The 60,948-nt window shown below is 41.5% G+C and overlaps 3 protein-coding genes, 1 long non-coding RNA gene and 1 pseudogene across 13 annotated transcripts; all 5 read right to left on the bottom strand.

The window, feature by feature from the left end:
• Positions 1 to 12,511: 12,511 nt before the first annotated feature.
• On the bottom strand, positions 12,512 to 16,737 carry LOC121050318. The gene is made up of 3 exons (XR_005802667.1): positions 16,078 to 16,737; positions 15,807 to 15,932; positions 12,512 to 12,589 (listed from the first exon to the last, which is right to left on the bottom strand). It is a non-coding gene; the product is annotated as an uncharacterized LOC121050318 (long non-coding RNA).
• Positions 16,738 to 18,687: 1,950 nt separating this feature from the next.
• Positions 18,688 to 43,515, bottom strand: LOC112178467 ((-)-isopiperitenol/(-)-carveol dehydrogenase, mitochondrial). Its single transcript, XM_040511574.1, has 4 exons — positions 42,683 to 43,515; positions 42,259 to 42,326; positions 34,060 to 34,525; positions 18,688 to 19,004 (listed from the first exon to the last, which is right to left on the bottom strand). The coding sequence occupies exons 1-4, from the start codon at positions 42,903 to 42,905 to the stop codon at positions 18,688 to 18,690; spliced, it is 1,074 nt and encodes a 357-aa protein (XP_040367508.1). The 5' UTR covers positions 42,906 to 43,515.
• Positions 36,488 to 38,441, bottom strand: LOC112175570 (39S ribosomal protein L41-A, mitochondrial). Of its 9 annotated transcripts, none has more exons than XM_040509899.1 (6): positions 38,295 to 38,376; positions 37,517 to 37,571; positions 37,208 to 37,383; positions 37,044 to 37,108; positions 36,767 to 36,846; positions 36,488 to 36,683 (listed from the first exon to the last, which is right to left on the bottom strand). In XM_040509899.1, the coding sequence occupies exons 3-5, from the start codon at positions 37,350 to 37,352 to the stop codon at positions 36,778 to 36,780; spliced, it is 279 nt and encodes a 92-aa protein (XP_040365833.1). In that variant the 5' UTR covers positions 37,353 to 37,383; positions 37,517 to 37,571; positions 38,295 to 38,376; the 3' UTR covers positions 36,488 to 36,683; positions 36,767 to 36,777. The 9 variants fall into 9 exon arrangements, with proteins under 9 accessions (XP_040365833.1, XP_040365828.1, XP_040365829.1 ...); XM_040509894.1 differs by adding an exon at positions 37,669 to 37,762 and having other exon boundaries at positions 36,488 to 36,846; positions 38,295 to 38,322; XM_040509895.1 differs by adding an exon at positions 37,652 to 37,762 and having other exon boundaries at positions 36,488 to 36,846; positions 37,517 to 37,554; positions 38,295 to 38,318.
• Positions 43,516 to 48,206: 4,691 nt separating the features above from the next.
• Positions 48,207 to 49,889, bottom strand: LOC112180832 (homeobox-leucine zipper protein ATHB-6). 2 transcript variants are annotated; one of them, XM_024319392.2, is made up of 4 exons: positions 49,742 to 49,879; positions 49,478 to 49,638; positions 48,942 to 49,312; positions 48,207 to 48,836 (listed from the first exon to the last, which is right to left on the bottom strand). In XM_024319392.2, exons 2-4 carry the CDS (start codon positions 49,545 to 49,547, stop codon positions 48,402 to 48,404), a joined length of 876 nt encoding a protein of 291 aa, XP_024175160.1. In that variant the 5' UTR covers positions 49,548 to 49,638; positions 49,742 to 49,879; the 3' UTR covers positions 48,207 to 48,401. The 2 variants fall into 2 exon arrangements, with proteins under 2 accessions (XP_024175160.1, XP_024175159.1); XM_024319391.2 differs by having other exon boundaries at positions 49,478 to 49,889.
• A 5,952-nt stretch (positions 49,890 to 55,841) lies between these two features.
• Positions 55,842 to 60,948, bottom strand: part of LOC112178466 — a 6,089-nt pseudogene continuing 982 nt past the window's right edge.

Below are 60,948 nucleotides of genomic sequence, written 5' to 3'. Positions count from 1 at the left end.
TATATATCAGATAATTCTTATTGGGTGGGTATGGGGATGGAGATCAAAATATCATCCCCGCCCCGTACCCGATTTCAAAATTCGAATACTGGGGATCCCCATCCTCGTTACCCGATTTTCTCCGAATTTCTCCCCTTTAGGGTTGAATACCCGATGGGGATTTTTGCCATCCCTAAATAAAGATTACATCTTGGGGCTACTTAGTATTTACTAAAGTATGAAATGCATATTGAATTCATTTTCCTATCAAATTCACAACCAATAATTTGAAGTAGTTAGTGGCGGTATGTGTATTCGATCTTGCATGTTTGGCGTACGCGTATATAATTCCATAATTACAATATTGTTTTAGGGAATCAGAAATTGAGAGATAATCGCTGTGTATTCTCATTGATAATAGGGGTCTCTTTATATAGAGGATTACAATGCATAGAATCTCAATCATACAAGGAAAGTAATTCAACATTGATTAGGATTCTAGATCCTTCTAATTAAATCCTATTACCACTAGGTCAAGTAACCTAGAGTTTGGGCTAAACACAAATTAGGTTTTCCTTGAACACTCCCCCTTGTGTTGCCCAAACGCGGTGCTTCTCTCGTTGCCTCGTTAAAAACCTTGCCGAGTAACAAAAACCCAGTGGGACAAAAATAATCTCGGTCGAAGGGGAAAAAGAGCACAACACACCGTTCACGTTTCGAGGTGAACATGTAGACATCTCCCCCTGATGTCTACGTCTCCCCCTGATGACTACGATCATGGGAGTTCAGATAATTTCCGCAAGCCAATTCTTGCCACATGTTTCTCGAACGTGGATTTGGGTAATGACTTAGTAAACAAGTCTGCCTCACTGTCCTCATATTGAATCTAGTTCACTTTGATCTCGAGGAGAGTCTGTTGTTGCTGATTGTGCTTGGTGTTATCGCTTTTGATGTAGCCTTGCCTCATTTGTTCAAAACAAGCAGCATTATCCTAAATGCTCGTAGGCTCATCTGTGGTAGACTTCAAACCACAATTGTTCGAACATGCGTAATTATGAATCCAATCCATATTCATTCACGAACCACTTCATGAAGAGCAATGATCTCTGCATTATTCGAAGATATAGCGACTAGGGTCTATTCTGTAGACCTCCAAGATGTCACGGTCTTTTCCCATGGTGAACACTTAACCGGATTAGGAATGACCTTTGTGTGGGTCAGAGAGATACCCAACATCAGCAAAACCTTCCAAAACACATGTCGTTTTGGGATGAGGATAGTGGACGCAAGCCAGGGTTGGCGGCGTACCTGGTGTGTGATCGGTCAGAATCCATCATCTCTTCGTAGGGATAGAACAAGCCCATATCACTCATACATCTCAAGTATCGAAAGATATCTTTTACACCAATCCAATGGCGTTGCGTTGGCGCAGAGCTATATCTAGCTAACAAGTTCACAACATATGAGATGTCCAGTCTTGTGCATTGGGATAAGTACAATAATGCGCCTATTGTACTAAGTAAGGCACTTCTGCCTCTAGCACATCTTCGTCATCATCCTTTCGACGAAGAGGATCCTTTTCAGGATCAAGACTACGGACAATCATGGGTGTGCTTGAAGGCTTGACCTTGTCAAAATGCCTAAGCATCTATCGACACGATGCTCAAGTTCCAAACCGAGACATAATCGTGTTTTCCCAAAATCCTTCATCTCAAACTCAGATTTCAAGTGTTCAGCGGTTTCCCTTAACTCTTTAAGGGCTTCTAATGAAGATCATGTCCAACATGAACCGCGATAGAATCCGAAACTTGTCATAGAAACGCGTGGGCATATCCCTTCCCAATCAAGTAGTCACTTTAGTGAGCGTTTCAACCTTATTGTAAACGCGCTCCATGGTCTAGAGCCACTTGACTTGGGTAAATGAAGTTCGCCATGAACCTTCATGTATATTCCGTATCTAGATCCCTATAGAGATACGTAGTGACCATATTTGTAAGATGCATGTTCAGTTATTCGGAAACTACCAAACTGACAGGGTAGTGGAGTGCAATGACATCAATTACGAGAGAATATGTCTCATCGTAGTCGATTCCAGGGCGTTTTGTGAGAAGCCTTGCGCCATAAGGCGAGATTGCCATCTCTTTTTCTCATCACGCTTTCTAATGAAGACCCATTAGTCAACAGGTTTTATGTTAGGAGGTGTTGACATCTCTAGCTCGAAAACCTTCCTCTTCGTTAGAGAATCCATCTTAACCTGGATCGCATCTTTCCATTTAGGCCAAAAACTCTCTACGTTGGTATTCATTCATCAACGGAGCGTGGTTCGATATCATCTGACTCAACAAACTCATGCGCAACAAAATACGCAACTACATCACCAATTATGATGGAGTTTCTATCCCACATCTCATGTACACTAGTGTAATTTTCATAGAGCTCTATATTCTCAGGAATAGGTTCTGACGTTGAGGCGTCCCCCAACGATAACCATAACCTGGAAGATACTCATGAGACGGATTTTGAGTGTCGATGATCAAAGGATTGGAATGTGCCAAAGTATCCTTCGAACCCACGGAACTCCCAAGCATCCTAGCTGGGGCCATAGCCTGTAACGCCAGAGTGCCACTCTCTTTGGCATTGGCGCCATGCCTACCTCCGTGTAGGGTGGCGCTACGTCCTCTCGTAGGGACGTCCTTCCTTGCAGGCATGTTTGCAGCATATTTGTGTGATCTCGTCACTTTAATAGGGATCGAGATGAGATATAGTGGGGACAGGTCACGACAATTTCTGTCGTTCCTGTTGAACATTCGTGTTCTTATCTCCCCTGAACGACGGGAAGACTGTCTCATCAAAGTGACATCCGCAAATCTAGCGGTAAGGAGATCGCCTAGCAAGGGCATGAAGTGGCGGACGATGGTTGGAGTCTCAAATCCAACGTAGTTGCCCATTCGTCTGTAAGGACCTATCATAGCGCGCTGTGGCGGCACAATGGGCACATAAATAGCTCACTCAAATGTGCGTAAGTACAAAATACGTGTACCCAGTCACTAGCTGTAACGCATAGGTACATTGAGTGGCGGTAGGTCGTAGACGAATTTGCATAGCTGCATGCGATATTGCATCACCCCAAGCGGATGTAAGAAGATTGGTGCGCATTACCAATGTTCGGACTACCATCGTAGTCGTTTCCGCGAGACCAATTGGGTGTGTACATGGGAATGTGATGTCCAACATCAAGCCCATTGCAATATCCATCGAAAGTTTTTCGATGTAAACTCTCTAGCATAGTCAAATCCAATTGACTGAATAGGATGATCTGGGGAGTGAGCCCATTGTCATATGATATGAGCTAGGAGTGTAGCGTAAGCAGCATTTATAGGTGGACAATGGCACAACACGTGACCAGCGTGTTTGCGTGTCAACCAATATCATGAAATATTTAAGCGTCCGCAAGTTGGTTGAATCAATCCACAAAATCCCTACGGATTATTTGTAAGAACAGAATGAGTATTGTCATATCCTTTGCAGAGGACGGTCTCAGTCCTAATTTCCCTAAGGAACGGGCTTTGTAAAGATGTCCGTGTGAAGTCTTTGTAGACGGATCATCATATCATGACTAGGATGATCGATCCTGTCGTGACAAAGCCAATATGTATCTAAATCCGAGAGATCTCTCTCATAACTTTTATTGGATTAATAGCTAGAATAGTGACATAGAGTCCACTAGAGAGACACATAAACTTCTCTAAGATGCGTCTTTGTTCGCAATCATTAGAGGCAATGCAAAGGAACACATTTCCGTTCTCTACATGCATTGTCGCATGAAATTCGTTGGCTATTCATAGGGTACGATTTGCCCTAAGAGCGTAGAGAGTTTATGTGACAACTGTAATCAAGGTGCCATTTGGCAAGTGGAACTTGGGCTATTCCATGTCCTTGAATTAATATTGATGGCCTAGCCATCGTAGTCACAAAGTCATATGCTCAGAATCAAAATGGAGTCATAATGGAAAGAACTCGAAATTTTATTCATAAGCCAACGGAGTACATCATCGTTTCTATGATCAAAGAAAATCTAATCCAATAAAGGTAATATGGCAATCGCCTACATCTCTTGGAAAATAAAGACTTAAACAGAATTGGCGATCTATTGATTCCAGCCAGATTTGTAGCCTGCAACCCTTCACTCTAGATCATTTTCTTGATCTTCTTGTTCCACATAGTGAGCTTCTCTTGCTTCACAATATGCTTTGTAGGCGGTGACAAGTTCTTCATGAGCTCTACAAATGTGTGCCCAATGCTCAGACACTCCACATCGAGAACATACATCTCTTTGCTCGAACTCCATTGATTGAGGCGCTTTGAAAGCGTCATTTAGATGGCTCTTAGTGTTGGTGGCGCCACCAACATGGCCAGAGGCATTGCCTCCCTCTCTCTTTCCACGTTTACCTCTTCGGTTCCGTGTTCGCCTATTTTGGCGGTTACCTTCCCAAGTAGAGCGATTATATGGATCAGAATGTCCATAAGTATACCTAAGATTAGGGTTTCGCTCTTGGCACCCTCTCTTAGAGGTGCGACTATAATTGGATTCCAGAATATGCTCTGTTTCCACGGATCTCGAATTATAGTTCTTCACAAGGATATTGTCATGCTTTTCAGCGACATTCATAGCTCCAATGAGCTCATGAAACCTTGTGATCCGTCTTGCATATACATTGATTCGATAGTTCTTAGCAACCATCAATGCAGAGACGGGGAAGGTAGAGAGAGTCTTCTCAATCAACATCGCATATGTGATCTCTTTACCACAGAATTCCATTAAGGATTTAATGCGAAGTGCTTCCGAGTTATAGTCAAGAACTGACTTGAAATCACAGAAGCGGAGGTTATGCCATCTCACTTCTAGGTCAGGAAGCAAGGAGTCACGGACGTTGCCAAATCTTTCTTCGAGTGAGACCCACAGCCTTCTGGGGTCTTCTTCATTCATATACTCGTACTGGAGCGAATCATCCATATGACGAGTCATTAGGATGATGGCTTTCGCCTTATTTGCCTCTAAGGCTGCTCTATTTGCTTCCAAAGCTTGAGCTTGCTCAACAGTTATCACGTCCTGGCTAGGCTCGAGAATCATATCCAAGATTCCTACAGCCTTGAGATGCTGGCAGATATCACGAACCCACCTGTGATATCCAGAGCCAGTTTTTCCCAATGGAGCAAAGTCCAATTTGTTCAGGTTACTCATCCTGAAAGAGAACAAGAAATTAGGGTTAGTTTCGGAGCGAAAAGGGCTACCACGAAAAACTTATTAAATTTCTGAGCGTAGTCGCTTCCAAGAAATTAGGGATTTTTCGGAGCGTAGTCGCTTCCAGGAAAATCCGATTCCAATAGGGGTTTTGGATTAGATCGAAACAATGATGTAAGTGGTCGATCATAAATTCTCTACAAACTCTAAGTTTGGATATCTCAACAAGCTCTAAGCTTGGAGTGAGCACGAACCCCCACAGTTCGGCTTAATTTGGTCTCCCCTATAATGAAGAAAGGGGGGTAGAAGAAGGGAGGTTGCAAGTCCCCGAGAAAAAGAAGAGAAATTGAAATAATTGAAATAATTGTCTACATGAAAATTAAAAAAATGAATTATGCAATGTATAAACTCAAAGTTTTCCTTTACTATGTACAACCTTCATTCCTTAAAAACTCTATCCTTGATTAAGCTATTTATGTATTTATTTGTTAATGAGAATTGAAGGATCACATGATCGACGTTCCCTCTATTACATACATAAAACGTCATTCCACAAAAGCTTTATTTCTGAAATAAGCTATTTTGATTGAGACATCTAACCTTCCCACATGATTTATTAATTTTGCTATCCTAAATGAATAGTATGTTTGCTCACCTTCAATCACTAGCTTAAACATTTTTGGTTTCTTCCTTCAGCTTCTTTTACGATAAAAAGAACCTCTCAAGCCTCAACATTATAGATGAATTTGCAGTGATACACAACAGCAAATCTATTTTGATTTATCGTAAAAGAATAGTACGTTTGCTATTCTGAAGTAAGCTATTTTGATTGAGACATCTAACCTTTCCACATGATTTATTAATTTTGCTATCCTAAATGAATGGTACGTTTGCTCACCTTCAATCACTAGCTTAAACATTTATGGTTTCTTCCTTCAGCTTCTTTTACAATAAAAAGAACCTCTCAATTAAGCCTCGATCAACATTATAGATATGAATTTGCAGTAATACACAATAGCAAATTCACCATATATAGTCGTACTATACATATAAACGCACCGAGAGAAAGATCAAGGAGATTATATATAGAAAGCCCCCTCAAAGAAAAGAAAAAAGAAATTCAAAGGCAATCCAAAACATATACAAGATCAGTACTAGCTCGTGAAATCAAAAATTGAGACGCACAGTATGTGTTGATCGAGTTCGAGTAAGGTATTGCGAACTCGTTTGATCGTCTTGTGTAGTATTCAATTTTTTGTGATGAAATTTTGGGAGTACGAAGAAGATTTTCTTTGTCCAAAGTTGCTATCTCTTTATCAGGCTAAGAATTATTAAAATTGAATGATACTAATTATGTAGGGTGATGTCATGTTTTCCAAACTTTTGTAAATCGGAAGATGATTTTAATTTTGTGTGCCAAATATATATGAAGATTTACGTGTGTCAGTGGTCTTCTTTTATATATGAGACTACAATTCATAAATGGTGAAGATCATTTCCTCCACAAACTTTTTTGTATGTTGCCTTTCACATTAAATATGAAGATACAAACTTTTTTGTATCTTCTGCTGGTCTTCTAAATATGAAGATTTACTTGTATCAGTGGTCTTCTAGATATGATACTACAATATATTTATAAATGGTGAAGATCATTTTGTCGACAAACTTTTTTGTATCTTCTGCTTGTTGCGTTTCACATTAATTTTCCATCGGATCTAACCCTTGTAGAACAGGTCACTTTCGTATTGGTTAAACCAAGAGTTTCAGTTACCTTTCTCCAGCCTCTATATACATGCACATCCACACATTGCAAATGTACAAAGCAATAGAAAACCAATCATGTCTAGCAATATTAATGTCCCCATAGCTTTTCTCATGCTCATAGCCATTGCCCGCCAAAGCCAGGGATTTGGCATCAGCCTGATTCCAGTGGTGTCTCCCAAATTGCCGTTTTTCCCACGAATATCACCCTAGTCGAAATACACCAAAACCTGGTCCAACTATCAAAACTTCAAAAGCTCACGCCCTTCGCTTCATGAGAGTATACCCTGCAGACAGAAACACTACTTCAACTATACAATCCCCAGTCAAAAGGGCTTTCAGTGGTTATCTGTACGTTGAAATCTACATAGGTGGCCCTTCGTGAAGTCAAACTTGGCCTTGGACACCGGTAGTGACATAACATGGGTGCAATGTGTCCAAGGCCAAGTTCGACCGCAGGAGATCCGCGACGTACCAGCCTATGCCTTAGATGATCCGTTATGTTCTGGTCTTTCACATGATCATCGTGTCGGAAACGAGCCTTGTTCCTATTTGGCAGAATACCTTGACAGCCAGGCTAGTGAAGGTGAGGTTGGGTTTGACACCTTTACATTCTTTTCTGAAAATTGCCAGCCGCAACCAATTCCACATGTGGCAGTTGGATCTGGACTCATCAATGATATTGACGTCGGGCCAGAAGGTCCACTTGGTAATCCGATTGGAGGAATTCTTGGGTTAGAGAAAGGTCGCCCCTCTTCTATCCTACAGCAACTGAGGTCTATCACACTTCAGAGGTTTTCTTACTGCCTTCCCTAGACTTAGAATTGGGGAATCAAACTGTCTTATACTTAGGGAATGGTATAGAACTATGTGGTCCTGGTGTCGAGGTGACACCCTTTTTGGATGACTACTATAGGCTGAAGCTAAAAGGGATCAGTATCAATGGTGGGCTTCTCCCAATTGATCCAGCATAATTTATGCCACCGGCAAGTGACGGTATTTATATAGATTCAGGAACAGCAAACAGTCTTCTTGTGGAAAGTTTACGACATTTTGCAACAAGGTATGGTAGACTACTTTCAAGACTATTATGGCTGGCTTCCTCTGCACAGAACTACTAGACTTGACCACTATGAGCTTTGCTCTGAGTTTCCCAGTGAAGGAAGGTATGTTTCTCCAACACTGATGACCTTTCATTTTGGGACCCTCCTTACTTCCAAGTCGTAATATGGTCATGCAGAATTGATTTGCTTGGTCAAACACCTCGAAGATGCTATGTTCATTTTGAAGGCACTGCCAAACTTGATGAAAATAGCATCTTCAAGGTGTTTGACCAAGCAAATCAGTTCTGCATGACGATACTACGACTTGGAAGTAAGGAGGGTCCCAACATTTTGGGCGCGCTGCAACAGGCAAACTATAGGTTCCTCTTTGACGTTGCTGCCTCCAAATTGTCATCTGCAAAAGATATTTGCTGAATGGAAGTATATGTATCTTGCCCTTGAATAAAGTAGAGGATAATTATTATAGTATTCAAAATAATACAAGGACACTGGGGGTTTTCCAGTACGTTGATTTTGTTATTTTCTTTGTTTAAACCTGACTGATAAAAAGGATCAAGCTAATAGTATGTGTAACTGCATTAATACACCCCAATAAGGCCCCCGGTTCAGATGTGTACGTTTCAATGCTTGTATACTTCGATCAATTCAAGTACGAAATCGAATCACTACCTCGAGCCCTTGAGGCTTCTTTAACATGTTGCCATGCTCGTTCAAATCCTTCAGTTAAAAAGATTTGCGCGATCAGACGTGTATATTAATAATAATTCACATCAAATAGTAGCCACAATCCTTTTAAATTATAAGAAGTGCAAATCAGTATTCCCTTGAGGAACGTTCTAAGCATATAACCAATGACTCGAGTGACGTTAGTGAATTCAATCCCATTACTTCAAAGACAGAAAGGGAATCTTAGTATATGATAGGAACTCGCGACTAGGACAATGCTATTTTTGAAACACCAAGGGCCGCCATTAAGAATTTCCCATAATCCCATTGTTCCTCCAAAGAGCAACGCACTAGAAAGAGGCTAGAGCCCTGTTCTGGAATTCGAACCGCACATCGTTCCTCAGTATTCCCTTGAGGAACGTTCTAAGCATATAACCAATGACTCGAGTGACGTTAGTGAATTCAATCCCATTACTTCAAAGACAGAAAGGGAATCTTAGTATATGATAGGAACTCGCGACTAGGACAATGCTCTTTTTGAAACACCAAGGGCCGCCATTAAGAATTTCCCATAATCCCATTGTTCCTCCAAAGAGCAACGCACTAGAAAGAGGCTAGAGCCCTGTTCTGGAATTCGAACCGCACATCCAGAATGCCAAACCTTTCCAATATGGCTCATTTAACAGTTCCATTAAGAGTTCTGCCAGTCTGAATCATTTTGTAGTTTCAGTTCCATTAACTCGTATTCCTCTTCATACAAAATTGTGTAGAGAAAGGGGTCGGGGAGATATATATATATATACAGCGCTTCTCCACTGCGGACGTCCGCAGTTTTTCTTAGGTACGGATTTTAGGTTTTGACCCACTTTTAGATCATATTTTCACATCTTAACCGTTCATTTTTTAGGTCCTAATGTATAGATCACCTCTGCAAAATTTCAGCCAAATTGGTGATCGTTAAGGCATCAAAAACTGCAATTTACAACAATGTACACGAACGGTTCCGGTTCGGCAGATTCGGTTCGTTCATGTAAATTGCAGTTTTCGATGTCTTAACAATCACCAATTTGGCTGAAATTTTGCATAGGTGATCTATATATTAGGACCTAAAAACTGAATGGTTAAGATGTGAAAATATGATCGAAAAGTGGGTCAAAACCTAAAATCCGTACCTTTTTTCTTAGGTGCGGATACACACACACACACACACACACAAAGGTTCTGAAGAGGATGTCCGCAACCTAGAAAAAGTGCAGACGTCCGACATTTCTCCACGATCAAGTTCCGACAGCGGCACGCCTCTTGCCGGACGGAGGCCAACGGCATCCCAGACCAGTTTGCAGTGAAGACGAAGGCCAAAGAGATCGAGATCGGAGGTCTGGGCAGCGTGGTCGACTGCAAAGTGGTAGTCCTATCAAAGTAGACTGAAAAGTGGTAGCCAGCAAGTCCACCCAACTGCAAACTGGTCCGGGATGTCCAGAGGGTTCATCCGGCGACTGCAGCTCAGCCATCACCGCCTTCTCGATGCCGGAAGAGGGACGTCCGCACTTTTTCTTTTTCTGGGTTGCGGACGTCCTCTTCAGAATATATATATATATATATATATATAGAGAGAGAGAGAGAGAGAGAGAGAGAGAGAGAGAGAGAGAGAGAGAGAGAGAGAGAGAGAGAGAGAGAGAGAGAGAGAGAGAGAGAGAGATTGATGTTGGAAAATTTAATATTAAGTATTTTATTTTCCATAATTTGTGGATGAATAATTAGTGAAAATGTGTGAAGTTGAATATTTGTAAATGACTACGTTATGAGAAATCATGGCTGATCACAAAAGATAACTTTTGGTGAAAAGTCATATTTCATTCAAAAGTCACTTTACATCTATAAAACACTTGCTACACCATATTCTGAAAATCACTTCTTGAATTCATCTCTCCTCCTCTCCTTCTACATATGAGTATTTCCTAATGTCTTGAAAACCAATTAAGTCTTTTCAAGAGAGAGTTCATACACAATCTAAGTTTGCTGTTCTTGAGGTTTGAACTGCTACTACCACAAGAAGAAGATCGTTGTATCCTGGGAGACGTTTGCCATTAAAACCTTTAAGCACCGATGAGGAGGCAATTTCGTCTTAAGGATATAGAACCAAGTTCTAGACTCGACCATATTACTTACGGTTTTTCTAACTTTTATCAGTTTTATTTTGGTTAGATTTATCTGCATAAATGTTTCTTGATTTTCTTATAAATATAGCAATTAGACCAACAAATTTACCAACAATTGATGATGGCGACGAGGGCGGCATTGCAAGTCGGACTCGAGTCAGGAGGTACGAACTGGGTCAGACACTACGGGAGGGCAATTTCGCCAAGGTCAAGTTTTCTGGAAACGTTGAGACTGGTGAGAATTTCGCTATTAACATTCTGGACAAAGAAAAGGTCCTCTCTAATCCCACTTCCCCGCTTCTGTTCTCCCCCGTTGACGACGCCTGTTCTCCTCTCTGGGCATTTTTCGACATTAATTATGACAAGCTTGCCGGAGGAGGAGGAGTAGGAGGAGGGCAAAGCTCTTCTCGACCAGGTCCAGTATGTTTCCAGTGAGTTTTGGTTTCAAGTTGGGCTTGATGGGTTTGGAATCGCTCTTATTGGTTTTGGTTTACTAAATCAGAAGTCTGTCTATTTTCTATTTAAACTTTTTAATTTGTGATATATTCACGAGAAAAGTCGTTTAAGAACATTATGAAAGGCTAATTAAGTTAATTGGAAGGATGCTAATTAATTATAACAAATTACATATAAGTTATTGACAAAAGATGACTTAACAAATACATCATCTAAAGATTGAAGTAAACATATAAGGACTAAATCTTACAAATAAGGACAATGTGCTCTCCACTTGCCACATGTCATGAGTTAATTTACCTTTTTATCCTTATCTACTTCTTTTGTCTTCTAATCCCTTTATAAGGTTAAATATTACAAATAAGGACAATCTGCTCTCCACTTGCCACATGTCATGAATTAATTTACTTTTTTACCCTTAACTACTTTTTTTGATTTTTTTTTTTAACTTCTAATTCCTTTTATGTTACTTTTTTTTTTTTTTTAGAATAATCACTTTATATTACTTTTTTTTTATGTTACTTTTTTTCGTAACTTAGCTTTATCGATATTTTAAACTCTCCAAAATATCTTCAAAACTAGTTTTAGATACGAATATTTACCACATATATCAAAACTTCCATCAAATTTTCTAAATTTTAATTTAAGCAAAATATCCATTGAAATTTCCACAATTTTGAGGTGCCAAAATTTTCTAAACTTCGTCTCACTAGTACATTTCCCAACACAAATTCCCTCTTCCGGTAATGCACTCGTCATCGCGTAATCCTGCTACTACACTTGTACTCGTGTTCTGCTACTGCACTCGTCATCGCCTAATCCTGCTACTGCACTTGTCATCACCTAATCCTGCTACTGCACTCATACTCGTCCAGTTCTGCTACTGCACTTGTCATTGCTTAATCTTGCTACTGCACTCGTTGCACTTGTACTCGTGTTCTGCTACTGCACTCGTTATCGCCTAATTCTGCTACTGCACTCGTCAAATCCTGCTACTGCACTTGTCATCACCTAATCCTGCTTCTGCACTCATACTCGTCCAGTTCTGCTACTGCACTTGTATTCGTGTTCTGCTATTGCACTTGTACTCGTGTTCTGCTACTGCACTCGTCATCGCCTATTCCTGCTACTGTACTCGTCCAATCCTGCTACTGTACTCGTCCAATCCTGCTACTGCACTCATACTTGTCCAGTTCTGCTACTGCACTCATACTTGTCCAGTTCTGCTACTGCACTTATACTCGTGTTGTCCAGTTCTACTACTGCACTTGTACTCATGTAATTTCACAAAAAAATAAGTCTTGGGCACATCTCTGTCACGCCCCTGATTTTACACACATGAAAATCGATATATATAATCCCATAATTATACATGCGTGAATGTTCAGTCATCAATACAAATACCTGGAACATCTTTCCTTATAACGAGTAAATACTGATGCCCTGAAACCATCCGAGTTAATATACACTCACTTCATAGAGTTATATATTACACAAATTTACGAATTAAATTGTCATAAAAAAATAAAGCGTAAATGCTCCTCAGAGCTTACTACATAGCGGAAGTCATAACAATGGCAAAGCCAACAAAATTTGCTTCCTAACCGTTCAGCTGCCTGTAGCTACCTCAGCTTCAGCCACGATTTTCCTGACCTGCAGGATTAACCCCTACACCAAAAGAATGGTGCACCGGGTTTCTACACAACAAAACCCGGTAAGCTTATGAAAGCTCGTATGAGTAACTCATGAACATCAATCAACAACTCACATCAATCTACTTAAGGAAACATGCAGCCATGATTCCTTCTAACATTCCATATCCTATCCAAAGAAAGGACAACATGAGTCACCGCTATGACCATGCTCTATTTGCTAACTTAACCATCAAGTAGCAATTCAAGTCTCATCTAGACAACTAAAGGAGAATGCCGTCGGAACTCTCCTTTAAGCTGCATACCTATGAGTCTCAAGCAACCTCGACCGTTACTCCCATAAGCTATCATGGCAGATAAACTAGAATTCTATTGAAATTGTAACCACTCGTCCTACCAAGGACATGATTACCTATTTCCTGCCTTGATCACCATCTGCGATCTATCACCATCTGTGACATATGATTTCAGACTCCGTCTGGTCATGAAATCAACATCAAGGTAGCCATCTGTAACCTGTCACCATCTGTGACGTATGATCTTTAGACCCCATCTGGTCTCAGCTCAACCATTGATCACCATCTATCACCATCTGTGACTTATGATTTTTAGACCCCATCTGGTCATGAAATCAACTATCAAGGTCACCGTCTGCAACCTGTCACTATCTATGATCTATCACCATCTGTGACTTAAGATCTTCTTAGACCCTATCTGGTCTTAAGGTCAACGTTAAGTAAGTCACATCTGACTTAAAAACGTTACAACATCTAGTTTCGGTTTTCCTAATCCCTGCTCACCATCTGTGACCCTTGATACAAAAACCAATACATCTAAAATGAGTCACGCTTGACTCAAAATGTAACATCAAGCTCAATACTTTCCAAACAATAGAAAACATCTTTTTCTATAATATTGTTTCCTGAAAAGCCACATTCAACAATAATATGAACATCATCATGCATATTATTATTCATCACAATCATCCGCAATGATATATATATTTCACGTAAATATATATATACGTAGACATTCGCTCAGGAATGCCTACTAATACCAACTATAGTTTGCAGTTAAATGATTAACGCCGAAACAATAATGGTAATTCTGTTCTTAAAGAACCTTGTGAGATTACTCACCTCGAACTCCTGCTGCGTCTTCAACAAAACACAAAGCCGCCAATTCACAAATAATCGTCCACTGTACTTCGTCAAGTACCTATTCACATACGTTTCCAATTTAGTGACGATTAACATTTGATTTAAGTTCGAAACCCTCTGTTTTGAACTAAAACCCACAAAGTGGTGCCAATCAAGGCAAAACCACATCCGAGACCTCCCAAGGTCTCCGGAATACGCCCACGATCGATGTGACCAAACCACAAGTCGATCGGACGCTCGAATCCTCATGGATCGAATAAATCGATCGGTATGAAACTGTAAAAATCATAACAATTTCATACGAACTCCAAAATTTGCATATTATATATCGAAACGCTCGTATCAACGACTAGAACATATATAATACCACGAAAAGTCCCATACATGGCCGGAACGCCGCCACAGGCCAAAACTCAATATTTCACAAAACTCCCAACATCAAAAAGCTTCATCTAAGCATGCTTGTGAACTTTCATAACTGGATCGAAGTCAGAAAACAAGCTTAAGGGATCGAAAATTACCTCACAAGCCGTGAACAGTAATCCAATCCGAGTTTATCAGATTTCTACGTAAATCGATCGAAAGAACCACCATAGATCGATCTGGAAGCCTATTCTGAACTCAACCAAGGAATCGTTGAAGCCATGAAGTCGCCGGAGTTGTGTTTTCCGGCCGGGTCTGAAAACGCTAACTGTACAGCCTTGCAGCGCCGTACATGGTGGATCTTGTCGCTAGAGAACACCACAGGGACAACCAGACGGCGGAGACGATCCAGTCTGGAAAGTTTCGTCGCCGGAGATGGCCGGAGCTCGCCGGAAAAGTCGGGTCGGAATGCCGGGTTCGGGTCGGGTCAGTCGAAAATCTTCGACTCAGAGGGCGCGGACGAGAGAGAAGAGAGAGAGAGGATGGCTTCCGGAAAAGGAAATGAGGAAAATGAAAATATTTTCTGATTTTTCCTTTATATACTAAAACGGAAACTTTTTCCAATTGCCATAACTTCCTCATATGAACTCCGATTTACGCGTTCTGCATGTCCACGAACTCGTATCGACGCGCTCTACGACTTTCGTGAAGGAAGTTTTCCGAGAATCCCAACATATAAAAAGTTAAACTTCACACGACCCCCTAAACTGTGAAATTCAAATATTTATACGTACGAAAATCATTCCACTCCACATACAACCTACGAATAAAGCATAATAACAAATACTCGTACAACTGGTCCATTATTAAATACCAAATTTAAATAACAGAAAACCAGGTCATCACAATCTCATTGACAATATATTATTATTACTTTGAAACAATTGCCCCATTCAATTTATAATTACTTATCATTTATCACTATTCTTTTTAATAATGTATCAACCTAAAGTATTGCTAAAGCAATCACAAATTGGATCATTTCAGATTCTTCATACAAAAGATATTCACATGCCACACTCCACTACTTCACCTAATAACTAAGAAAATAACAACATCATAGGTTCTACAAATCCAAGTCCTATTCTTTGATCTATATCCTGCACTCAAAATTTGAATCCCAAACTTGATCCCAACATAACACAACAATTATTGCACATTTCACTACCAATCTCACTAATAATCATCGAAACAACATAGCACAGAAGCAGAAATGACAGAAATGAACCGAAAAAATGAATTACCTGAAGGCAATAGCAATGTCGTTGCCGAATTTCTCAAGCGCCTTGTCATGATCTCAAGAAGAGAAGCACTCTCGAGCTCCTTAGCCAATTGCTCATAGTCCTCTGCCTCCACTTTCTCAACATCCTCTGCAAAATTCAACCCAAACATAGCACAAAACACTAACACAACCTCTCAAAAAGCAATTATCAAAATAAAAAACTAGGACAAGAAGCACTAAGCAAGTAAACGACCGGGCAATGCAGGTGAAATCGGAAGAGAGAGAGGACTGACCGCTCGCCCTTCGTCTTATTCAATATATTCTTACTCCCCAAATAGATATTATAGCAAGTCCTCACTATCTGAAGCAAGCAATCGCTGTGAATCTGCAGCGAAATCGATGCCACTACTGACAGCAACATCTTCAGCACCAGCAGGTCCATCTGAACATCCTTCAAATCGTGGCATTTACAAACGGACTTGATTAATTTTGTCAGCAACTTTGCTTCGCCGCGCAGGTAGCCATGCGCGATTAGCTTTTGGATGCAATCGACGGCGGGATCGGTGATCTTCACCACTCCCGATGCGGCGGCGCTGATGATAAGTCTGAGAATCGACTCGACGTCGGCGAGGAAGTACTGATTGGAGCCTTCGTCGTGGAGCGGGCCGGGCTCGGAGGCGCGTCGAGTTCGGAATGATTTGAGGCGTTATGGAGCTGGTTGTGCTACTGCTTCGGAGAACTGCAAATTGGGTTTTGGGATTTCAGTTTTTGTGTTTTGAGATTATGTCAATGGCATGCACGTAAATTGTTATAAAAACTGTGCATTTTAGTCATTTTTCATCAAAATAGGAAGCCAGGCTTGCTTTATTTGGTTTTGGGCTTGGGCTTGTGTCCTTATTTGTATAAAACTATTTGAATGTGAGTTTTTTGTGTTTATATCTTTGGTCAGGTGCTACTGTGTAATTTTCTAAATTAATTATTTTCACTCTAGTGTGATGTGATGCTTGCCAAATTTATTAATCGAAGGATGGTTGATTATAACAATGATAAGAGATGCAAATTTGCATTTGATACTTTGTCGCAAATTTGGATCCAATATCAAACAATTGGTTTTTAGATGTAAAGAATAGAAGTTAATCCATAGCACTACTAAAGTTCATACTGAGATCAATGGCAAACTCTTATTATATTCTTGATATTATTTTAATCAATGAAGATACAACTAGAGCCGGATGACATCCTCGAGAATCACTCGGTGTCAATTTTTTTATTTTTTATTTTATTTTTCTACAATGAAAGAAAGACTACAAAAAAAAACTATGACAACAACCCCCGCCCAGTTGATCCAAATGGAACGTTGGGGATATAGAAACAGGGAGACAATGGAACCAGACCAAAGGAGTGGAACTCTGAAAACCTAAATCTACCAGCTTGTCCTCCACAAAGTTGGCTTCTCGAAAAATATGTTGAAATCTAATGAAGTGGAACTTGGCTGCCAAACAAACAATGTCATCAACTACGTACACCGAGTCTCACTATGTACACTTACCTTGGTCATATACCATCCAATTCCAACATGTGCAAGTCACGCATGAGCTTCTTCGGCCAAGTCTTAGTTGTTATTATTAATGTGTGACTTTTTTAATTCTCTTTCATTATATTGTTTGACTCGTTTGCTTTAAATGTTAATTAATAAAAGTTTTGTTTTATTTTACAAAAATTTTACTAAAATCTCGCCATTTTATTTTATAAATTAATAACATGAAAAAATATAACCACTGCAAGTGGTCTAGTGGTTCTTGCCTAGTTAGGTGTGCTCCCCAACCTAGGTTCGAACCCCGAAGCTGTTAAAGTGGCCAGGCACTGTGCTGCAATGCACAGTTAGAGCATTTCACATGCGCCGAAGAGGTTTATCTTGGGTCTGGAAGCCTTTGGGTTCCCCTTGACAAAGTCAAAAGAAACAAAAACATGAAAAAATATAACAACAGGGTAGCTAGCTGTTGTTCTTCATTAATTGATGGGATCAATTATCCACCAATGGATTCTAACCGTGACTTAACATGAACCGTTGATCTTTTTTTTTGTTCTTTTTTTTTTCTTTCAAACCAATCAATGCATACAGTCAGTAGCCCAAAACTAATTTGTCGGGTTTTGGTGGTGGGTCCCATCTGAGCCCAAGGGGTTGCTCTTAGAGCTACATTCAGCCCTCCGCTCCCCTTTTGGACCCCCCTACAGCCTTGTTGCGTTTGCTTGCTGGAGTCTGAAAATAATGGAAAATGGATATAAAGCCCAATTTGGCCATCCGCATTAACAATCATCAATTCTTTGAATGATGTGTGTGATGATTTGAGTTTGGAAGGTCCTGTGTTGGATGAAGTTAAACAATTAATTAAGTTTTTTAATTTTTGTAGTTGGCATTTTGTTTTGTGAAGCGAAACTGCAACACATGGCTTAGTAAAGGAAGTCTTGAAGTTGAGTTGGGCTTTTCTTTGTTTAGAGTCGGGGTTTTTTAACTCCATCAGTATGTAAATATAGATTTTGAGTATGATGTCTAATGTCTATCTCTCTTATCTTTGTTGGGTGATGATTGAAGAATTGTTGTATCCATTCTCATTGTAATCTTAATCTTAATTTATTAATGAAGTTCTTATTCTAATTAAAAAAAACAAAGCCAAGACAGCTACGTAGAGATAAAACTCTCAGGTATTCCCATTACGGAGAGATAAACTCTCATTATTGGACAACTTCCACCATGTAATATTACAGGGGTTTTCCAGACAAGTAGACGAGTTACAAGCATTATCACTATTCAGCTGAGACTAGCTCGAAATAGATGTTATTCAGTAGTACTGTTATCTCTGGTGAAACTCGGATGCCACTGATCGAAATACAAATCAAGCTGATCATGGTTTCAATAGTGATAAGGCCTTGGTTTCATGTCCACCATCAACAACCAAATTCTGGCCGGTGATCAACGCTGAGTCCTCAGAGGCCAAGAACACCACTGCATCCGCCAGGTCTTTCTCCTTCACCGGCCCATATTGGCTTCCCGTATAAACCGCCGCCATCATTTTGCTCAGCTCCTCCGCCCCGAGCTTGAAAATCTCAGTCACCAGCGGCGTTGCCACCAGACCCGGCGACACGCAGTTCACGCGCACCCCATGCTTCACCAGCTGCACGCTCGCCGACCTCATCAGCCCCAGCATTGCGTGCTTCGACATCGTGTTGTTTGAGCCCAAAAGTAAGTTTGGCGAAATCCTTTAGTGGGTCTGAGCCAGTGGGCCGATACTTGCGGCCCAAAATGGGATTACATGGACTTGGGTCGTGATGCTGCTTATCCCGTGTCTCATAAGGAGATATCATCATTAATTGCATGAAGATTTGAGCGCTCAGAAGGGCGTGAGGATATATTTGCAATTAATACGTGCGTATCCTACTGCTCGCATCCAGCGATCACATCTAGGATTCTAAGAGGCAAAATGTTTCTCTGGCCGATACTTGCCTACATTCTAGCGGCCGGTACCAGTTGGGCTGGATGCAGGAGGATAATTATTAATTATCGCTGTGCGTATCCTTGCCTACATTCTAGCAGCGACGGAGGAGGATAATTATTAATTATCGCCTACGATAATATCAAAACTATTAAGAGTTTTGATTTGATTCAAGGCCAATAACTGTGGCTTAAAATATAGTATTCCATTCCTATTTGGAAAGTGAATCTGCAGTAGCCTATATATAGAGGCTAAAAACGATACAGGAAGGACCCTCTCTTGAATCAATCAATCCCAGCGATTACAAAGCCTCCCCGGAGCAAACCCCAACCTCGTTGAAACCCGGTGACCGTCCGCCAGTCCTAGTCTCCTCGCGAGCCGACTGTCAGCCTCACCAGTTCAACCCGGCGACCGTACTTCCAGTCCCAGTCTCCCCAGGAGCCGACTGCGAGCACAACCGCCACTGTTACTTCCAGCGAAGCAAGGGTAACGCCCTCGCACCCAGCGAAGCTAAAGTCACGCTTTAGCGAACCAGTGTTTCTCTCAAACTTCCCAGTGATTGCTCTGCTCGGCTTTCAAGTTGAGTATCGATTCAGTGAATGCAAAGAGACCACAACCAAAGCCCTTACCCGCGTAAGGCAAGAAGTCCTTTTCCGAAAGGCAAGAAAAGAACCCTGTGACGAGGTTGGTGCTCTCCTCGTCCACAGCGCTTGAAAAGAAGTCAGGTCACGGGACTACCCCAACGACTGCACCCCGCGGTGCTGGCACGCCTGCGCAACCACTCGCTCAAAAGAGACTGTTTGCACACCAGCTGGTTTTGGAGCCAAACATTTTGGCACGCCCAGTGGGACAACAAACTAGGGTTTCTTTCTGAACGCAACCATTGGGAAGCCCAGCAATAACCCTTATCAAAAAGGCTACGCTAGCTGCCCAAAGCATAAGACCTCCAGCTACAGATCACATTCTCGTGCGGACTGTCGTGGTCTATCTGAGGAACAAGTAACGCAACGATTCTCTCTTCAGACTCAATCATCCAGTATGTCAACTTCTCAAGGTGAGAATCGCTTGACCGCGACTGAAGGTCAGAGCGTCAACACTAATCAGGCTAGCGAGCCTGTTAATCCATCCACTGTCAACGCTGTAGTGGAAGCGGAAGAGGCTTTTGTTTCGAAGCCTATCCCGGAGGGAGCAACCGTCGATGAGACTATCGCGATCCTTATGGAGAATGTCGATAACCATCGCAAGAAGATGGACGCGGATCTAGCCAGAGAAACCGCGAAATCAGAAAAGCTCCTCCGCGAGTTTGAACAGCGCATGACTCTTTATGCGGAGAATACCAGGCAGCAGGTCACACAGACAGAGAGCGCCTTGAAAGCGCAAGCTATAACTATCGCTGCCGCACAAGATGAGCGTCATAAGACAATTCTGAATGCTATAGCGGATCATTCCAAGCAAACCACATCGAACATTGCTGATCTCCGCAAGGAGGGGGCCAACTTGGCAACTGAAGTGGCTATGCAGAGAGCTGAATTGAACCATACGAAGGAGGTGATGCACACGGCTTTAGGAGACCCTAATACCATCCTTGGTTCTCTTGGCCAGTCGTCCGGTTCAGGCAAGTACGTGCCACCAAATCAGCGCGACAAGGCCAACCAGAACGTCGGCTCTTCGTCGACGATGGCTGCTACTACTCCATCGAAGAACAAGGAGCAGGCCTTGGTTATTCCTGGCGGTAAGGAAAAGGTTGCTTCATCAGGTGGACAGGCTGCCAGGAAGCATCAAGCCTCGAAAGATACAGGAACTGCGTCAGAACCTGCGACTTTAGTCCAGTATGACAGTGACGGAGCGGAAATAACATATCAAGAACTGCCAGGAAGCTATTATGCGCTCGACCAAACTGGCACTCCGGTCAAGATAACCGCTCTGTCAAAGGAAGAAATTCTTCCTGCAGTGACTCTCCCGCCAAAAACGGCTACCCGCACTGTACATGGCGGGGAAGGATCAACAATAGTAAACCAGGTAGCCCCTGAACAAACTGCTCACCGAGCTTTGGTGATACCCCCTCCACCTCCGGGTCCGGATTACGTGAGACGGGATGAGGTAGAGGATATGATCAGAATGGCAAACCCTAGGGCCCAGCCAGATGGAGTGTACGAAGGACCTTTCCCACCAAACATCATGCTCGCACCTTTCCCTCGAGGTTATAAGAACATTATTTTTACTACTTTTTCAGGGGAAGACACGGAAGACACGGCCACTCATCTGGCCAGATTTAGGGTGCAATGCGGCCAATATCAGAACGATGACGTCCTCAAGTGCAGGATCTTTGGTACCTCCCTATCCGGCGCTGCCTTCAGATGGTTCTCTAAACTTAGGCCAGGGACCGTGGCGGATTGGCCGGCGATGGAACTACTTTTCCGGGCAACTTTTGGGAATATTGAGCCCGAGGTAGATCTGGCCTCTCTTACTCAGATGGCCCAACAGCCCGTAGAATCAGCAGTCTCTTATCTTCAGCGCTTTCAAATCCAGAAAGCCAAACTGAACGTCATTCTGCCCGAGAAGGAGTTGGTCAAGTTGGCGGTTAAAGGCTTGGAACCCCGGTAGAGAAAGAAGCAGCATGGCAGCATGATACAGTCGATGGGGGAACTCATCACAGAAGTAGGCAGTTTTGAACATCTCCTTCGAGAGACAGATGCAAGGAAGAACGCTTCTAAAGGAACGTATGTGCCCGGTAAACACCGTACGGTAGCGGCCCTGAGCTACCAGCCGACCACTTACGACCCTTATTATCACCGTGGTACGCCAGAGGTGAGCCAGGACGATGAAGAGGATGAGGATAATGATATAGCTGCCTATGAACTGACTGGGAAGAAAAGCTCGTCTTTGAAACAGTTGAAGATGTCCAAGGAGCCTGTTAAGCTCAAGTCGATGGCTTTCACTAAGCCGGAGTTCACGGCATATACCTACGATGCCAACAAAGCGCACGAGATTCTCGACGAAATGATTGCTGCGAAGATGGTAAAAACTGATTTTGGGCCGTTTCCGCGGCCAGAGCAGGTGAAAGGAAAGAAATACTGCAAGTTCCATAACCTGTGGAACCACAACACTGCGGACTGCGTAAAACTTAAGGACCAAATTCAGGTATGGCTTAATAACGGTAACTTGCAGGTCGAAGCTCCAGTCACCGCGACGGCACTAGTGGATGTGAACCCCTTCCCTGATACTGGGGTTAATATGGTCAACATAGACTGGAACAGAAAGCAGCAACAGAAACCGACACTGGATTTGGCCACAAGCGAACAGGGTTATAAATCCGCCGCAGGTGAGGCACCTGTTAAGGATAAAATTGCGACAACCAACCAGGCCTCACCTGTGTTTCTTTGTTCGCGATGTAAAGAGGAATGTGGTATCCAAACGCCGGATGAGGAAGCTGAGCAGACATTTCACTTTGGTTCCCTACCACCAGTCAAGTGGACTTCCCCATCGCGGAACTATCAGCCTACCAGCCCGAGGGAACTGGAGAAAGTGACACCACCTCCTCCCAGAGATTCCAATTTATTCCTGAAACTAAAAGCAACCGAGAAAGAACCAGAGCGGGAAAAGGTCAGCAGTGACTGCAAAGATGTTTTGACCAAGCCCTATATACCACCTGCAGCAGCTAATCCCATCAAAGAAGGTAGATGGTACACCAGGGAAAAGGGGAAGGCAGTGGAGATTAGCCCGTCCAGAAAAAGGAAGCTGCAGCGCCGTTTCGGTGAAGCCAAGCGCACTCTAGAGGCCTTAGACCAAGGCCTAATCAAACCTTCCCAATTGGTCAAGTCGCCTGAACGATACCAGAAAGAGCTTGAGGCACTGGCCGCTAAACCACTGAGACCTCTCCGTGGTCTTGACAAGCAAACAGATTCGCTAATGGGAGCTTCAAAGCCCAGTGTGTTTTGCAGGATTACTAAAGAGATCTCACCGCCGCCTACCCAAAGGAACAGCACGCCAACTCGGCGACCGCACGTTCGGCGCAGACTCTCTCATGAAGCACCGGCGGTCAAAGCTTCAGTCTTCGACAGACTGGGGGGCAAGGACAGAGTGGTTAGCACTTTGCAATGGGGACCTAAGAAAGTCCAAAGTGTGGTCATTTCCGCCCCAGAAGAATGTAGGGAACCGGAAAACCCTAAGCCGTTGGTAATTGAGCAAGAACTCGAATCACAAGGGCCTGAACACTGTCAGGTAAAAGGCCTTACAGAAGAGTCGCTGGTAGATCGCTTGGCTCGGCAGTTCCAGACTGATATCCCATTGGAAGAACCCAAGATTGATCTGGATGTCAACATGGAGGGGACTGAACCAGATAATGTTTCTTGCAACATGGTTTATGTGCTCCCCGCGAGATATGCCTTGCCGGTCGCTGCCCAGTGTTGCGTGGAGGAGACAGAAGAAGAGGGTGTGCAACCATTGCAGGTCACGTCCGCAGCCGCAACTCCGGTAGAAGACGGAGATTTACCAGAACCAGCGGGGGTTCCAGACAAAAGGTTGCTCATGCATTTCTCTAAGCCAACACCAGCCATGGTCCAACATATGCGGCCGCTATACATTACGGCAGATATCGGTGGTGTCAAAGTCAGCAAAATCATGATTGACACTGGAGCGGCCGTTAATGTTGTCACTACTCGGACCATGCACTTGCTTGGAATCAAGCGGGAGAAAATCCAATCCACATCTCTTGCGCTCAAAAACTTTGCAGGAACTGTCACCAAAACCCTAGGGCTATTGTTCTTGCGTATTAAAGTCGGCCCAGCAGAGGGAGTTTATGCTTTCTTTGTGACGGATTGTTATGCGGCCTACAGAGCCATTTTGGGCAGGGATTGGATCCATCGGAGTTACTGCGTTCCGTCGACACTTCACCAAGAGTTGGTTATGTGGAACAGAGAGACAGACACGGCAGAAGTGGTCCCAGCAGATCCCCGTCCGTTTCTAGTCTCCGCAAATTATGTAGATGCCAGATACTATTTGGAACCTATCACTCCATTGCAGGTTAGTGGCATCGACGATAAGGGCCGCCCCACAGGGGTGACGGCCTCTGAACTAGCACAGTGGGGTCTCACGCTCGCAAAAGAAGGCTTGGAGCGGCCCGGCCATGCTGTGCCCAAACCATTAACTGATTAATGGATTACGACCTCACTGAGGAGGGAATGGAAGCCTTCCACTCGATACACGAGCGGTTGTCATCATACATGGTGGAAAAAGAGGCTTACGATCGCATCGCGACCTTAGAGGTCGTCAATGAAGAACTTGCTGATCCGGAGGATGACGAGGACGTCCACATTCAGCTCGCTCCGGCGGCGCTGGACGATACGCCTCCAAAGGTTAAAGACCCTACAGAGAAAGTCAACCTGGGTACGGTAAGCGAGCCTATGGAAGTCTCCATCAGTGCTTACCTAGAGCCTAACGAGAAACAGAGGCTCATCGAATTATTGCTAGAGTTCAAAGATTGCTTTGCGGAGAAGTATGAGGACATGCCCGGCCTGTCACCAGACTTGGTTTGTCATCAATTACCAACTCTTGCTGAAAAGAGGCCCGTCAAGCAGGAGCCTCGACGAATGAACTCCGAGACCCAGATCTTGGTAAAGGAAGAGGTAGAGAAAATGCACAAGTCAGGCATCATACGGGTGGCCAAGTATAACCAGTGGCTATCTAATATAGTGCCTGTCCGGAAGAAAAATGGCAAGATAAGAGTCTGCGTTGACTATAGAGACTTGAATCTCGCCACACCTAAAGACGTTTATCCCATGCCGGTCGCGGATATGTTGGTGGACGCGGTGGCGGGCCATGAGCTGTTGTCCTTCATGGACGACACTGCGGGATATCACCAGATTCCGGTCGCTGAAGAAGACAGACACAAGACTGCTTTCCGCTGCCCTGGCTTCGCGGGAGTGTTTGAATATGTAGTCATGCCTTTTGGCCTGAAGAACGCCGGTGCGACGTATCAAAGAGCCATGAACCTGATCTTCCACGACATACTTGGAAAGGTGTTAGAGGTATACATTGATGACGTAGTCGTCAAGTCTCAGAAGCGAGGGGATAACATCGCGGATCTCAGGAAAGTGTTTGAGCGCATGCGCCAACATAAACTCAAAATGAACCCGGCCAAGTGTGTGTTTGGAGTGTTAGCTGGAGACTTTCTGGGGTTTATAGTCCACCAGCGAGGAATTGAGGTCCCCGAGGACAAGGCAAGCGCAGTTATTCATGCATCTCCCCCACGGACGAAGAAGGAATTACAGCGTCTTTTGGGTAAGATTAACTTTCTACGGCGTTTCATCTCTAATTCTGCAGGGAAAATCCAGCCCTTCTCACCGTTGCTGGGACTACAAGGACAGAATGAATTTGTGTGGGAATCCAAGCATCAGGAGGCTTTCGACAGTATCAAGGCCTATCTAGCAAACCCACCAGTCTTGGTTCCACCTAGACCCGGAGTCCCGTTGAAACTGTATATCTCAGCAGCCGCTGCTTCCATTGGTAGCCTGCTCGCTCAGGACGATGAGGACGGTATCGAGCACGCTGTATTTTATCTCAGCCGTGTATTGACAGATTGCGAGACAAGGTATACCCCCATGGAAAAGCTGTGCTTAACCCTATACTTTTCGGCGTGCAAGTTGCGACATTACATGTTATCCTTTACTACTTGCATCATCGCTCAGACCGATTTGGTCAAATATATGTTGTCCCGGCCTATCTTGAGAGGCCGCATTGGCAAATGGGTATTGGCACTTTCAGAGTTTTCGCTCCAGTATGTACCCCAGAAGGCGGTCAAAGGGCAGGCTATCGCAGATTTTCTAGCACATCATCCCCAGCTAGAAATACCCGTACTGAAAGAGCTAGAGATTGCCTGCAACGTCACGACTCGACCAGATAAAGCATGCATTCCTGAATACGAGGTCTGGTATCAGGCTACTATTTTTCTACAACCCTGGGTGTTATTCTTTGATGGCTCAAGAACAGATACTCTGGCCGGCGCAGGGATTGTCCTGGAGAATCCTGCCGGTGACCGTTTCTCTTATTCTTTCCAGCTCACGTTCCAATGTACTAATAATCAGGCTGAATATGAAGCTCTCATCATTGGACTCGAAGTCCTGTTGGAAATGGGCGTCCGGGACGTTCAGATTCGCGGAGATTCTCAGCTCGTGATCAATCAGCTTCTGGAAAAATATCGCTGTACGAGTTGGCTGCTCATCCCCTACTTGAGTCGCGCCGTTGAGCTTCTGGACCAATTTACAGATGTTGGTATGGAACATATACCACGTGAACGTAACTTTGCTGCCAATGAGCTCGCTCAGCTGGCTACGGGCATAAGCTTGAAATACGGAGTGCGCGAGCGCATTCTGAAAGTTGAGCGCCGCACACTACCTTCGTGGCTTGCTCGCCCTGATCCTCCAGATGATCCCGTGGTTGCGGTACTCGAGCCCATTGATGTTGATTGGCGGATCCCACTGATTGAATACCTCAAACGACCAGACTCCAGCGCTGATAGGAAAATTCGTTTCCTCGCATTGAATTACTTCCTTAGAGGTGATGAACTACGCAGACGTGGCGAAGATGGTATAGATTTTCGATGCGTCTACGGTCGCGAAGCCAAAAGATTGATGCGCGAGATGCACACGGGGATATGTGGATCTCATCAAGCCGAACCTAAGATGCGTTGGCTCCTCCGACGTCATGGTTATTATTGGCCCAGCATTTTGAAGGATTGTATTGCATTCGCCAAAGGCTGTGCGGATTGTCAAGCACACGGTCCTGTCCAGCATGTTCCTAACATCCCTATGCAACCTATCATTAAACCATGGCCTGCGCGAGGCTGGGCGCTGGACTTGATTGGGATGATCCATCCTCATTCTTCCCTACAGCACAAGTTTATCATTGTCGCCACTGATTACTTCACGAAATGGGTTGAAGCAGAACCTCTAAAGGAGGCCTCCGGCACTACCATTCGCCAGTTTATTTTCTGTAATATTCTCTGCAGGTTTGGCATACCTGAAGTGTTGGTGTCGGACAGGGGGGCAGCATTCATGGGAGGCCCCGTTGAGGAGCTGGTGAATGACTTTGGCATTCAGTTCACACATAGTACTCCATACTATGCTCAATCTAATGGTCAGGCGGAGGCGAGCAACAAGATAATCATCACCTTACTGAAGAAGATGTTGGTGGAGAATCCTCGACAGTGGCATGATACTTTGCACGAGACACTTTGGGCCTATCGCACTTCGAAGCGCAACCCCACCGCCACGACGCCGTACGCTCTTATGTTTGGACATGACGCTGTCTTACCATTAGAAATTAATGTGCATTCCTTACGAGTCCAAGAACAGCATCATTTGATTGGTGAGGACTATGTTCAAGCAATGTGGCAGGAGCACGAAGACTTAAGCGAGCAGCGCTTGGCCGCTTTGGACAATTTGGTGATGGACAAGCAGCGTATTGCCCGCGCCTATGACAAGAGGACGCGGGGTCGCAGTTTTAAAGAAGGTGACCTCGTTTGGAAGGCCATTTTACCCCTGGGTGAAAAGGTCATCGGTCGCGGTAAATGGACGCCGCGATGGGAGGGACCCTTTGTTATCCACCGAATATTGGAGCGTGGTGCTTTTCACCTCAAAGACATCGACGGCGCTATCCATCGCAACCCTATTAACGGTCGTTTTTTGAAAAAATATTATCCCAGTGTCTGGGAGTTTGATGATCCTCCCGACTCTGTTTTTACTCCGACTGGGGGGCAACCTTAATCTTCATCGGCTCGCAGCGTTATGGTTATTCGGCCTTTTCTCTGTGGCCTTTCTGTTTTGTTTCTGCTCCCCGCTGAACATTGGGGGGCAACATCTCAATATCTATTAGGGCCTATACAAGAGGCTTCATTTTAAGAACCTATACAAGAGGTTTTGTTTATGATTATAGTCCATGTTATCAGTTACTGGGTTGTTATTCATGATCTTGACAAAACATGTTAAGAATAAATACAAGGGCCTATACAAGAGGCTTTCATTTTGGATTATTTTTGCTTTTGCGTTTGTACAGATTTTTGAGTAAATCGAGCATTTTTATTCATAAAGTGGCTTTGCGGCCAGAAGCATACAACAGAATAGAGCAATACAGGTTCACATGCGAGCTACAGACATGAAAGTTTAAAGTGTTCGCCGTGGCCGTGTGTATAGGTATAGGCCCTTGTATAGGCACTTGCTGAAGCTACAGCTGAGGGCTCTTCTTCCCCCTATGATCAGATCCTCCTCCCATCTAAGTGGCCGCTGCTGTCATCGATGCTAGAGGAAGAGGGAAAAAGAGGGCCTTCACTCCCCTGCTGGGACCTCTCCTCCAGGCAAGAGTTGGGCTCCATAGCAGGCGCGACTCACAACCACATCTACCTCCTGGGGTAAATCAGAAAGTGCGTGCCCAGGCCCCAGAGATAGACCGCGGAGGCAGACAGGTTAGCCTCAAAATGGCCTTCCTCCCTTCCTCCGTTTGCTCCGCGCAGGCAATCTGAAAAGTTGGACTCCTCAGAATTTGGTTCTGCCGCGTTAGGAGCGCGGCGTGTTCTTCGGTTTAACTAAGACTGGCAAGTTCATCTAGATTTTCAGTAACCAAAGACACGCCGCTGGACCTGAGATTAGGCCATGAAGCCTAACCAGGTCTTGAGATTAAGCCATGAAGCCTAAGAATCTGTGGCTAAGGGTGAGACCACGGTGGGAAGATTTTAGAAAATGGAGGAAAAGCAACAGGGCTGGCGAGTTCATCTTTGGAAGAAACATGGTGGTTGGGTTATCGCTCTTCTTTGGCAGCTGGTATTTATAGGGTTGATCTCACACCGTGTGGTAGGCAGTTGAGACGATTTCAACGCCATCAATAAGAGAATCAATGCGGTTGAATGCGATTATCTCAGAAATGGAAGATATTGAAGACGCGTGGGAAGCAGGACGGTCTCCAAGAAAGCAACCGCCCAAATTAGGATTATCTTTTCAACGGTCTTGCTGTTCATTAATTGGCAAACCTTAAATGATATTTGGGCCGAACAAAGCGGGCTGAATATTGTATATATGTTAAACATATCCTTATACAAAGTAAAATGGGCCTAAAACAGGAGGCCTAAAGTTTTCGACGCGCATGGGTCAAGCGAAGCAAGTGCTCATCCAGACGAAAGCTAGCGTCGGCAACAGCGTGCTCTGCTTGTCGAACTGCTTCGCGCGCTTGAGCCAAGTTCTGAGACATTGCTTCTAGCGCCGTTAGGGGCTGTTCTATCTGAGGCTCCTCCTGCGCCAGTTGGGCCGTGACCGTCACTAGTTGGGCCTGGGCTTTGATTAGTTGGGTTTGGAGATCCTGAATGTGGGTCCGAAGGTGGTTCTGTGAGATTCTCAGATCCCTAACGCGAATCGCTTGATCGCTTAGAGAGTCGCCAGATACTTCTGCTTGTTGTGCAAGGCCGTGATAGTGAACCTGAACCTGCCTGGCCTGCGCGGCCGCGGTCGTCCTATCTTTGATCCTTGCAGGAAGATTTTGCAAGAGCTCATATATTTCAACGAATTCATCTTCAGCGATGGCGCATTCGCGGCGAAGTACCATCAGATACTCTTGAGCTCTGGCAGCTGCGCCCGGCAGTAAAATGTCAGGACCCAGGAGTCGCTGCAGATTGTCCCTCGCTTCATCCGCGACCCTCGGGGGAGCCACTTCGAGTACGCGAACAAGTCTTTCCAGCCTATTAGGAGGCTCAGGAGGAGGAACTTCAGCGATGATGTCTGCGTCAGCGGTAGCAACAGCAGGGCCTACTTGAGGTTCGATGGTCGGGGCCGCAACTTGTTCTGGTACTGCATCCATATCAGCAACTATCTCTGGAATCTGGGGGGCAGGTTCTTGATTCGCCATGCCTTCATCAGCGGGCTCAGCAGGGTCAGGGACAGCGACCTCCTCAACAGGGACGTCACTCTGCAATGAGGAAAGACGGTCAGGTGTACAAGAAGAATAGGAACTAAGGCACCAATTTTCAATTAAGAATACCTCTGCCACAGGACCCTCGCATGAGACGTTTACTGGCGCGGATTCATGAGCTTCCTCATCAGGATTGCGATCAGGTGATGCGGGTGCTGGTGGTTGTGTAGCGAGCAGTTCCTCAGTTGATGCGTCCGGAAGGGGCGCATTCTCTTCCGTTTCATCGGAACTATCTTCTATGATCTGTACAGGGATAGAGGCTGAGCCGCCATCAGTGCTGACGGGAGGTGGAAGATTTTCAGGTCCCACGGATGTTGGCGCTCGCGAAGCGTTTGTCCCTTGAGCGGCGGCTGAAGAGCCTTCCCCGGCATGGTTGGATGGTCTGCGACGAACCTGTAAAGGAGAAGGGTGTGAAACATGGGCAGAGACAGGGATAATTTCTAACATAGGCTCTTTGTTTCTTACCAGCCGGTCGGCCATCGGTTCATCTTCTTCCCAGGTGGCAGTATGAGCATCTGAGCGACTACGCTTGTGGGCTATAGCAGCCACGACCTGGGAGAAGCGAGAGATTAGCATTCAAATCACAAAGTTGGTCCTGAAGACAAAGGGTGCTTACGGTTTGTAGATCGTCGTCATCAGAAGAGGAAGAAGAGCTCTCAGCTGTAGCTTCAGCAAGTACTGCTTTTTGTTTTCCAGTCTGTCCAGCGGCCGGTGAAGCATGGTTTGTGCGGCGGCCAGGGCGCGGCGCACTCCCCTAATACAAACAAGAATGAGTAAATGAAACAAAGAAGGAGTCTGCAGAAATTAGAGTTGCAGTACTTACTTCTGGAGGTGGTTCACGAATTACGATGCCAGCCTGGGCCGGGCGAGGAGCTCGCGTAGGCCTAACCACTTGGAGGGGTCGAGGCCTGTTGGCGTCTTCAGAAAAGCGAGCGAGCACTTCAATATCAGTGGGGTATGGGTTCCTGAGCTCGCCAAAGAGAGTAGCGAAGAGTTCGTCATCTGGTTGAGTCCAGCAGTTGACAGAGACTTCTCTCCACCAAATCTCATACCCTTCTTCGGTTCCGTCGACAGCCTCTAGGTTTTGGGCCCAATCAGGAAGGTCGACCAGCACGAGCATACTTTGTGCCGGTGGGGGCCCGGAAGGTGGACCGAATCTTCTCCAGGAGGTGTTGTAGTTCCAGGCATCATACGGAGGGATTGGTACCAATTGGACAAGGCCAAATTGGCGGGCGAAATGGTTAGGAGCGTAGAGCTCATAGCTGAGTTCCTCGGTAGCGATCCGAATGTCTGAACAAGAGATGGCGCGGCGGAACGCCAGGCGAGCGCGGTCGGGATAACGAGGATCGCCAGGGAGGAATCCATATTGTAACACAGAGGGGAATCGTCTTCCCAGAATTAAATCGCAGTATGGCATGTCGTCTAGCAAGTACAGATAAGAAAAGCATTCAGAGTAGGGGGGAGATGAGTACTTGTCCTCGCAACAGAACCAACGACCTAACAGTTGATCAACCGGCGGGGATAGCAGGATATCTTCGCGGCGGAAGAATGGGAAGTAGGTCTGGATCCAGAAGTCCAGGATCCAGAAGGGTCCGGAAATGTTGGTCTCAAAGGGGTGCATCGTCGCTTGGTACAGCATGCGATAAATAGCGCCCAAGACCGGTTGTCCGAGCCCGATGTTGCGGCCGTTGTAGAGGGCCGTTGCTAAATAGGTCCAGGTGCCAGTGGGCTTGCAGGAGGAGGTGCAGAATATAAATTTACAGAGCCAATATTCAAGGAAAGCGATTCCTCCGGTCGCATTGTGTTCCCGGCTGTAATATGCCAGCCATCTTGGGTATGAACCACTATGAGCGCTGCGGCCTTGCTGGGCCATGGTCAAAGTGAAATCGGTCGAGTCAAATTGACCATGCACATACGGCTCGCCATCGATGGGAAGGCCAGTGATGGCAAGGATGTCCAACAGGGTAATGCTCATTTGACCAAATCTGAAGTCAAATGTGTTGGTGGAGGTATTCCAGAAACAGAGGAAAGCAGCGAGTGGCGAGCGATTACCACCGCGAGGAAGGTGGAAGCACAAATCAATAGCATGGGTGATACCCGCAGCATTCCAGCGACCTAGATCTCGCGCCCGCGCCTCGCGATACCAAGAGGTTTCCTGCGCACTAATGGAGGATGGCCAATTCCCTATCTTGGCTCGATGGTTTTGGACACCCCAACCGCTAAAGTCTCTGGGAGTCCTTCGGAGGACTAGAATGGGCCGTCGGACAGGAAGACCGTACATAGCGATGACATCGTTTGGGATAACACCTTGCGGTGCTGGGCCTAATCCGGTGTGGTGATTGGAAAAACGAAGGAGTAGGGGTCGGTGAATAGTGGTCTCTAGATGAATGCGAGCCCCGATACTGGTGCCCCAGGTCCGAGCAGCCATTTCGTTCAATTCTTCTTCCTGATCGACGACAATTTTCTTAGGAGGAGCCATTTCTGGGTCGTTTGCAAAGAGGATGGAGTAGAGGTGGGTTTTTCTGGGTTTGGAATTGGAGGGAGTGTCTGATGTGACAGGACTGCGGCTGTGCGTTTAAATAAAGAATTTTGTGAAGGAAACGATGCGACAGAAAACGTTTCACAAATGAAGGGACGCGACCTTTATTAATGGCATCGTTTCAAGCGACTAACGCTTCTTTCTAAGTCCCCTTCAATCAGTTGCATTTTAGCAGGCCTGATTTCGGGGCCTGGGGGGCAATGTTTGAGCCCAAAAGTAAGTTTGGCGAAATCCTTTAGTGGGTCTGAGCCAGTGGGCCGATACTTGCGGCCCAAAATGGGATTACATGGACTTGGGTCGTGATGCTGCTTATCCCGTGTCTCATAAGGAGATATCATCATTAATTGCATGAAGATTTGAGCGCTCAGAAGGGCGTGAGGATATATTTGCAATTAATACGTGCGTATCCTACTGCTCGCATCCAGCGATCACATCTAGGATTCTAAGAGGCAAAATGTTTCTCTGGCCGATACTTGCCTACATTCTAGCGGCCGGTACCAGTTGGGCTGGATGCAGGAGGATAATTATTAATTATCGCTGTGCGTATCCTTGCCTACATTCTAGCAGCGACGGAGGAGGATAATTATTAATTATCGCCTACGATAATATCAAAACTATTAAGAGTTTTGATTTGATTCAAGGCCAATAACTGTGGCTTAAAATATAGTATTCCATTCCTATTTGGAAAGTGAATCTGCAGTAGCCTATATATAGAGGCTAAAAACGATACAGGAAGGACCCTCTCTTGAATCAATCAATCCCAGCGATTACAAAGCCTCCCCGGAGCAAACCCCCAACCTCGTTGAAACCCGGTGACCGTCCGCCAGTCCTAGTCTCCTCGCGAGCCGACTGTCAGCCTCACCAGTTCAACCCGGCGACCGTACTTCCAGTCCCAGTCTCCCCAGGAGCCGACTGCGAGCACAACCGCCACTGTTACTTCAGCGAAGCAAGGGTAACGCCCTCGCACCCAGCGAAGCTAAAGTCACGCTTTAGCGAACCCGTGTTTCTCTCAAACTTCCCAGTGATTGCTCTGCTCGGCTTTCAAGTTGAGTATCGATTCAGTGAACGCAAAGAGACCACAACCAAAGCCCTTACCCGCGTAAGGCAAGAAGTCCTTTTCCGAAAGGCAAGAAAAGAACCCTGTGACGAGGTTGGTGCTCTCCTCGTCCACAGCGCTTGAAAAGAAGTCAGGTCACGGGACTACCCCAACGACTGCACCCCGCGGTGCTGGCACGCCTGCGCAACCACTCGCTCAAAAGAGACTGTTTGCACACCAGCTGGTTTTGGAGCCAAACACGTGTAGTCCGTCATGCTCTCCGTCCCGCAATCCGCCTGAACGCTCGCGGTGCACACTATGCTGCCTCTAACTCCCTTCTCTACCATCGCGCGAGCCGCGTGCATCACACACGCCGCCATCCCTCTCGCGTTCACCGCCATCACCTTGTCGAACAAGGACAGGTCCAGCTCCAGCACAGTCTGCGCCGACGGGGGGGTTATTCCCGCGTTGCTGTACATCACGTCGAGGCGGCCGTACAGCTTCACAGTAGAGTCAACTAGGTATTTGACCTGGTGCTCGTCGGTGACGTCGCAGTGGACGTAGGTGCAGCGGTTAGAACTGATCGATGCGGCCACTTCTCGGCCTTTGCCGTCTTGCACGTCGGCGATTACGACGGTGAGAGAGCCGTGATTTGCGAAATGGCGAGCAGTGACTGCTCCGATGCCGCTGGCGGCGCCGGTGACGATGGCCACCTTGCCGCGGAGCTTCTGCAGTGGTACTGGTATGGCCTCAGTCATAGTGTTGATCGAGCTGTGGTAGTACTAGTAGTAGAGCTTCACGTATTAGCGGAAGAGTTTATAAATAGAGTAGAATTACGACAAGTACACCTCTACCCTTGCAATTTAGAGAAAATAGACTATTTTTAAGTTATCAAAATGGGAAGAGATCACCTATCCCCAAATTTCCCGTTAAAATTTCATTCCTTTTTTTCCTTGGACAATAAACTTATTAAACTCGAAGTTTTAAATTCACTTTTTCTTTTTATTATTATCTTTCAAAATAACAGGATTTGCTGTTAATTGGGGTGTTGATCTTGAATGTTGAAGTCAGGTATGTAATGTAGGCATAGTATGTATTAAAGTTATAACTTCATAGGTGACCGCAAGTTGTATATTATTTATGATTTTGCATAGGGAGCTTTTATTCATACTTCCTAAATTGGTATTTGGACTTCTCATTCTAAAATTTACACAAAACTTCCAATCTTGCCATTTTTTGTATCCACACAATTTTTTCCAATACAAATCTACTAATAATATCTTTTTTTTCATCACTCAAAACTCAGTTCATAGTCATGACTTAACACCATTCACCTTGTAAGCTTGAATACTCTTATGAACTTTTTTCTATTTCTTAATAAATCATGCAATTTACAATACCACAAGAGGACTATTATCAAAATCAATTTCCCTAAACCCAAATCAGGCTAGCAACATAGTCTACTCTAGCAAAAAAAAAAAAAAAAACCATAAAAAAGAGACCAAGATAACAATTAACGATCAACTCCATGAAGTGAAGCAATTAAGCCAAACTAGAAAGAAACAAAAAGAATAGAAAATAGAAATTGCTTTTCAATCATTATTTTCTCAATTGTATTTTTTGTCCTTTATTCGATTTTGCAATCTTTAACATTCTACCTTAATCAAAGTTGCCCAATAATCCTCATGTATGGCTGTAAGAGAATGAGGGAGGGGGAAGAGGGGAGAAGAGAAGGTGCAAATTTTATTTAATTTTTTTAATCTTTCATTTTGTTCATTTTTTAGAAGGGCAAAGTTGGATTTAAAAACTTCTAAAAATTGTTGGAGGTCTAAACGTTATCTTGGGAGGTATGAATAGAACTTTCCTTTTCCATATTGGAAAAAGAAAAAAAGAAAGAAAAAAGAAAAAAAAAGAAAGAAAAACTAGTATGCTAGGGTTGGCACTGGGTTGGTATGCCGCTTCGAGAACCTTATCCTTTTAATCTTTTATCATGTGAGGCTATTGTAGGTTTATGCCTACTCATTTCTTTTTCGTTCCTTGGCGTTGTTGATGGTGGCGGACTTGCTTTTCATTAATAGAATCAAATGACTGGATAATTGGAGGGGGAGCAACAAAATCAAACATTACATGAGTTATTGGCTAAAGATATTTTTAACTCATGTAACCTTTACTTTTTGGCGATTGAAGTTTTGACTGATGGACCTTTAATAAGAGTTTACTATCGATCTCAATGCGACCTTCATTAGTACTATGAATCAACTTCTATTTGATAAAGTCATATGGACTTCACAACTAAAACCAATTACCAATGACAACCAGTGGTACATAAACTGAGCCAATACACCACTCTATTTCTTTAAGATTTCATCTCTCAAAACTGGGTGGTTCTGCGGCCTATTTCATAGTGTGATTCTACATCTTCAGCCAATATACTGATTTCAAGACTAAGTGCCTGCTCAAGGGTTACCTAGACATGAAAACAGAATCTCATATGCAGTGCCAAACCACCATTTCCGGAACCTAAGAAAGCCGGAAAGTTGACTATCTCATATCCCATAGGCTTTCTTTTTTGATATTCCTTTCCTCAATTTCTCAAAACAAACGCAGTACTATGGCTTCAAGCAAGACCAGAAGAGGACAGCGAACCATAGCAGTCACTGAAGCTTTTTGAATATCCAGAACAAACATTGTGCTACTATCTGGCTATCAGGGATTTTCTAAAGAAACACCAAGCATTTTACAGTACAAATGAGTCCAGTTATCTTCTAATTGAATAATTATCAAGCAATGCTTAAACCAAGGAAGCTTATTACTTGAAAAGTGTCAAGGCTCACACCTCTAAGCAAGAACGTCTACATTGAACAGACCCACTAGTCTTGAACCCTTAAGATAAAAAAAAACAAAATCTATGAACATGACTAGCTTAATTTTCTATTACAACAATAAAGAAAAGATCAGATACTTGCCACTCATTTGCTTATTTAGTTGATTCAGCTGACTCTGCAGTCTTGACCTCTTTGGAGCACTGAGATACATATGGTTTGAGCTGCATGCAATAATGGAAAAAGTGATTTACAACTACATGCATGTACTTGTACAATTCAACAGTATCAGAGGCAAATGTCACTTTTAAAGAATTGTTGGGAGTGTGGGTTTTAACAGTGCTGCAGATTGCATCAAGAATAGATAACAGAATGCACTCACCAAATATGATTCAGAAAGAAAGGAAAGAAATATACCCACCCTGAAGTCAGTTAAATCGGGGACTACATAGTTGGGTAGTTTGTCCTGCACCACAACATATCCACCTGCAGAATTTTGAGCAATTAAGGAAACATGTCAAGTGGCATACATTTATCCTTTCGAAAAGTGAATCAGAGCATTGTAAAAATGGAAAGATAGCAAACCTTTTCGGGTGTGGAAACCAGTGGGCTTGCAGTTCTTCCCCTTGTAAAAATTCCTTGGGGCTCGTTTTGGGGAAAGAATGTCAAGGGATGCCGTTCGCTTTCGACGAAATGCCCTTCCTAGCCCCATTATTAGCCCGAGTGGCATTTTCTCTGGCTTTTCCCCACAATAAATTAAACTACAACATGGTTAACAAATATGATTAAAGCAAATCTATATATAAAAATCCCAGATTTTGAAAGAAAATTATAATGAGAGTAAATCTTTTCTAGCCAAGCGGCTAGTGCCTCATCAAATACAGTTTGACTTACAACTTCACCCCTCAAAACGCTGATTCACTCCTGGTAATCTAACAAAAAACTGACCCTAAAGAAAAAGAATCTTGTATGATCAGTAATTGTTTAACTGAAACTAGAATAACACCAAGCACGCAATAGAGTAATTACAGATGTATAGGTTAAACCTAGGAGCCAAAGACACAAATGGGAAACGAGGTTGTGATGACTGGTAGTAATAACAACGGAAACACTGTTGGTGGTGGTCGATAGCAATCGGCACTGCTGGCCATTGACAAATGCAATTAGATGAAGAGAAGGGAAGCAATGAATCTTGCAAGAAAATTCTATTCACAATTAAACATAAACAAGCTACAGGAGAACCAAAAACTAACAAATTAACGGTACTACTGGTTCAGCCTTCCCTCTCACACAAATGCAGCAAAAGATTACACATTTAAAGAGTAACAGCACCTCCTCAATCAAAAGTTCTTTATTTTATATTTTTTCTCAAATGAAAATGAAAAATGAAGTTCAAATTGCTCAGAGGTTATTTATCATTCTAAATGCAAACATGGAACCCTTCTTAATCTGAAGAGAACGAGCAAAGATTGAAACTTTCGATGGTTAAAGTATAAATTAGAACCAGAAATCAAGAGCATGAACAACCAGAATCACAGTATAGGCAAATTTCAATACCCAAAACGAAATGAGATGCAAATTCACCATAAATTTCAATTTCATGAATTGAAAGATCAAATCACAGATTTATACAAAAAGCAAAAAATCCCAGGTGGGAAAGAGAAGATGGTACCTGAGGCGATTGGGTGTTGCTGCTGAAGTGACTCGAGAGGTTTAGGGCTTTTGAGCTATATGGGAAAACCAGAGAGAATCAAAAGCAAAGGAGAAGGAACTGGGGCAAGGCCCATAACCCGGTTAGAGGTCAGTTGGGTTTTCTTTGCCTTGGTCATGGCCCTGAGAGTTGGGCCTTTTAGTGATTGTAACAAGAAACAGCCTCTTATTCTCGAGTTGCAGATTACCTGTGAGGAAATGAAGTATTGTTCGACATCGGAAGGCTCTAGTCTCTCTATCGGTTGTCAATTGGTTTTGAGTTGGATTTCTAAATATTTTATGGGATTAGATGAATGTGTAGCTTTGTTCACGTTGCTTGTTAATGTTGAGAATTTATACTGTACTTCGGAGCATCACATATTTTATATTCCTAAATTAAAAAAATCTACTAGGAGTTGAAAAACCGGGAGCATCACTATGGCGAAATGCTAGGATTTATAGTAGTTAGAAATTTTATATGTTAAACGTAACATGAGATTTATTTTTCCTTTTAGTGATTTTGCAGTTGAAATATGGCACTCCTCCCCAGAGGCCAAAGTCAAATATAACGAAAAACAAGAGATAATTTTGGCTGAATAACTTAGATATCTCATTCACCTTACAAGAAGGAATTATATACAAATTCTGATAAGACAAGTACTACTCCTAAGGTAAGTAGTAAACCTAATAATACTACAGATATTACATAATATTACATATCACGGAATATTACAGAATATCTACATAAATAAGGTAAGTATGACTCACGCCAACACTCCCCCTCAAGTTGGCGCATACAGATCACGAATGCCCAACTTGTCAAGTGAGTCATGAAATGCCTTACTCGATACTGCTTTTGTGAGAACATCAGCTAACTGTTCTTCTGAGTGGACAAAAGGAAAAGAGATAAGCTTAGCATCGAGCTTCTCTTTAATGAAATGTCTGTCAACCTCAACATGCTTAGTTCTGTCATGTTGAACTGGGTTGTGAGCAATATCCACCGCTGCCTTGTTATCACAATACAAATTCATGGCTCGTTTGGGTTTAAATCCCAAATCACGAAGTAAATTTCTCAACCAAAGTAATTCACAAACTCCATGAGCCATACCTCTATACTCTGCTTCAGCACTTGACATGGCCACAACCTTTTGTTTCTTACTTCTCCAAGTAACAAGATTACCACCTACAAAAGTGAAGTAACCAGAAGTGGATTTTCTATCCGTAACACAACCTGCCCAGTCTGCATCTGTATAACCACTAATATCCAGATGACTATGCTTTGAAAACATCAAGCCTTTTCCAGGTGCAGACTTTAAATACCTCAGAATACGGATCACAGCTTCCACATGAGTTTCACTTGGATTATGCATGAATTGACTCACAACACTGACTGCATATGCAATGTCTGGCCGAGTATGTGAGAGATAGATTAATCTACCAACTAACCTCTGATAGCGAGCCTTCTCTGTAAGAGTTTGATTAGGGTACTCAGCCAGTTTATGATTCTGCTCAATAGGAGTATCAGCAGGTCTACACCCTAGCATTCCTGTCTCTGTCAACAAATCAAGCACATATTTTCTCTGGCACAAGAAAATTCCCGAACTCCCCCTGGCGACCTCAATCCCCAAAAAATATTTAAGAGAACCAAGATCTTTCATCTCAAACTCTGATGCAAGCAGATCTTTTAATCTTTCAACCTCCTCTGAATTATCACCAGTAATTATCATATCATCAACATAAATAATCAAGGCAGTTAATTTACCTTCACAGTGTTTCAGAAACAATGTATGGTCAGAGTTGCTCTGCTTGTACCCAAAACGACGCATAGCTTGAGAGAATCTTCCAAACCAAGCTCGTGGTGATTGTTTGAGTCCATACAAGGACTTATTTAACTTACACACAAATCTACCTCCTGTGCTTGCCTCATATCCTGGTGGTAGATGCATATAGACTTCTTCAGATAGCTCTCCATGTAAAAAGGCATTCTTCACATCAAACTGTTGCAAGGGCCAATCTAGATTAGCTGCTAGAGACATCAACACTAGAACAGTATTAATCTTTGCTACTGGAGCAAAGGTCTCCTCATAATCCACGCCATATGTTTGAGTATATCCCTTTGCAACAAGTCTTGCTTTATACATGTTCACTGAACCATCTGCATTATGTTTGATAGTGTACACCCATCCACATCCAACAACTCTCTTTCCTTGTGGAGGTGGCACCAACTTCCAAGTATTATTCTTCTCCAATGCCTCCATCTCTTCATTCATTGCTTGAGACCATTTGGGATCCTTGAGAGCATCCTGCACTTTACTGGGAACACATACAGAGGATATTTGATTCACAAAAGAAGCATGGGATTTGGATAACCGATGGGTGGATACAAAGTTAGCTATGGCATACTTAGACTTAACATCTAAACTTGGTTCATATTGACGAGGTGGTTTACCACGGGTGGACCTAGGAGGCAAAACATGCACACTATCACCAATATCAGAGTTTGAAGAAACACCACTAACCTCAAGATTGGGACGCTCCTCAGGGATTGGTTGACAAGGGTTATCTGTATCTAAGAGGGGTGGAGGAGCTTGGCCTTCTCGGAGGGTAGATGATTCGGCAATTGTCTTTTCTATTTCGGAACTCGAAATGCTCTGTTCGGCAGTTGCATGGCGAAGGGTAGACGATTCAGCAATCGCCGTTTCTGTTTCGGAACTCGCAATGCTCTGTTCGGCAGTTTCATGGCGAAGGGTAGACAATTCAGCAATCGCCGTTTCTGTTTCGAAACTCGCAATGCTCTGTTCGGCAGTTGTATGGCGAAGGGTAGACGATTCAGCAATTGCCGTTTCTGTTTCAGAACTCGCAATGCTCTGTTCGGCAATTGACTTTTCCGTTTCGGCAGGAGTGACGTTGGCTTCAATGGGCTGAATTTCAATCCCACAAGACTTCTCTTCCAAAAAAGTGTGTTTCTCCCCCTGAAGTGAAGGATTGATGGGAGAAAAGTAACATGCATCCTCATAAAAGGTGACATCCATGGTAACAAAAACTTTCTGTGTAGGGGGATGGAAACACTTGTAGCCCTTCTGATTAACACCATAGCCCACAAAAACACATTTTAATGCCCTGGCATCGAGTTTGGACCTTTGATTCTTAGGAACATGGACGAACACAACACACCCAAAGACATGAGCAGGGAGATTAGAAAACGAAGGGACAGACACATGATTTGAAAGGGCAGCATAGGGGGTTTGACCATTGAGAACAGAGGAAGGTAGCCTATTAATGAGATGACAAGCAGTGAGAATTGCATCTCCCCAAAGATACTTAGGCATATGAGCACTAAATAGAAGAGACCGGGCTATGTCAAGAATATGACGATTCTTTCTTTCTGACACCCCATTTTGTTCAGGGGTTTGAGGGCAAGTAGTTTGATGAATAATCCCATGAGAATGAAAGAATTGGTGAAACTGAGAATTGACAAACTCCCCCCATTATCAGAACGAAAGACTCTAATATTGGCTCCAAATTGATTTTGAACAAGAGCAAAAAATTCTTGGAAATCAGAGAAGACTTCATATTTGTGTTTCAATAAAGCGACCCAAGTAAGACGGGTATAATCATCAATAAACAAAACAAACCAATGTTTTCCAGACAAGGTTGACTCACGGGAAGGTCCCCAGACATCAGAATGAATAAGCTCAAAAGGAGAAGAACTCCTAGTAGTACTCAAAGGATAACTAGTACGATGACTTTTAGCTAAGACACATGACTCACAATGCAACTTAGACTCATCAATGCCCAGAAACAAGGATGGCATAGATTTCTTCATGACACTAAAGGAAGGATGTCCCAATCTCTGATGCCATAGCCATAATTCTTCAACTTGATTAGTAACCCCAGTCGAAATCAAAGCTGCTTGGACTGCCTTCTCCGGCTTCATTCCGGCGAACATGCAATCCAGATGAAATAGTCGACCCCTCAGATAACCCCTGCCGATTATTTCCCTGGTGAGGAGGTCCTGAAAAATCACATACAACGGAAAAAATGTTACAGAACACCGAGATTGAGTATTAAGCTGAGGCACAGATATAAGATGATGAGAGAGATCAGGGACATAAAGAACATCATGTAGTGTCAAAGAAGGGGTGAGACGAACAGACCCTATTCCTAAAACAGGAAAAGAATCACCATTGGCATTGACAACATAGGAAATAGAGGGTGGATTGAGAAAAAGAAAGAAACTACGATCACAGGTCATATGGTCAGATGCTCCAGAATCAATTATCCAAGTATTGCCACCAGTAAAGCCAGAAATTTTTAAAGCAACTCCAATCTTACCATTACCACCGCAACTTACGGATGCGGTATCCTTACCAGCAAAGTTGGTGTGATCTGGTTTTGTCACTGCAGCCTTTCCCTTGGGTTTGTTGTCCTGAGGTCGGGGCCTATCAAAGTAGCCTGCTGGAAAACCAACCAACCTGTAACAATTTGCTTTGATATGGCCTGGATTCTTGCAGTAGTTACAAGTCAGACTTGAGGAGAACACGGGGGAAGAACCTTGAGGAGAGGGACACATAGAAGAAGGAGCTTTCACCATGGTGAATATGCAGCGGAAGGAAAAACAACAAAGTACTTGGAAATATAAGAAGGCAACGGTGATGAAAGGATCAAAGGACAAGGAACAAATCCAAGCACAAAGAACAAGAGTCAAGGATCAAAGAACAATGAGTCAGAGTCCAGGATCGGATCTCTGCTCTAATACCAAGTCAAATATAACGAAAAACAAGAGATAATTTTGGCTGAATAACTTAGATATCTCATTCACCTTACAAGAAGAAATTATATACAAATTCTGATAAGACAAGTACTACTCCTAAGGTAAGTAGTAAACCTAATAATACTACAGATATTACATAATATTACATATCACGGAATATCACAGAATATCTACATAAATAAGGTAAGTATGACTCACGCCAACAGCCAACATAGAGGTGCTTGTGAATCAAGGGGCAAATAGTGTTCTTCAGGCAACGCTAATTCAGAGAGGACAGAAATAACCAGAGGGCCACCAAAAAAACTTGCATTGAAATCAATGACACTAAATTATGTGCTTCACCAGCAGCCAAGTCTTGAATGATAACTTGTTCTTGATGACAACAATGCTTGTTCTCTTCCTGAATCCTGGCCACAGTTCAACCCTCATGGTTTTGTGGATATATATCTCCCTCAAAATTGAACCACAAAGATCCAAATTCCCAAACAATGTTGCTTGCTTTGATAGGTACCTCTTTTTGTTTGGTTAACATCAACCTCTTTCACAAACTTCCAGTTTTTCCGCTCAATGTCACATCCCCAAACTCTTCCAACCCCACAGAAAAAACTAGGGCTGGGATTTTAGCCCGGAAACCCGGAACCCGACCCGGAACCGGCCCGAACGGTCCGGGCCCTTAAAATTTTTTGTCAGTTCTATAAAACCCGGCCCGAAATCATTATATAACGGGCCGGGCTCGGGCCTTAGATTTAGAAGAAAAAAAAAGCCCGAAGGCCCGAATCATGTATAATTGCATAGATTATTTTATCTTGTTTTTTTTTTTACAACTATTTTATTCTTTTCTCCCTTCTTTCTTCTCTGTTCTGACATTCTCCTCTTCTTTCTCTTCTTTCAAGAGAATCCTATCTCTTCTTGTTCCCTTTCTCCCCCTTTTTTTATTTTTTTCTTCTCTCTTCTTATCTTCTTCTTCTTCTTTTCCCATACGCCTCCTTTCTCTTTTCTTTTTCTTTTCCCTGCTCTTCCTAGTCCTCATTCTCCATCAGATCAATTGTAGATCATTAGAGACCCAGTACCCCTCTCACGCTCCCTCCCTTTGTAATTGAATGGTTCTTGGCTGGTTTTTTCACTTGGTCTGCCACCTTCTCTCTGCATATGTTGAGATTCATTTTCAACTGGTTTCATCCATCTCTCTTCTTGCTCCGGTTTTTTCACTTAGTCTAAGAACCCTTGTTCACATCAATCAATAAACTGATTATTTTGTATACTAATTGCTTATCAATACGGATAAACCCGACTTTGGAATTTGGATGGTGGTGGTTAGGCGGCTTTGGGGGCGGAGGAATTTGGGTTTGGAGCAGATCTGTTCTCAGATCTGGCTATTTTTTTTTTTTTTAGTTTTTTTTTTTTAAGCCTTTTGGGCCCAAAAAACCCGAAAACCCGGCCCGAAAAAAACGGTCCGGGCCCAACTCGGTCCCAAAACTGAAAAAATGTTATTTAGGCCCGGCCCGAAAATTTCGGTCCGGGTCCGGGCTCTATAAATTTTACACGGGCCGGGCCCAATCCCAGCCCTAGAAAAAACCCTTTGCTTTTTCCTGGTTAACCCCAAAGGGTTGGAGAAGTTTCACTCTAACCTTGTTACCCCAAAGGCCTTAGGCATGAGCTACAAGTTCCTACATAAAGATCTTTGCTTGTTTGTATTTTTGAGTTGAATGACATTGGCTGCAGTAAACCAATTGATGATTGGAAAAAAAATACATATAGCTCAGTGTCAGTCAGGAGAAAGTCATCAGTTCGACTCAGAAATGACTAGTTACTATAATTTTAAGTCGTTGATATAATTAATTAAAAGATAAAATTTTAGTTTTAGAGTTCAGGTGTTTTTATCTTTTCAATCATGCATTAATTAACATACATGTTTGTGTTGAATATGAATTTAAATCAAATCAAGTTGGCGTCAATCAAGTTGGTTCATAGAAATTTACAGAGAGCAACCCACCTTATGCTTTAGGCTGTCTTGAAGACAAAATCTCTATCCAAGTAGTTTATGTGTAGCTGTTGTACTTTAATTCTAAGCCCAGATAGAGCTGGAGACAGTAGCTTGTATCATGACATGAGCTTTATCCAACTTACACGAAGATTACAACGGCTAATTGCATTTGGTATCAAGTTGATAAATTTTTTTTTTGGGGCCAATATGTGAAGATAACATTTTTCTTTTTGGTCGGTATGTATTTTTAATCAAATCACAACAATTTCTTCATTAACTCAAGTCAGAGTACACGTTACATACCTTTCTATTATCATGAACACAGGTAAATAAAAAAAGTGGTATATGAAAAACATCAATCATTAAAACATTCAATGCTCACTTATAATAAGTGAGCATATGAACTATGAAACAACTTCGTAAAAAGGCTAAATTTGAATAGAAAATAAACTTAAATTTTGTCCTTGCCCTTCAAACTAGGGCTTAGAGGCTTTGTAAGATAAGCTGGGTAAAATTCTTGTGCTTCAGCTACCTTCTTTGAATTTAGGGGATTTTTGTTCTTGGAAGTTGGAACCAAGTGGCCTTCCCCTTCTCTTCTTTGGTTAAGCTTTCTTCTCATATACAGCTTCCTTAGTCACCAAAATGCTTCCTGGAGCCTTGACCATGCTCAGAGACTTAGTAGAGAACTTGTTCGTGAACTCCGACAGCTTCAACTTTTTTGTAGGCGCATTTGTATGCACTTTGTTAAACAGTTATGGCAACAATATTTTCAACTTCTTTGGAGAGGAGGTTGGTGAAGTTGGCCTGCCTCATTTGGTTATCATAGATTCTTTAACCGGTGCAAATTTCTCAATAGGCACATGCTCTCAATTGGAATTATCCAAGTGAATTATTTGTACCAGCATTTGAGCGCATATTTTTTCCCGCAGCACAGTAGGCTTGCGTCCACCGACGTACATGGTCTTTTGAACCAAACAAGGCCCTACTAACAGAAGGCAAGATTAGGGTTTGTATGCCGTTTAAGCACCATTCACAAACTTGTTGGTAGTGAACCCAAAAGATGGACTGGCAATCTCCAGCCTCTAATATTATTCACCCTACTAAACACAACTCTACCATCAGTCACAGGACAACGATCTCCTTCATGAAAAATCAGAAAACATAAATTGCATTTCCTTACAAGGTTCTCGAAGAAGAAAACAATCTTTGTTTCCACATTTAGGGCTAACTTTAGGGTTTTCTTGAGAAAAAAAAGGCTTAGAGATTTCATGTGAAACCCTAACTCTTACTTGACCCAGATTCTCAAAACGTTTTTCATCCAATTCAATGAATTTCCTAGCAACAGAAGCAACATCTTCAATGGTGTTACATACCTTACACAATGGTGGGATATTGGTTATATGAACCCAGAAATAGAGGGAGTTCAGTTGGCCAGTGAGCAGAGATGTGATGCTGTCATATTCCTGCAGGACAACAGGTGCTTGGTTGAACCACCATGGTCCACCTCTCATAACCTTGTTTCGATCCTCTAGGAGATCGAAAACAAAACGATTCTATGAGCGTTCCTGAATTTTGAATCCTCTCTAAGTATTGGCAGTTACACCGAAAGTTAGAGAAAATGTTACAAACAGTACCCGAACTAAGGCTCATTTTTAATTTCACTACCCGACTATGCAAAACTATCACTTTGTACCCCAAGTTTGAAGTCCGACCCAATAATGGTACACGCCGTCTATCACGGCGTTAACTAGCTAACCACGTGGCATGTTTGTAAAATTTTATCCGAAAGTTAAAACATGCGTGTAAAATAAACTTCATCAAATTAAAACACTTGATTTTAGTTAGTGTCAATAGGTTAAATTAATATTTAAAAGTAGAAAATCGTAGATTAAAATCGAACTAAAGCCATTTTTATTATTGAGGTTGGTCAATATTTTAAGTTTGAGATGCCAAGCCTAATAAAATAACTTTATGACAGATGGCGTAATGGTTCATTACTTCATTTTGTTGTGAGGTGTAATGTGGAATACATTCCATAGTCAAGAGTGTACAAAACATACTTAAACCCATTAATGTGCAACTGACCCTATAACTCTATAAAAGTAACAATTCCACAGAATTCATTGAGCTTGGTTATTTTTTCCATAGAGATTCCAACTTTTTTCCCAACCCAGTAACAAGAAGCTAGGCTACTGTTTCAAAAAAAAAAAAAAAAGAAGAAGAAGAAGCTAGGCTAGATTCCCATAGGGGGCATTAACAGTCAAACATGGATGACGCTATGGAACCCACATTGTGACAATGAGTGTGACATTGAGGAAGAGCTAGGAGCTAAAGAGTCTTGGCAGCTTTTTGGTCTGTCTCTTTCCCACCTAAAGATGAGAAGAGCAGAGAAAAGGGGAAAGGGACTGGTGTCTTCTCCACCTCCATGCGTTTTTGAAACGTACTATTTTAGAGCTTGCCAGAATGGAAAATTCTAATCTACCATTCAATCTCATTTAGAGCTTTATGAACAAATGGAGCTCAAGGGCATGTGAGGTTTTGCAAGTTGGATTTGAGGGACACTTGAAATTTTGGGGCATTGGATTGTCAATCTGTGAGTAGTCCCCTACATTTAGGAAGTGGTACCAGTGAAGCAGTTCAATGTGGTAAGAGAAAGGGGTCAACATATACTTTTTCACCAACCACATGGGCACAAATTAGAAGAAATCAAAGGGTAAAAAGATAATAAATATCTCCGAAAATTATACCACAAAGCTTAAAAAATGAGTTACTTGGTTTGGATTTAGAGTGGACGTATACATATTCAACAAAGTTACAGAATTAAACGAAAACTTTCAGTTCTGAAATCTATAGGATGACTGGAAAACGAAAACTCATTCTCACCTTTAGGGGCGGCCACTCCAAAACCCAAGTCGTTGTACTACTTCCTAGGTACATACTAGTGTACGTACTACATACAATGTTTAGCACTTGCAAAGTTGGAAATTGCAATTACTTGCTCGTTATATGAAAAAGTGGGAGGGCAGCAATCTATATGCTAATTTTGTGCTTAGTGATCTTTACAAAACCCTATTGTCAAACTCTACAGTTGGTGAGCTGCAGAAGCATCTCTTTAGGTCATTGTATCACAGTGCACATAGTTTGTAGCGACTTGTTTTATAGTAACACAGATGCAGACTCCAAAGAGAAACTTTTAGCTCTTCTTAGCAGTTGAACTAAAAGTTTAATTCTGTGATTTCTACAACATGTTCTGGCCGTAAAGCTTCAACTGGACTTCTAAGTTACAAAATTATGACCAATCTTATTAAACCATCCAAACTAGTTTTTACTTCCTACCAGTGAAGACTAGGAGCTTGATCAACTGAAAAGAAATTGCAGGACTCCTCTGTGCTAAACAAACTCTGCTCCTCCATCCTCCCAAACTGAGCTTGATGATGATACCCTTTATTACCTGACCTAGAATCTGATACCTGAAACCAGTTCATCATCGAATTCGAAGACAATGAATGACCATTGTACCCCAGAGAAGACTCATTGCCATTGCTCTCTTCCTTCATAGCTCCATTTGAATCACTATCTGATGACCCATCTTTGGATTTCAAATTCTTGTACAAATCCAGCCCTGCATTGTCACCATTGTCACTCAAATCCTGGTCTCTACTTTGCTCCACTACACTGCTCTTGTACACTGAAATTGGTGATTCTTCTTTAACAGACTGACCGCTTTCTGTATTATCTCTACACAGCTTTGCTTTTAGATCTTTTAGCTGAAAACATTACCATCAAATTTAACAATCCCAATTACAAAAAGATCTCACTGGAAAAATGATACATTAATCAAAATGGTATTTCACCAAGAGTTTAAGACATACCTGATCGGCTAGAGCTTTATTCTGTCTATCAAGGCCATCATAATTGTGCTTCAAGGCATCATAATCAGCTTTCAGCACACTGTAATCTCTTTCCAACTGCTTAGTCTTCCAACGAGCTCTGCGGTTCTGGAACCAAATAGCTACTTGTCTTGGTTCCAAGCCTAATTCCGCAGCTAGTTTCACCTTCCTCTCTGGCTCTAGCTTGTTTTCAACCTCAAAGCTCATCTCCAAAGCCTTGACTTGATGTGAGCTTAAGCGCCTTTTCTTCACTAGGATTTCTTCACCGCAATCTTCTTGGTCATAAGAATCCAACATTGTCTGGAATTCCTTGCTATAACCACCATTGTTCTTTTTATTATGCTTCTCCTCCTCTGCATCAACAAAAAGTGAGGGGAAAAAAAAATAGACCATCAAAAGTTTAGTTTGATATTCAACACTAAAGTTTTGAATCATAAACCCATCAATAAAATATAGAAACTTGGATATGCAAAGGTTGAAGTTGAACAAGAAGGTGTTATTTTTTTTTTCCTAGTTACCTTTTGGTGGGTAATTAGGGATCAAGGTACCCAGAGAATCCAGAGAATCTGATCTACTGAACCTCTTCATAATTCAGAGCTGCAGGACCCTTTATTGTATTCACTTCAAAGTTCAAATCTTTCTGTGCTTTGAACTCAAGGAGGGTTCAAAAGAAGTTTTTCTGGGTGAGATAAGCAAACACGAGCTTTTGAAACAAAAAGAATAACCAAAATAGGAAACTTTTGTGAGACTATGGTTTCTGGAGCAGCTAGAGGTTTTCTTGCCTTTCCTTCGAAAGAAGACACTGGTTGGAGGGGCTAGGCTGCTAGATTTTCTCCTGCTTTGGCTTTCTTTGTTCCTCAAAAACATGGGTGCCCTTCTAAGAAGCCAAAAAGTGTGAGGTATTGTATACCTCATTGACCAAGCCCTCTCTCCTGGTTAATCATTATATAATCAAACTGTGGGAAAGACACAGTACCTTACAACTTTACTGTTACTAGAACTGTTTACTACATAAGCTCTGATATTTAGAACTGTTCTATCTTTCTGATAAAAAAAGAAAGATAAAAAAAAACTGATATTACATATAGAGAAGCTCAAATGTCAATGGTCTGATGTTCCTTCTTTTTTCTTTTAAGATCGTTAATGCCATTTAAAAAAAAAATATTTGAAGTCGAGTGATATGTAACTTAGTTACACAACTAATGAAGAATACTAATCCTTGTAATCTCATTCTTTTTCTGTTAAAATAGAAGTATGACGAAGATTCATTGATGCAGTTCCTCAGAGTGAGGTGGAAGGCAAGGACACTAGTGAAGACACTGAGCTGGTGGTTACCACTCTCGAGGGGCCTAGATTAGGTTATTTTTCGATTGCATTAATAAATTAGAGAGGTCTTTTGACTGTGTTCAGAGACTTCCCTAATAGTGTCTGGAGACTTTGTTGCTTGGAACTTAATTTCAATGTTACAATATGTTTGAATAGTCTAGGGTTATGTTTCAGATTTTTTATTCATGACCTGGTTGTTCGGATGAGTCACTTTTTGTAATATTTTCTACTATTGCATCTAATAGATTAACACCCCCTTTTTCTAAAAAAAAGAAAAGAAAAAATATTTATTTAAAATTCCAATGCGCCGAGAATTGATAATTACACATATTAAATAGAATTACAAAACCAAATACAAGGGCGATAGTATACATTTCCTAAATTTCCAGCTGAATCTGCCACTAGATTTTCGTTCTGGAGAAGATATTTTTGACTCAGAAGCTTGAACTTACACTTGTACATTTACTCTATGCAACACGTTGCTTTTACCGTCAATTTGTGCAAGCACTGGATATGAAGGAATATCACCTCTGAGTCGTTTGTCCTATGCATAGAAACTTCAGAATAATTTTTGGCCTCTCATCCCTCACGTGTTGTCAGTTTCATTCATTGTGTTCACTTGTAAAATCCATCTCTAGGTCAAAAAATTAACGCATTATTTATGCTCCTAATTTGTTATGGCGATCCAAGTAATTACCTCTTTGTTTTTTTTCTTAAATATATATCGAATGAAAAATTTGTGCTACTGATTAGGTTAAATTGTAAATTTGTTGACAAGTTAGTATGATGGTGGTTTGCATGAGAAACTCTCGGGGAGAAGGCTATGCATCATGACACATTCGATTCACTGATCATGTGATAGCGAATGTTTAGATTGAGATATTTCTAAATAGTTTACATGACATGAGAGAACACCGACTACCTAAGATCAAGGTCATGGGTTCAAGTCACTATAGGAGTAAGATTGAAATCCTTTGATACACTAAATAAATAAATAAATGACATGAGAGAGCATCCTAAGTGTAGAAATTTAATTTTTTAATTTACTAAGTAGTGATTTAGGCGTGTTCCGTGAGAGTATGACATTGTAGCCACCACCTAAATTTTTCTTGTTGTTATGCACATAATACTGCCATAAAAAAGTTTAATTTCATAACACCACTATTTTTTTTCCTGAGATTTTAACTTTATATTCCTGAGATTTTAACTTTATATCACTTTCACAAAATCATAAAGTTATCATTAATCATAATTTAATTTTATAGGTCCTACCGCTTTTATCAAGTCATGTCACGCCTCAACGCTTCGTGAAGATGTCTATCCTTCATGGAATAAAACAATTCTATTAAATGACGTAAACAGATTGGTTGAAATCTTTTTGAGCTTTGCTCTTATAGTAGTCTCCTTATATATGCAGCAAACCAACTTCACCAAGTAACAATGGATCCGATCCCCATCATACCCTTTATTGTTTGAACTTTGATCAAAGTTTTTGTAAATTGCTACGTTGCTCTCTCATCTATCGTTAGATTAAGCCATACACGAATACATGACTATAATCTAGTTGCATGATGTCATCAAAAAAAATCTTGTTGCATGAATCACGTGTTGAACCATATTACAGTCAGATCATCCAATCTTGATAATAAACAGAAATGTAGCTTTAATGAAGATCAAGTTGCTCCAATGGAATTTCTCCCTAAGAGGTCCTAACTTCCAATCTCTCCTCTCACATGATAAAAGAAATAAAAAGTTCTCAACAAACACTATCACTTCGAGAAATTTGGTTCATCTAGAATTAGGCTTCTAATTTTGTTCCCAACTCTTCAACTCCCTTTCAATGAAATTGGGATTCATGAACAGCTTCTTCCTTGCTCAATGAAATGAAGCATGTGGTGTAATTTCAAATTTTCAAGTGGAAGCCAGGATTCCTAGACCAGCCTCAGTCATACATTTTCACTTTGCTTTTTTGATAGTCTATGAAAATAAGAACAATGCAATGTCCACACACAAGACCGAGACATGTCTCTCAATATAGAGGCTTGCAGAATTGGATAAAACTTTGGCTTTAAGTCGGTTCTGATACGAAAGAAAGATTGCAGGGGGATGTGACCTGTGTGAAATACGTAGCAACCCTGGAATCCATCCCCATTCTATTTGGTGCTCTGTACAATCAGATATGCCAAAACTCAAATCCCATCAAGAATATTAAGCCCCATCAGAGCTTGAAAGTTGAAAGATAAACAGTGGCTCTTTACTGATAGCTTTGTCAGGCTCTCAAGTTGAGTACTTATTTACTTCTATGATCAGTATTGTACATGCAGAAAATTTACTGTTGAACTGAACTGTCAATAGGTGAAACTAGAGGAAGAAGAGTAGTGGAGCTTTTTTACACTTCTAGTCTTCCGACTTAGTTTTGTTCATCCCATGTAAGAACTTGCCCTTACAAAATCACTGGGTGGTGAATGCCTAAATGGTATCCAAGAGCTTAGACATGTCAATGTGTGGGATTTTGATCCAAAGCCAAATCTTGCTTGTAGGAGATGGATTTTGTTGTGAAATCTGATAATGTGAATCCGCTTAGTGGGTTACATGAATTTTGAGTATACCTAATCCGATAAAGGCTATGGAAGGGCATACGAATCATCTCAAGGCATTCTAATTTTGAAATGTAGGACATTTGGTACAGCAATTAGGTAGCTGGAAGGCTTCTTTTCTTTAGCCAGATTCAAAGATAGACCTCAACTTTCCTTGTAAGGACCATGGTTTCCTTGCAAGGTTGACATTCCCTACACGCCAACAAGGAAATAAGTTCCTTGTGGGGATTCTTGTCCTCAATCTTGGATTAAGGGCATTTAGACACCATCCTCCTCTCTACATGTCTAATTTCTTCACAAATGTGCAAGGTTTGAAATATCTACGATATTTTCGATATATCCCTTGATATCTTTTTTTTTTACTGACCGATATATTTTAGGGGGTTAATATCTTATCTTCTACTGTTTCTACGGAATTTCTCTAACATCATCAAATATCCCCGATACAGTGAAAAAATATTTGTAAAATCTGATTAAAAAATAAAAAATAGAAAAAATTCTGTAATTCTTTAAATGTAAATATGTGTAAATAGAGATCTTCTCAAGAAAAATTTAGGTGAGGAGAAATCCCCTATAGATGAATCTATGTGAGTAGAAAATCCCCTCAAGGTGAATTTAAGTGAGTAGAAAATCTCCTCGAGGCGAACTTAGGTGAGGAGAAAATCCCCTCAACGCGAATCTAGGTGAGGAGAAATACACTCAAGGTGATTCTAGGTGAGAAGTAATTCTCTAAATGCAAATCTATGTGAAGAGAGATTTGGTACACTGTAGTCTGTGATTGTGTCTGTAACTCTGTACTCTGTAGTTGAATAATAGAAAAAAGATAAAGGTTCAATTATTCAAATGAGGCCAAGTGACTCCAGATAGTTCTGATGATGGTGGAGAGGGTGGAAGTGGAACAGGTGGTAGAGGTGAAAGATATGAATATGGACAATCTTCTGTCGGTGGAGGGTTGAATCAATTTACTTTAAAGGTAATTTTGATCATACCACCCAAGATGAAGACCACGGAGTGAGAACAGCTAGTTATGGTGCTCAAGAAAAGACCCGATATGGGAGGACTAGAGGTGCAACTGATGATCAAAATACCTCATCTGATGTTTCTTCAATTGCCTTAAGTTTTGACTATATCAGTTTAGGCACAGAGCGCAGTGGGATCTCAAATAAATCTCATGAAGGCAACAATCAATTTGGTTATGACGCTTATGGATATAATTAATATGGAGAAGTATATGATTAGTCATCCACTTGGATTCATCCTTATTATCCCCTTATAGGAGAAACAGTCGGCAGCTCTAAAGAGATCTATAACTATCATGTGCATCACTACAATTTGTATTATATGAGTCATATATCTTGGTCTGATTATTGTATTTTCGTAGACCAGCAAGCGGCTTTTCAACCACCTACAGTCTCTTTTTGGATGCAGATGAAGTTGATATTCATATATATATTTATATGTAATTCTAATAAATTGACTCTTTCAAAAACGATATATTTTCCTTTATATCCCCGATATTTCCAATAGCTTTCTTTTTCTAAGTTCTGATAGATATAAATATACCGATATTTAAAACCTTGCGTATGTGAATGTTAACCTTGAGCTATACTAGGGTAGTGTCTAACAATCGGGCTCTCAAACCATGCATGTCACGTGCGTGAATTTTTTTTTTCTTTTTTTCTTTTGATGAATCAATGAGTCTTCATACTTTGGGGAAAGTTCCGCCTGAAAAGAGGCAACAACAAAGAAAACTAGAGGGAGCGGAAAATGGACCCTAAAAGGACGTCAGCAAAAGAAATAGCCGAAAATGTTGAAATGGAAGAGTAGGATATAGACAGGACGGTATGGTGATTTGAAAGATCAAGGGCAGAAACACAACAAAAGTAGGGTAGAATTTTATACTCTTTTGAAATCCGTTCCCACAAAGAATGACCAATTTCAACATATTTTCCATGCAAATTTCTTTCCGCTCCTGATTACTTCGAGTAATAGGTGTCCAGAACTAATCTCAAATTTGATCTCTCTTAACATGCAAGTTTAACTCAATCTAGAATTGGAATGAATTCTCTACCCTTATTGTGTTGTAGATATCTCCACTCTGTCCAACAAGGTATATCAAATAATATATGAAATGTTAGTGTCCAAAAGAAATATAAATATGTAGATATGTATGAAAAAGAATGAGCAAATAATCTTTTCAGAACTAGCCGAGTAATTTGTTAACTGCATTTGATTATGTATTGTTCTTACAAGCAGTGAAGACGAACAAAAATCGAAGGATCTCCTATTCCTAAAAGAATTGCCAACAGTCCATCTATTGCGATTTTTTTCCTTTCTGCAGCATGTTTAATTAATGGATAGGGACAAAATTGCCATAGAAGATTATCCTACGGTTTCTAGTGAAACAGAATAACGGAAACAATATCTATGCTCTTCTCTCACCTAGTCTACATTTGTTAGGTATCAACCTTTCTCGTGTTGTTGGCCCAAGTAACCGTTCTTGCATCAAAATTTGTATAGGACTACCTCAGTTGTGTGTACACTTCTAACCTGAATCTTGAGATGAAGAAAATGCAGTACAACAGGAAGAGATGTCAATTCCAGCAACCTCCATGGCATTACAGACCCATTCTGGAACATCGCCTAAAGACTAGAAGGGTACTTATTCTCAAGATGGTTCACACGACATATAAGGTTTTACATTCCCTTTATAGTCCTTCATATGAATATTGATTTGATTGAAAAGTAGGGTTGGACATAAATTTATTTAACTGTAGTATGCTTGGCAACTTATGGTCGATACTTCACTAATTTAAGGTAGAAAACAAGACAGTAGAAAACAAGAAGAGTCCAAGAGTCTTCAAAATTGTTCCTAATATGGAGTTTTCCAACTATTCTTTTGAAATATTTCATGAGAATACTGGTTTTTGTTTATGGTGCACTTTAGATATATAATCATTTAAACTTCAGTCTGCCCAAATTTCACAGGTTAAACATAACCAAGTAGTCACACACACACACACACACTATATATATATATATATATATATATATATATATATAGAGAGAGAGAGAGAGAGAGAGAGAGAGAGAGAGTCATAAAAGCCAGTTCTAAAGGAAATACCATTGTTTGCAGAAAGTTGCATACAAACCTACAAAAAGATAATCAGTACCAGTGAGAAGTCCAGTTGAAAAAGCATACTCAACAGAAGAAAGTCCATCAGTGATCTACAATAAGATGTACGTATTAGACTTCTAGATTGCAGACAGAACAGGATCTTTTTTTTTTTTTCCTTTCCTCATAGTGCCATGCAGAAAATAATGGATTTCTAATTTTCTATAGTACAACAGACAACGGACTAAGGTTAAAACAGTAAAGCACCAAACATACTCTGGAAATGTTCCTTTGATTATTGATGAGTGTAGATCTCTACTTAGCTGCATTAGGACAAAAATAACAAAAGAAAGAAAGAGGTTTGGTTATGTACAGGAATACAACTATAGCACCAATATAGTAAAAACTAAATAAATAAACAAAACAGTGTATCCAAACCTTTAGCATGTAATACAGATTGTGATATGACAGAAGCTAAGATCCCATAGCATCTTTTGTAACTAGGCAATGAATGTAAGCTCTAGTATAATTCTTGCATACCTACAGTTGAAGAAATAGGATGAAGCAGTTATACATGCATCAATATGCACTAATATTTCAAGTCAGTGCTATTCAATCTGAACTAACCATACAAGCACTTGTAGGATCGATAGGGCGGATATCCTCAGCCATAGCTTTGTGCTTCAGCTTCAGCACTCCCTGCAAAATGCATTTAAGCATCACAAGACTTATGCATCCACATGTAAACAAAAAATTGGGGTGCTTTTGCATTTGTATGAGATTCCATATAAAGGAACACGATAAAAGAACATTTGGATTGGCTATCCATATGCATATATGATGCCACAGTTGTAATAAGCTAAAATATAGAACTATGTCCAGTCTCCTAGATGTAATGGTTCCTGATTAGCTAATTATTTTAACTACTCACTCGAGTAGAAGTGCATACTTAAGTACATACATATTCCTGATTAATTACTTATGTTAACTAGTTACTAGAGTTGAACTGCATACCTACATACATACATGCATTAATTAATGAAGATGTTAAGGTGTTGATCACATTTTAGAAGTTACTACCTCAGGTATAAGAGCTGTGCCAAAGCGAGCAGTACGTGTTGGATAAACACAGTCATACATGTCAGCACCTAAAGCACTGCAAACTACAATGTCCAATGGATAACCAACGCCCTGAAAAGAAGTACAAGAAAATATCATGACTTGGGCAAAATAAAAAGAAGTAACAACTCTTTAAGAACATCAATTGAAATGACAAGTCACTAGCACCATAACATATCGCGGCTTGTCCTCAGGCAGTGCAGCGCCGAAATGAATCTTTACTTTCGCCATCCGCAAGACCGCCTATGGCATAGCTGCAATACAAGTAAAATATCAAGTTTGCACGATCAGTAACAAGACCACTGATGTAAAACTGAAGTGCATGCAGTGTTATGTCGTGAATTATGACAATACAAAAGGCAATTTAACTGACAACTGGATTTAGGATAGACAGCAGTATAGAAATGCATGTTATAGATTGATAACACATTAACTTCAGACGAGATCGAAGAAAAAATCGTAAAAACAACTTTCGATTTTCCAATTGAAAGTTCCCAAATCCCTTGATTATTATTAGGACAAGTGTAAATAGTTGCTTAGTCTGCAAAGTGTATGAAGCTAGAAAGTTAAATAAAGGCATAATGAGAAGAGTTTGTTTCAGCCTGTGAGAAAGATACAGAGAATATGCCATTTTTCCAAACTTGACAACCATTGATAGCATTCTCTCAACTAATGATACTATCCTTAAGTATGCAAATGTGTATGGTATTTTTGTAGCATGGGATGCACTTAATAATGTATTATGCTTCAATTTTTATATCATATGTGTTGCTACTATTATTATAAAGATGTAATACACATACACAGGCAAATTCCATTCTACTAAGCCTCTGACGCATATATCCCTGATTCCATAAGACATAAGTTATGGCATAACACAATGTGTTGAAGAAGTCATATCAGTATCAGGAATAGAAGAATAATTATAAATAAAAAAAATGCATAGAAAGATCAAAAGTTCAAAACAATACATGGAGATCAATTAAAACTCACCTTAGTACAGGATCTAAGCCACCTTGAACAATACCAAATAAGTTCTGCTCGCTCGGTCTTGTATGAGCTGTTACCAAAAGCTATGCAGCTAAAAACGATGCTACGTACTTGACTCAGGAGTACTAAAATGGAGAAGATCAATAATATAAAGATATCACAAGGAAGGTTGCCATAGAAGCTGGGTTGGTTAAAGAAAAGGGTAGATGCCAACTTAATAATTTATAGGGCTACCTAGGTCTGTACTTGTACAATACATATTTGACATGCAAGCATAACATATAGCATGACTCTACTAGAGAAACCAACCTAAACATGACATTGTAATTGTTAGAGAAACTCACTAATTACCCATCATATTGTTCCTTCATTACAGGGTTTTCACCTAATCAAACAAATATTGCATTCACAAAATTGCCTAAGCTTTTATGCATGAGGAAGATTTTCTAGGCACTTATGGCAGATATATGTCAGTTAACATAGATATATCTAATAACCTTACTGTAAGCTGTTTAAGAGTATGTGTACAAGAAACATAAGATAAGAGACAATCAATGCAGTATGTGATCACCTGCTATACATTTGTCAATCCATCGTAGAATACGATACATGGCCTCCTCAATTCTTGGACCAGTGATGGTGGTTTTCACTACATCATCAAGGGCCATTATAATATCTGCTCCAATTCTATTCTGCACAGATCATTGAATGTGCATTAGAGAACATAAAGGGAGGCACTCAGTAAGAATATCAATGCTTTAACTAGACACCATATCTTGTAAGCTTTGATTTATGTTACAATTGCAGTACTTTAGAGCGTACCAAAATTTTCTAAAGATTAAATTCAGTTTTACTCTGACACCCAGAGCAACTAATAGAAGCTCTTTCATTAAACATGCAGATATAGGGAACAAAACATTCTGCAAAGGGGCAAATGACCACAAATCTGCTCCTTTATTTGGTAAAGTCACAAAATAAAATACAGGCCCCTAAATTCCTATATCTCCCAAAATTTTAATGCACACTTCACACTAACTGGTATAGTATGAGTATCACATTCGGGAGAAGATTGCAGTTATTAAAGAAAATAAATAGATTATCAAGAACAAAATAAATTAAGTGCACCTACTTGGATTTGAATTAATTCCTCAGGTGTCAATAGCATTGGCTTTCCATCGACTGGTGACTGATAAGGGAAATTAATCCAGTTAAGGAATAATCAAATTAGTAATATCCATAAAAATAGCACAAATTAGTGAAGTAGAAATCAAAAGTAATTCAGCATTAACAATAAATAAAGCATCACTTTTTTCACATTACCCGCCTATGCTTTGCCCACACACAATGAAAAGAAGAAATATTTTCTTCAAAGATTCAATATAAGACATTTCACAACCATCTGTTTAGTACTCTATACCAACCCAATCCCTCAAATAAAGCAACCACATTTACAAATAAAACAAAGCAAGATGAAGTGGATGAAATAGCTGTATCCTTTACCATTTGTCTAAGAATTGTTAGAAATGAGTTCACAGAGAGAGAGAGAGAGAGAGAGAGAGAGAGAGAGCAAGTTATAGGCCTTTAAAACTGTGCCATTCAAAAATGAAGAAGCATTGGAAGAAACAGTAGTCATGTGATTAATACAAAAAAAAAAGGGAAACACTAGGTTAAGCATATAGAGGCATCTTCATGTCCATCTGTTGTTGAGTTCAACACTTCCCCCACATGAAGCACGAAGCATATGTACAGTATACTCCATGCAATTAAAATAATATCACAACTCTTAACCACAAAAAGGTGACTCAGCAGCTCCCCTATAGGACACTTATGCCAATTCCCACTTTCTTATCTCAATTTTCTTTGGTGCCGTAATCCTTTATTTTATCTCTTTGTTCATAAAAGAAGAGCGTTGGAAATGACTTGTTTGTTAATCTTCACCGCCACCAGAGTTTGCTAAAAAAAATCTATAACCTCACAAGAGCTTCATCTGTTGACCAGTAACAGCTCAACATGAGCCGCATGACAAATACAGTAATGGTTTCGAAACATCTGTACTACAATTTGGACTATCAAAGGAGAATATTACCTGAAATGTTACACCCTTCTCAGTGATGTCAGCTAAATGCAATAAGGACACCTGAATGCAGTAGCAAAATTAATTGTAAGATACAACTAAACACATGATTCCATGAAAAGAGCACTAAGAAACTAAAGAAGAAAACAACTGCAAGCATATTATGAGTTCATCAATTGAGCTAAAAGAATTATCAAGAACTCTAAATTACAATACATGGCAAATCTGACATGCTTAAATGAAGGAAAGCTAATTGTATAACATACAGTACTATACATGTAGTAAACATGTCTATACCAACAAGCCTTTACAATAAAACATTGGGAGAATCGGAGGAATTTATTCAGGACAACAAAAAAATTTGTTGGATGTGGGTCATAAATAGTTCCAGAGGCCTCCCATCTCGTCAATAAGGTCGAAGTGCCAAATGATATGTATTCCCAAGAATTATTTGGCAACCAATCTCCTCAAGCTGGTCAGTTGCCAACCTTTTTATAGTTCCTGAAACCAACAAAACCTTATCCATACCATAATTCCTAAATACAATTGCACGTATGCATGCGAACATCTATATTAAGCAAGCCAAGTTTATTAATACAAATAAACTAGAAACTTGGCACGCATGCTCGCACAAATCTTTAAGTAAAAAACTTGTATAGGCACATAGATTGTTATGTCTTAATACTCTTATTGATGACTGAACAAGAATGTAATTAACCATAAAACAAAGTCTAAATGAACATCAAAACTTAGCTAAGAAAAAGAAAT

The sequence above is a fragment of the Rosa chinensis genome, chromosome 7 (assembly GCF_002994745.2).
Source record: "Rosa chinensis cultivar Old Blush chromosome 7, RchiOBHm-V2, whole genome shotgun sequence".
NCBI lineage: Eukaryota > Viridiplantae > Streptophyta > Magnoliopsida > Rosales > Rosaceae > Rosa > Rosa chinensis.
This window is presented reverse-complemented; position numbering and strand designations above follow the sequence as displayed.

Bases quoted from the DNA above. Each gene is read 5' to 3' on its own strand.
- LOC112178467 (XM_040511574.1), bottom strand. From the start codon at position 42,905: ATGGTGAAAGCTCCTTCTTCTATGTGTCCCTCTCCTCAAGGTTCTTCC. The intron at 34,526-42,258 runs GTTCGCCGGAAT...CCACTGCAGAAG, and splicing joins CTATTTCATCTGGATTGCAT to CTCCGCGGCAAGGTGGCCAT. The intron at 19,005-34,059 runs GTTTGGCTCCAA...CAAACAACACGA, and splicing joins GAGCATGACGGACTACACGT to TGTCGAAGCACGCAATGCTG.
- LOC112180832 (XM_024319391.2), bottom strand. From the start codon at position 49,547: ATGAAGAGGTTCAGTAGATCAGATTCTCTGGATTCTCTGGGTACCTTG. The intron at 49,313-49,477 runs GTAACTAGGAAA...TTGTTGATGCAG, and splicing joins CCCTAATTACCCACCAAAAG to AGGAGGAGAAGCATAATAAA. The intron at 48,837-48,941 runs GTATGTCTTAAA...TAATGTTTTCAG, and splicing joins ATAAAGCTCTAGCCGATCAG to CTAAAAGATCTAAAAGCAAA.
- LOC112175570 (XM_040509898.1), bottom strand. From the start codon at position 37,352: ATGCCACTCGGGCTAATAATGGGGCTAGGAAGGGCATTTCGTCGAAAG. The intron at 37,109-37,207 runs GTTTGCTATCTT...AAAATTCTGCAG, and splicing joins TGGTTTCCACACCCGAAAAG to GTGGATATGTTGTGGTGCAG. The intron at 36,847-37,043 runs GTGGGTATATTT...TATTGCATGCAG, and splicing joins CCGATTTAACTGACTTCAGG to CTCAAACCATATGTATCTCA.